This window comes from Dioscorea cayenensis, chromosome 12 (assembly GCF_009730915.1).
Source record: "Dioscorea cayenensis subsp. rotundata cultivar TDr96_F1 chromosome 12, TDr96_F1_v2_PseudoChromosome.rev07_lg8_w22 25.fasta, whole genome shotgun sequence".
NCBI classification, from domain to species: Eukaryota; Viridiplantae; Streptophyta; class Magnoliopsida; order Dioscoreales; family Dioscoreaceae; genus Dioscorea; species Dioscorea cayenensis.
Window position 1 is genome coordinate 4,634,174 of NC_052482.1, and position 69,677 is coordinate 4,703,850.

Genomic DNA, 69,677 nt, shown 5'->3' on the forward strand with positions numbered 1-69,677 from the left:
ATCCAATTTATGAGAGTAGCTTCATACTTCATAGGTGGTAGCTCTTTCCATTCCCAATGCACAACTAAACAATCTATTTTTTTCTTTCTTTTCATTTTTTATTGGCAAAATAGAATAAGAAACAAAACTAATTAGTTCCTTAAACATCGAACTTGAGTTTCCAAAAGAGTTTCATTAGTGAGTGGTGCACAAATATTAATTGGGCAAAAATTCCTAAAAATTCAAGTAAAAACTAGAGCATAAGAACATTCAATGTTAAAATTTTTCCTGAACTCAATAATACAAACATTGCAACTAAGGTGAATCACCGTTGGATACATGAACATGTATGTCAATCAAAACTTATGTAAAAGATATGTGCAAAGTGAACTCCCCCACACTTACGATGTACATTGCAATCAACCAAATATATGGGAGTGGGCAATTGAAACAATACTCCTCTGACTCCTAATGTTGCGTTTAATGAAGCTAAATCCTTGGGAGTAAAGTTCCAATGTGTTGTGAAACACACACGGCCCACATTGGCCGTGTCCATGACTAGTTCTCAATTCCCATACTGACAAAACCATCTACACACATGCACAAGGGGGTTCAGTGAAGCTTAATAAACAAAAATAAGTTGAGTATATAAAGATAAAGCAATGAAATACAACTCGAGACAAGAATAAAAGATAAACTCAGAAGGAAAATCCTTTCTGAGTATACAAGTGCAAAATAGAATACAGAAAGAAAAAAAAAAGAATGACACATCAAGTGTCACTGTCATCGGTGATGGTGATGCTGGCGGGGCAGGAGAGGTCCTCGGTCACATGATGAAGGGTGAGGATGCGTCTCACTCAAATAGATGTTGTAAGGAATCAAGACATACCGTCACCTCTGTGTGAAGCATGGCCTGTGTCATGCGAACCTCAGCAATCTCAGTCCGGGGTACACCTACAGCACTCTCGAGCCTCTCAAAATGATCATATGCTCGAGAAAGAGAAGACATACGCACTAGGGCATGGTCTTGTGTTGTAGGTAGTGCCTAAATATCTGTATGCTCTGGCTACGGCTCAGGACCAGGCTGAGGATCCTTTCCTGTATTACCTCCACTCTCTACTACATCTGGAACTTGTATAGTAATAATCCTGGATGAGCGGGTATCGAATTCACAGGGAGTAGGGATTAAAAACACTTAATCCGCTTCTTAGCTACGTGAAAGATTAGTAGTGATAAGTGTGACAGTGATTCAATTCTCAAGAGTAAAAATAACAAGTTAGAGAGAACGAGTAAAGAATTAGGTAAGGCAGTCGATTAACATGGGGTACTCGGATAATGATCCCCCTAGGACAATCGTTTCAAGTGCAAGAACCCTCTACTATGATTCCTAATCAATGCAATGGTGAGTCGTGGAAATCCTTAAGGACATAGTCCCAAATCTAAGGTCAACTATGTCTAACTCTATACATGTCCCAGAAGAAAGATTAGATAACCTCTCAACCTCGCACTCACATAGAGTTGCAATGAGCTCTAGGGATTCCAAGTGATAAATCTCTTCCTAATTATAGACCTAACCTTTTGGTCCAGGTGGAACGTCGATAACCACGATTAAGCCCTAGATAAATCTCTTCCTAATTATAGACCTAACCGCAACGCTTCACTCTGTTGCACGCGCAACTAAGCCCCAGCGGAGGATCATCCCTTAGACCATTAACTCTATTATGGATGTAAAGAACTCGAGGAACGGAGATAGAATTTATCACGTCAGAGGGGAAAGGGGACGCTCCTGTACCTCTCGACTCACCCTCTCAACCCTCTCCAACCTAGCTTTGTCTAACGCTCGTGGTGTGTCACTCACTCACAAGGTTACCAACAAGAACTCTCAACCCTAGTGTCACTCTAGGGGAAATGTTCATACAATCAAGCATTCAAGGTTGGAATTCACAATAAACATCAATTAATTGAAAGCATAATGAAGAAATTCAATAAAACAAATACATCCTAGGGTTCACAAATACCCAAGTTCCCACTAGGGGTTTAGCTCTCCATGGAGCTAAGTACAATCAAAGAAATAGAATATAAAAGTAATAAATCCATAGAGAAACCCCCTCGATAGTCGTGTCGATGGTCTTGTGGAAAGTCCTCTACTCGTCGTCCAAAGATTCCCTCGTCCGGTATAGGATACGCCACGACGGAAGCTCCCCTACCAACCTTCTTCCTCAGCAATCACGATGTCGAAGCCGTAGAACGTCTCCAAAACCCTAGCCAATACCCTCGAAAACCTAGCCGAAACCCTCTCAAGTCGGGGCTGAAATCAGCTTTAAATAGGGCTGGAATCGGGCATCCACACGGTCCTGTGGATTTTTCACACGCACCTATGGAATTTCCACACGGCCGTGTGGATTCTCTGTTCTGCAGTTTTCTCAGCCGGCTCTGAATAGTGCTTCTACAATACTTTGGTACAGTGTTGCTACAATGCTCTGCTACAGTATCCGGCCTGAAATACTTCCCGAATCCATACTTTCATTGAGGTAATGCAAACGGGCACATGTTCACGTTGTGGATCGCTTTGCTTCTTCAATGACGGATAAGTTGATGGAGATCTTGTTCTATGTGCAAAAGTCAGAATGCTTGAGTGAGACTGCCCTTGTGCCCCTCCAAATGATTGTGCTAACTCAAATACGAGGAGGTTGTTACACACTCTAGCATCTCACACCCGACCTATGTCTTCGCGTATGAACCTTTGCAAGATTTCCTCCAAAATCGGTGCATTATGATCCACATTGGCTTCTTTCCTTCATAATTGGTTTCACAATCCTACCTGCATAAAAGTAACATAAAAACACACATATTAGTGTAAAAACCCGAGAAAATTAATGCTCACCATAAGGAAAGAATGCTTCACATTCATATCGCACAAGCACTTATCAAACTCCCTCACACTTAAGCTTTTGCTTGTCCTCAAGCAAAAATTAACCATTCTGTGCATAGCTGAAGAAAATATTGAAAGTGCTTGGCCTTAGGTTCACCAAAGTATACAAAGAGGGCATTCTACAAGTAAGGAAAATTTCAACATTAAATACAAAAATCAAAGCTCTTGCTAAAAACTTGAATCAAAAAGGAAAACAAACCCGAAATCATGTACGTGTGTGAGCTCACTCAAAACAACCCAAGGTATACTCCTCAAAGTTCTAAGTACAAGGGACTTATTTATCTACAAAAGTGACAACAATTTCAAAGATGGTAGTAGCTTCACACATCCTCTAATGTAGCCCTTTCCAAAGCGGCCGCTAAGGTGGCTTTCACACTTCCGAGGTGGTAGCTCTTTCTACCGGAGTGGTAGCTTTCACTCATCCTATGAGATAGCTCTTTCTCTTATTAGGGCATAGCTAGTATCCGACTTATGAGAGTAGCTTCATACTTCATAGGTGGTAGCTCTTTCCACCCAACAAGCACAAATAAACAATAAAACTATTTTCTTCCTTCTTTTTATTTTCCATTTTTTGCACAAGAAACAACTATAACTAGTCCCTTTAACATCGAACATGAGTTTCCAATAGAGTTTAAAGAGTGAGTAGTGCACTGAGTGTAATTCGGGCAAAAACTTCCTAGAAATTCAAGCAAGAACTAGGGCATAAAAACATTCAATGTTAAAAATTCGCCTAAATTCAAGAATGCATTTATTGTAACTAAGGTGAACCGCCATTGGCTATGTGAGCATGTATAACAATCAAGAACGATAAAAAGGATGTGTGCACTATGAAACTCCCCCGCCCCCCCATACTTAAGTTGTACATTGTCCCCAATGTACACATGCAAGCTCACTCATAATGTATATCAATGAAGAATATATGTGGGAGAAGCAATCAAAACAATACTCCCCTAACTCCTAGTGTTGCGTTTGATGGAGCTAAGTCCTTGGGAGTAATGTTCCGATGGGTTGTGAAGCTCACACGGGAAAGTGCCGAAGCACCTTGGCCGTGCCCATGATAGAGTCTGAATTCCCATGATGACAAGACCATCTGCACGCATACACGAGGGGGTTCAGTGAAGCTCAATAAAACAAAAATAACTCGAGTATATATAAAATATAGACAATGAATACAACTCGAGATGCAAAATGAAAATAAACTCAGAAGGAAAATCCTTTCTGAGTAAACAAGTCTAAAATAAAATGCAAAATAAAGAAATTGCAGAAAAAGAAAGTCAGATGTCGGTGTCATGCTCTGTCGGCTCCTCTGCTACTGCTGGTGGTGGGGAAATATAAGGTGGATCCACTGGTGCTGGTATAGAGGATGGGGGTGCAGGAGATCCAGAAGGTCTGGATCTCAATAGATCTGGTACGAAGTCAAAACGGGCCATAAGATCTGTATACTGAGTGGAGTGTATAGCGCGGAGCTCCGCTATCTCGGTTTGAATCTCTCTCACAACGCTCTCAAGCCTCTCAATATGATCATAAGCTCGAGGCCCCTGTGGTGCACAGAGTCTAGAAACCTGTCCGAAATCCTCCACTGTATCCCCTTCTCTCCCAGCGATCTCTGGGATAGCTGAAACAATAATATAGACCCCTGGCCCACATCTCCATACCAATCCCATCATCTTGATCGTCTCAAATGCAAGAGGTGTAGGCACAACTGTCCTCTCAACACCACGTAAAGCATCTACCAACCCCATCCCCAAGATGAGTCTAGTAATGTAAGGGCCAGCAAATAATAATCCCACTATTGTAGACTAACCCTGGTACCTCTGAACATCCGCCACTATGCACCCCAAGTGAATCTGCACATTGCGGGCCATGGAGTATAAAAAGAATAAGTCCTGCTTGGTCAAATCAGCTGTGTTATCAGCTCGACCTGACACAGACCTGCTGAGGACCGCGTGCAAATGCCTATAGCTCAACCGGGATAGGCTGGTGGCCTTCGACATTCGCGGTTCATACTGCCCATGTCCACATAGGACCCTATACGCATAGTCTGGAGTCACTGATACTGGGAAATCCACAGGTAAACGTCCATACTCCTCTGTACTGATATATGCAACATCGTACAAGCCCATCTGAATCGAAAACTCAGTGACACTCATGGAAAATGGATGTCCTAATGCTCGAAACTATATAGCATCCACAGTGTCAATTCTCCCATACCTCAACTCAAAAGACGCTAGAACCTCGAGCGTTAATGCACGGTAAGCCGGCTCACGAATCATCAATAATCTCCTCCAGCTTCCTACTACTAACAAATCATCGATCTCATCAGCTAGCTTGTCACCCCGCTAAACATCTCTGAGCGCTTGCAAATCCACAAAACAAGTCTGACCAAAACCAAGTGCTTAAAGTCTCTCAAATCATGTTTGATGCTCGGGATTTGAGAATTCCATATGTATTGGCTCGGGTGAGATGACTATGAGACGCTTTACTTCGTTCTTCCTCACGCGAGGTGCCATATCTGTAGTACAAAAAGAGGAAAATGATCAAAGAAGCATAAAAGCAGTATACTGCAGAATTCCACACAGGCTTGTGGAAATTACCCACGCCCGTGTGGATCTGTAGGACGTGAAAAACCCGCACGGGTGCATAGTAATTCTCAAGAATTTAACATAAAACCACGTATAAACCTTTTCTAATTATACACCATGCATTTAAAGAATGGAGATTCACACTAATAGATATTTAATCTGTGAAAAACAAGAGTTGGCGAAGAAAAGAGGATAAAAAGGTTACCGATGAAATAAATTCGAGAGCTCTGAAAATCGGCACGATATGTGAAGAAAAATCCTCCAAAACGATGATGAGAGGTCGGTAATATGATCTGAAGCAATTCTCAGGCGGTTGAAGATAAAGAGGAAGAGAGCATGCAAGGATTTTTATAGGAATACTCGCGCCTCTTGGAATTCTGCGCAATTGCACGGGCGTGCGAAAATTATGCACGCCCGTGTGCCTCATCAAGAGAGCTCCACATGGGCAGATGCATGCCCTTGTGCGCTATCGAGAGAAACTCGCACAGTCTCTGAACGCACCTCCACGGGCGTACGGAAATTATGCACGCCCGTGCGCCCGACTAACAGGGGCAGATGCATGCCCCTGTGACTGCACTGGACATCCGAGAAAATTTCCTAAGTGTTCCGCACGTCCATGCAAAAATTATGCACGGGCGTGGACATTCACAGGTTCAACTCACAGGGGCAAGCACACGCCCCTGTGTCTTCTCGGGATAAAGAAGACCCTTTTGCAAAGAATCACACGGGCGTTGATAAGTGCTTGTGCAATATGAATGCGAAGCGTTCATTCCTTATGTTGAGCATTACTTTTCTCGGGTTTTTACACTAATATGTGTCTTTTTATGTTACTTTCGTGTAGGTAGGGTTGTGAGGCCGAGTATGAAGGAAAAGAAGCCAATGTGGATCACAGTGCACCGATTTTGGAGGATATCTTACTAAAGTTCAAACGCGAATACATAGGTCGAGTGTGAGATGCTAGAGTATGTGCCAACCTCCCCGTATTTGAGTTTGCATAACCATTTGGAGCGGCACAAGGGCAGTTACACTCAAGCATTACGACTTATGCACATAGAACAAGATCTCCATCAACTTATCCGTCATTGAAGAAGCAAAGAGATCCACGACACAAACTTGTGCCCGTTTATGTTACCTAGATGAAAAAGTGGATTCGGGAGTATTTTTTGGCAGAGTACTGTAGCAAGATACTGTAGTAGTTACTGTTTACATCCGGACAAAAATGACACTTCCAGAGAATCCCCACGCCCGTGTGGAAATTCCACATGGGCGTGTGAAAAATCCACAGGCCCGTGTAGTCGCCCAATTCCAGCCCTATTTAAAGCCGATTCAGCCCGAATTTTTCTATTCTTTTCTCCATCTTTTCCCCAACTTGCGAGAGGGCTTCGGCTAGGGTTTCGAGGGGTATTGGCCAAGGTTTTGGAGAGGTTCTATGGCTCCGACATCGTCATTCCTGAGGAAGAAGGTTGGTAGGAGAGCTTCCGTTGAGGCGTATCCTATACCAGACGAGGGAATCCTTGGATGACGAGTAGAGGACTTTCCACAAGACCATCGACACGACTATCAAGGGGGTTTCTTTATGGATTCATTGCTTTTACATTCTATTTCTTTGATTGTACTTAGCTCCATGGAGAGCTAAACCCCTAGTGGGTACTTGGATGATTGTGAACCCTAGGATGTATTCGTTTCATTGAACTTCTTTATTATGCTGTCAATAAATCGATGTTTATTGTGAGTTCCAACCTTGAATGCTTGATTGAATGAACATTTCCCCTAGAGTGACACTAGGGTTGAGAGTTCTTGTTGGTAACCTTGGGAGTGAGTGACACACCACGAGCGTTAAACAAAGCTAGGTTGGAGAGGGTTGAGAGGATGAGTCGAGAGGTACAGGAGCGTCCCCTTTCCCCTCCGGCGTGATAGATTCTACCTCCGTTCCTCGAGTTCTTTACGGCCATAATAGAGTGAATGGTCTAAGGGATGAACCTCCGCTGGGGCTTAGTTGTGCGTGCAATGGAGTGAAGCGTTGAGATGATCTTAGTATCTAGGGCTTAATTGTGGCTAGGGACCTTTCGCCTGGACCAAAGGGTTAGGTCTATATTTAGGAAGAGATTTATCACTTCAAAACCCTAGAGCTCATTGCAACTCTATGCGAGTGCGAGGTGTTGAGATTGTTCGATTTCTCCTCCGGGACATGTATATAGTTAGGCATAGTTGACCTTAGATTTGGGATTATGTATGTAAGGATTTCCATGACTCACCATTGCATTGATTAGGAAGCATAATAGAGGGTTCTTGCACTTGAAGCGATTATCCTAGGTGAAGCATTATCTGAGTACCCCATCTTTATCAATTGCCTTACCCTCTTCTTTATTTTTGCTCTCTTACTTGTTGCTTTTATTGTTGAGAATTGAATCATTTTCACACTTATCACTGTTGATATTCCATATAGCTAAGAATCAAATTAAGCTTTTTCACTTCCTACTCCCTGTGGATTCGACCCCGCTCACCCGGGATTATTACTTCGACAAACCCGTGCACTTGCGTGATATATGCAAGGGGATCTTGTCAGGCGTACAAAAATTACCCACGCCTGTGCGGTTGTCAGAAGGTCGCCCACAAGAGCGAGTTCACGCCCCTGTACGCTCTCGGGATAATTTGACAAACTCTGCAGGAAATCACACGCCCGTGCGGAAATTACCCACGGGCGTGCGATATTCGCATGGTCATTCAAAGGCGCAGCTGCACACCCCTGTGCCTTCTCTGGATGAGCTCACAATACAAGTCCATGGGTGTGCGGAAATTCCACACGCCCGTGCGTTTTCACTTGTTGCCTTAGAAAAACTTGCAGGCTCTGCATAAAGTTCCTGAACATGTTTACACTCTCAGAGCCTGCCTTATTATGCAAGTTTTACCAGTGAAAAACATAAAATAAAGATCAACCAACATAACTACGCCAATTCTACATTAAAGTATACGATGAAAACTCAGAACCCACAAGAAAATCTCAGCATAAGCATCTAAAAATCAAGACACCAACACTTAACAAATTATTCATGCAAATAAACTAAACTAGAAGATAAGAAAATAGAAAACACTTGGGTCGCCTCCCATGAAATGCTTGTTTAATGTCACTAAGCTTGGCGTACCTTGCCTTACCTCAGACTGGTTTATAGATGAAGGTTGCCCTCTTACCCATGACTTGAAAGCATGATGTCCAGATTCTCTTGAGGATAGAGGGTGAATTATCGGGCTTCGAATCTCCTAGTGATGGTTTATCCAACTCCTTCGATTTATGAACATCTCCAATAGGTTTGGAGTGTTTCTGGTGGCGTCTCCTAGCCCTCTTCATTTTTCGTAGCACCTTCTTCAAGATCCCCGAGGTAGATGGTACTTTATCCGTCGAACCAAGCATCATTACTTCTTCATAATCCGCCTCTTGGTCGAACAAACCCTCGTATGGGTCCGGATTGAACATTTCCTGCCTGTATTCATCAACAATCTCATCAGTATTGTCTAGAAAGTATAAAGTATCATCAAAATCAAGAGAATACTGCATGGCTTCAGCAAGGCGGTATGTGAGCTTGTCATCTCCAACTGATAAGTGTCTAAATGTAGATGTTTTTATGTATATATCGTATTCACTTTGCATGTATTTTATGAGTTTTAATGCCCGTTTTGTGCTTAATCATCTACTATTTGCTTTGTAGGGCATAAGGAAGCCATGGAGAGCAAGAAGATATCATTTGGGCAAAAATAGAAGAAAACAGGAATTTCATACTACCCCCATACTACCCAGTATGGGTGCCGTATGCACTATAGCACCTGAATGATTTGAAGTGTCTGCCCAGATTTCTATACTACCTAGTATACGGGGCTGTATGGAGGCCGTATGCACCCTGTATGGATCACGAATCTAGGGTTTTTGAGTTCTATACGATCCCCATACGACCTGTATGCCTCGGGGGGTATAAATACCAACTTTTAGGGCAGAACAAGGGACTTTTTGGCTAGACATTTTTCTTGGCCGATTTTGGGGAGATCACTTGGAGAGATTTTGGGCGACCTCGGGAAGGAAAAAAAGGGCAAGGAAGCTAAAAGATCATTCAAGCCCAAGGTCCAAAACTCTCAAGGCAAGAAGGAAATATCATTCAATGGGAGATCTACAACGATTTGAAGGAAGGAGACCCGCGGCTAGAGGAAGCATCATTCGGCACTCCTTTGGCGGGGAAAGCGTCATTCGGCACATTCTTGGGAGGCAAAACAAGTGTTCGGTGGTGTTTGCTTGCATTTTTTGTATTTTAGGTCTTAGTTCATTTCAATTCTCGTATTTCGTAGACTTGTTTTACTTTCGAATAAGTTCTTGCTCACATACTTGGCGTAGTGCTCTCATCGTTTTAATTGTGGTATGTTTGTGCAACTTCTTGAGAAACTCATATTTAGGTGTTAATTCATGCACTAGATCGTTGTTTTATTAAATTCACTCATTTTTGGAGGAGTCTTCGAGCTTGCTATATCATTTTTTTCATCATTTGGAGCATGTTTTTGAAGTTTTTATTGGTCTTTAATGTCATACGGCCTTACTGGGCCATATGGAGGCCATCTAAGGAGAACACAGAGCCAAAATTGGGCTTTGTGCCGTCTCAGACGGCCCCCTTAGATGGCCCCGTATGGGGGCCGTCTGAGACGGCCGTGCGCCTCGGCCGAGAGGGCCAAGAGGGCCCATATGGCCCCCATATGGGCCATATGGGGGCCGTATGGGTCGCCCGCCCCCCCCACACATATAATCTCTCTCATCTCTCTCTCTCTCCCGCTCTCTCTTTTCTCTCATTTTGCCTCCAAGTTTCTCTCTTCATTCTCACTCAATTCTTGACCAAATCCCGCTACTTTTTCTCCTAAATCTTCGCCTCATCCATTTGAGACATTGATCTAGTCGTTTCCCCAAGTTTAAAGCTTGTTTTCTCAAGATTTCGTCGGTATGCTTTTTCTATGCCCTAGTTTTATCTTTCTCATTTCTTGGGCATTCTTGGAGATTTTGTATGGGATTTCTTTAGCATTTTGCTTGGTTTGAATGATGTGAATGTTATGGATGAGTTTTCCTTCAAATTAATGTAAAAACTTTTCGATGCTTTGAATATAGGGGAGACTCTTGCCGCATGAATAGTGACCATACGGCCGTATGACCTTAAAAATTTGATTTTTCATGTGTTTCCTCTATCTCTAACATTCTCTTGTGCTTTATCTTGTATCCTTATGAGCTTGAACAAAGTTTATCTTCATTGTAGGGATGCCTAACACCAAACGGCTCGCCCCCAAGCGCCCAAGGACCACCGGACACTCCTCTACACTCGATGAGCCCGTCTTCAAGTTATCCCATCATCGAGAGAGATATGATTGACTGTAAACAAAACCATTTGGAACATTGTGCTACCTTGAGTGGGGACTTGTGGAGAGCCTTGGGGTTGCAAGTTAAGTAAGGGAATGGCTATCAAAGAATTGTTGGGATAAGCTTTTTGCCATAAACGAGCCAACCTTTCGTCAATTAACCTTGGAGGTTTTGAGTACATTTGAGGCACAACAAGATGGAGATTCCGTGTGGAATAGGGAAATTATCACCATCCATTTTCAAGCTTTTGGAAGGAAGCGTACTATGCACAACTTGGATTTTGCCAAGTACTTGGGGATCTATGATGATGAGTTTATCAACTCCATGCCCGGAAAACGTCTTAAGCTTGATTTCCCAAGTGGTGTGGGTAGAAGAAGCTATTGGGCGACTTTGGCAGGTGATGATCAAACACGAAAGGTCTCGCAGATGATTGACTCGGCACACAGATTCATTCATGCTTTGATTGCTCGATCTATTTAGGGCCGGACCGATAGCAAGGGGGTTGTCACTCAAGCCGATATTTATATGATGTATGGCATCTTCGAGCGACGCCCCACTAACCTTGGCCACCTTTGTCGCCGATGCATTTCTTCACTAGGGCTCGTATACACGATTTGGAGCTATATTTATTGGGCCCTATGTGACTAGATTGATCCGTGGCATGGGTTTACTTGAGGAGACGCGAGGCATGACCGTTGTAGGAGGTACAGTACCCCTCGGACCAACCCATATACGGGCGATAGGCTTGGTGATCGCACGTGGCCGACCCACACGCCACCAGGCCACTGGTGAGTCTAGTCAGCGACAGACTGAGCACACTGAGTTAGACCCTGAGGACGTACCTGCTCCTACCCCCGGCGCTACATCTTTAGCTGACTTCGACATGAGACTGAGGGGGATTGAGGGTGAGGTTTAGGCTGTGCATCAGGAGCAGCGTGAGATTCGTAGCCAGCTTCACCAGATCAATTAGGGATAGCACCGGCTCGAGGCAGATCTTCACATTTTCATCACATCCTACTGTGGTTCGTCCTCGCACACTGTAGCCATTTCTTCTACCGCCATGCCACCACCACCAGCACCAGATTGTCATGAGTAGTAGCTTGTTGGAGCATGGACACCTATCATTTACTTTAGTTTGCTTTGTTTTCTATTTTTGTGTTTTGTTGAGTTGGCTTGGTTCTTACCCTATCGACTTGTGTTGTCGAACTTTAGTTTATTTTCATCTTTATGTTTTTGTTGACTACTCTCTAGTTTCTCCCTTGTGCTTGTATTTTTAAATTTTTGTGAAATGATGATGTCCCCTTTTTTGCCTCGTAGGGCATTAAGGGAATTTGGTGAGTTTTCCTGGTTTTAATGAAGGTTGGACGGGACATGTATTGCTCACCACACATTTTCTCACGTCCTACCTCACGACGAGCACAAGTTGAACCGGGGAGTTCATTTTCACCCTCCTTTATTATTTGCATTGCTTCATCTTGCATATATTTCATGATTGGTGCACATTGAGGGCAATGTACAACACTAAGTGTGGGGATGGGTGTGTTTCATTTATTAGGACAATTGTTTACATGCTAGTATTACCTATGATGGCTTTATTCATTCTTGTAAGACTCTTTTAGCTTGGATTAATGATTGATGTGAGTGTGAGTGGTTTGTTTCTATGCTTTATTGAATCCTGTTTTACCCCTAGTATTGTCTTGTGCACTGAATTTTTTGTCGATGCCCTAGGAATAGCCAATGTGACTACTCTAACTCTCTTTTATGCGTAACACACTACTTTGAGTACTTGGCCTTAGAACACTAAGTTCTATCCTTCAATAGACTCTTAAGAACTTCTAAGTCTTTTTGAGGTAATCTTAGTTTTGTGTCATGTAGAGTACTCTGAAGATGTGATCTAGGGTAAATGTGAAAAAAAAATGGAGTGAAAAAAAATGAGTCTTTGTCAGTATTCCTCTGCTATTGAAGCATGAATGCGTATATGTACACTGTAATCGACTAGTTGGGTGGCTCTTGTGCCTAACCAGCATGTGCACCCTCCAGAAAGATTTCAAAATGATGTTGATGCAGTCTACGTTAGTCAGACTCGAAAAAAATGAAATGAATGAGGAAATGAAAATAAAACCTACTGATCTTTTTGAGTACCTACCAAAGGTTTTGAGTAGAAAGTGGGCTTAGTTTCAAGGCAGAGAATTAGAAGGATCTTATTTGGCCATTGAAGTAGCACTTAGTAGTTTAAGACTTAGTATTCTTTGTGAGTGCAGTGATTAGCATCTAGAGCTGTATTGATTGAAGTCCTTAGGCTGGACCAAATCAGGGCATATGAGATGTAAGATTCACTTACACGACACAGACATATAAGGGGTAAGACGGGATATTTTTATTATGCTTATTGACTATGACTCAACATCTATGTTTCATTGTCCAGTGCTTTTGGAGTCTTATATTTACTTGATGCCAGAGCTATTGCATTTAGCCACTTCTCAGTCTCTTTGTTTTTCATGAGTTGTATGCTTGGGGACAAGCAACGCTTAAGTGTGCGGATATTTGATAAGTGTCTAAATGTAGATGTTTTCATGTATATATCGTATTCACTTTGTATGTATTTTATGAGGTTTAATGCCCGTTTTGTGCTTAATCGTCTACTATTTGCTTTGTAGGGCATAAGGAAGCCATGGAGAGCAAGAAGATATCATTTGGGCAAAAAGAGAAGAAAACAGGAATTTCATACTACCCCCATACTACCTAGTATGGGGGCCGTATGCACTATAGCAGCGGAATGATTTGGAGTGTCTGCCCAGATTTCCATACTACCCAGTACACGGGGCCATGTGGAGGCCGTATGCACCCCGTATGGATCGCGAATCTAGGGTTTTTGAGTGCTATACGACCCCCGTATGCCTCGTGGGGTTTATGAATACCAACTTTTAGGGCAGAACAAGGGACTTTTTTGGCTAGAGCTTTTTCTTGGCCGATTTTGGGGAGATCACTTGGGGAGATTTTGGGCGACCTTGAGAAGGAGAAAAAGGGCTAGGAAGCTAGAAGATCATTCAAGCCCAAGGTCCAAAACTCTCAAGGAAAGAAGGCAACATCATTCAAGGGGAGATCTACCATGATTTGAAGGAAGGAGACCCGCGGCTAGAGGAAGCATCATTCGGCACTCCTTTAGCTGGGAAAGCGTCATTCGGCACATTCTTCACCTGCTGATAAGTGTCTAAATGTAGATGTTTTCATGCATATATCGTATTCACTTAGCATGTATTTTTGTGAGGTTTGATGCCCGTTTTGCGCTTAATCGTCTATTATTTGCTTTGTAGGGCATAAGGAAGCCATAGAGAACAAGAAGATATCATTTGGGCGAAAAGAGAAGAAAACAAGAATTTTCATACTACCCCCATACTACCCAGTATGGGGGTCGTATGCACTGTAGCAGCAGATTGATTTTAAGTGTCTGCCCAGATTTCCATACTACCCAGTATGGGGGCCGTATGCACCCCGTATGGATCGTGAATCTAGGGTTTTTGGGTGCTATACGACCCCCATACGACCCGTATGCCTCGGGGGGTATAAATACCAACTTTTAGGGCAGAAAAGGGGACTTTTTGGCTGGCCCTTTTCTTGGCCGACTTTGGGAGAGCACTTGGGAGTTTTTGGGCGACCTTGGGGAGGAGAAGAAGGGCAAGGAAGCTAGAAGATCATCCAAGCCCAAGGTCCAAGATTCTCAAGGCAAGAAGGCAACATCATTCAAGGGGAGATCTACCACGATTTGAAGGAAGGAGACCCACGGCTAGAGGAAGCGTCATTTGGCACTCCTTTGGCGGGGAAAGCGTCATTCGCCACATTCTTCATCTCCTCCTTCACCATTTCATCTAGGGAGTGTCATTTATGCTTTTGTTTCATGTTTTGCTTATTTGTATTGCTTGTTGTAGGATGATGACACACTAGATCCCCAAGGCCACCGGGTGTTGGTGAACCTTGGGGCGGTTTTATCATGTATGTTGGATGATAACTTGTTAATTCCATGCTTGGGTAATTTTGAGATCTAGAACATTGTTTTCATGCTAAGTGCTACTACACTAAGGAGAAATCCGTAGCTCTTTTATGAGTGATGCATATAGATGTGACTTGCTCGCATGTATTGGATCATGAATGGATTAGAAGGGGATACAGTTATCATCACACCGAGAAATTGGGTGTTTGGTAGCCCTCCATGTAGGTTTAATCCGAAGAAGAGTAGGTTTATTCCTAAGTGAGATTTCCTCGTACTTAATGCAATCGTAGGAATGTAGATTTGGAAGAAATTCCTATCTATGTTTGTATGGGATTAGGGTTCAATCGCCGAGAAATTGGGGTTGTTCTAATCTTGGAATCTCATGGTCCATTTTTACCCTTGCAAATTTAGATCATCATTCATGTTGCATGATAACCCCTCAAGGGGATCCACATCCATAGGCCTTTGCATTATATTGAATTTGTTGCTTGCTCATTGCTTGTGCTCTCTAAGTTGTTCATAACCTTGTTTTAGCTTTAATTACATTTAGTAGAGTAAAATCCATCATTTGAGATCTTAGGCTAGATAATAGCTCGAGAAGGAGTAATAGGAGATCCTTAGCCCCGTGGAATACGATCCTCGTGTCTTCACGCGAGGTATTACTTGGTGATCCTGTACACTTGCGAGGAAGCAATCAAGTTTTTGGCGCCGTTGCCGGGGACTTTTAAGGAATTCTAGGAAACTTTTAGATTATTACTCTAGCCATTTCATTCTTTACTCATTTCTTGTTGTTATTTTTCTTTTCCTTTGGTCTTAACTTTCAATCATCTTTCTTGGTTTTGCAAGGTACTGTGCATGACGCGCTCAAATCCATCAACATTGATTACACCGGATAGTGAAATTGAAAGAACTTTGCATCGGAGATTGAGAGAAGTTGGTGAAGGTTCGGGTACACAAAACATTGAAATTGAGGATAGAGAGTCTTCAATCATGGCCGAAGAGTGACGCACTCTATCCGAGTATGAAAGACCCCAATTCACAGGTGATGAGTTTAGTGTTCAAGCACCATCCGTGGCATCCAACAATTTTGAAATTAAAGCTAGTACAATCGGCATGGTCGAGAACACGGTTCAATTCAATGGTCTCATGAATGAAGATGCACATGACCATCTTTCCTGGTTCCTCCAAATTTGCTCCACATTCAAGATTAATGGGGTATCGGACGATGTGATCTGTTTGAGACTATTTCCGTTGAGCTTAAGAGACGGAGGTTATCATTGGCTTACATCTTTGTCTCCGGGATCTATTAAAACATGGAAGGATATGGTTGAGAAGTTCCTTGGGAGATACTTTTCGCCAAGCAAAGCGGCGAAGTGGAGGCAAGAAATTTCAGCCTTTAAACAGGGGGAGTCCGAAACATTGTTTGAAACCTATGAGAGATTCAAGGATCTCCTTAGAAGATGCCCCCACCATGGTTTTGCCTTGTGGATGAGAGTATAAAAAATTTATAATGGGCTGAATTATGCTACTCGCCAACTCATTGATGCCGCAGCGGGTGGTTCCCTTAGCAACAAGTATTCCGATGAGGCCGAGCAATTACTTGAGTCTATGGCAAGCAATGAATCACATTGGGCCTCAAGAGGATCTTCACAGAAGACTACTGGGCTGTACGAAGTTAGTAGCAATGATGCCTTGGCCGCAAAGGTTGATGTGTTGACTCGGAAGCTTGATTTTCTCATTTGCAGTAGTTCGAGGTCAGAATCAGTGATGAATTATAGCACTTGTGGTGGTGGGCATGATGCAGCCCAATATCCAATTGCTAGCTCCTCAGTTGCTTCCATCGAGAATGTTGACTACATTGGGGGGCAACGAATTCAAGGGAACCCGTATAGCTCAACTTACAATCCGGGGTGGAAGAACCACCCAAATTTTTCATGGAACCAAGGCCAACAACAACAAAGGGGTGCACCATCTCAAGGATCTCAACTTCATAAACCGGCCTTTGAGAGGAAGTTTTCTACTGAAGAGGTCCTTGCCAAGTTCATGCTTAGTACTAATGACATGTTTAATAGCCTAACCATTAGCATGGATGCACAATTTGGCAAGGTGAATGCTCAGCTCACTCAGCACGCTGAACAGTTCACTGAGATTGGTTCTATTTTGAGAAACCTCCAAGCTTCGGTGAAGTCACTTGAGCATCGAGTGGGGAAACTCGCGAAGGCAAATTCTGAACGTCCCCTAGGGTGTCTTCCAAGTAACACGGAAGAAAATCTAAGGGAGCACTTAAAGGCCATTGCTCTTAGAAGCGGGAGGCAAGTGGAGACAAGGGTCGAAGTTGACCCAAGTGTCAAGAAAAGTGGGGTAGCCTCCAGGGAAGACCCCAAGCTAATTAAAGAAAATAGTGAAGACAAAAATCAGGGAAGAAATGCCAAGTTCCAACAACAAGGACCAACGAAATCATCCGAGTATAATCCTCCAATCCCTTATCAAACAAGATTGAAGCATGAGAAGGAGGATGTTCACTTCAAAAAATTCATGAACATCTTCAAACAACTCCATTTGAACATCCCGATAGTTGAAGCATTGACTCAAATGCCAAAATATGCCAAGTTTTTAAAAGAGCTCCTCACGAACAAGAGGAAGTTGGAGGAAGAGGGCACGGTTGCACTTACGGGGAATTGCTCCGCTATTCTATAAAAGAAACTCCCACAAAAGTTGAAAGATCCGGAAGTTTCATTATCCCGTGCATTCTTGAGGGTGGAGTCCGAGAAAATGCTCTAGCGGATTTGGGGGCTAGCATAAATGTCATGCCCTACACCATGTACTTGAAACTTGGCTTGGATGAGTTGAGGCCCACGAGGATGACCTTACAATTGGCGGATCGATCAACAAGAAAACCTCGTGGGATTGTCGAAGATGTAATTGTCCGAGTGGACAAATTTGTTTTTCCTGTGGATTTTGTCATCATGGACATAGATGAAGATGTGGAGATACCACTGATTCTTGGCCGACCATTCCTCAGCACCTCGGGTGCCTTGATTGACTTGAAAGGAGGAAAGTTAACGTTAAGAGTCGGAGAAGGGGAAGTGGTGTACACTTTGCTAGCTGCCATGAAACATTCTTTAGATTATGATGACTAATAAGTGCTTGAGTAGACATATTTTTATATATGTTTTACATGCATTGAGCATCATTTTTACTGTGGTTTATGTCTCATATTGTGTATTTGGTGTTCTTTTATGCATATAGGTTGTGAATGCCTTGAAGAGTAAAAAGGAAACAAAGATAGGCTATAAAGACACAATGTTAGGAGTTCTTGTTCAATTCAAGGACCAAAATATGAGAGGAGTTCATAAACGTAGAGATGTGTGCCAACTTCCAAGAAGATTGAAGTCAAATCACTAGTTGGAAACGCACAAAGGCAGTCACATCTTCATGTTCCTTCTCTTTGTGAAGATTGCAAGACCTCTCAAAGATACATCGATGAAGAATAGTTTTATAGCCTACCACATGGACGTCTGCCCGGACATGTGGCCTCAAGAGAAGAGTATTTGGATTGCAATTTTACTGTAGCAATTTTGTGCCCGGACATGTAGCAATAATGTAACAAAGTTACTGTTCATGCGCCCGTGTGGAAATTTCTGCAGCCCACGCGGCCGCGTGGAAAATCCACACGGGCGCGTGAGGGCATGTGACAGGCGTGATTTTGGGCTTTAAATAGGCCGTTTGCCCTATTTTGGGGGAGACTTTTGGCGAAGGTTTTGGCGAGCACTTTGAAGGCAAGGCGGCTAGGGTTTTGCAGGAGGTCTTTGGCGATATTGGTGGGCGTCCATCACCAACTTTGATCGATCTTCTCTCCGTCATAGCAAAGAGGGAGCCTTCGGCGACCTAGCTTCGGAGAAGGATTCTTCAAGACATTGGGCGACCCATCAAGGCCATCATCACGAATTTAAGGGGGTTTTACTTCATGGCTTTCATTGCTTTTTATTGTAATAATCATTGTTTTGTAACTTGCTCCATGGAGGGCTAAACCTTAGTAGGTATTTGGGCATGTGAACCCTAGGATTTATGTTTTTGTAATGATTTGCTTTATGTTTCTATTAATTCGAGTTGATTTGAGTTTTAACCTTGTATTCCCATTGCTTGCTTGTTTAATTAATCCTTGAGGTTGATTGGATTTGTATGATTTGTTACTTTGATGTGAGAGAGGTCTCCATTAGAGTTAGAACGTCAAGGTTAAAGAGGGTTGAGAGGGTGAGTCATGAGATAGTGGAGTGTCCCCTCTCCCTTCCGATTGAGTGTTTCCTATCTCCGTATTCCCTAAACTCTATGCCACCATATTTGGTGTGAGGTGTGAGATTGAGAGATTTCTCCGCCGGGACCTTGTAGGGGGTTAGAGATCCTTCACCGGGAATTAGGGTTGGATCTATCCTTAGGAATCGGTTTCACTCTTAGGTGTCCCTAGAGCGTATTGCAGTCATATGGGGTGTGAGGTGTTGAGATTGAGTGATTTTTCCACCGGGACCTTGTAGGGGACTAGAACAGGTGGCTTTGAGGCAAGAACCTGTTGTTCTTGGATTACCTCGACTCATTAGACTTGGTTTAGAAGCATTTAGTGAATTGTGAGCTTCATGTTAGATCCTAGGGGGAGCATTGCCCGGATACCTCATCTTTATTGATTGAGATCTCCTTTACTCGTTTTCTTGCTCGCTTGCTTGCTTATTAATTCTCTTACAATTAGTTCATTTCATTATATCCATTGATTTCGACTAGATAACTAAGAATTGGTTAATACTAATACTTCCGTTCCCTGTGGATTCGACTACGCACTCACCGGGGTAATTATTACTTCGACACCCGTGCACTTGCGGTACATACACGCATATTCGGACGTGTCAATGACACACTTTACTTTGTTGATGAAACTGATAGATTGATTTCTGATTGTGTGCAGGAGGTGCTCTCTATAAATCCCTTGGATGAATACTTGGGAGAGTTGGAGAATGAAGAATAAGGAGAGCCTCACCAACATCCTCAAATTCATAATTTGAAGCAACCAAAAGAGAGGGTGTCCTGCACTAATGCTAAGGAAAAAAAAAAAAAGAGTCATTTGTCAAGAAGATGTGGAGGGAGATTCATGGGAGAAAGAAGAAAGGTAACAAGTTTCATCACCCCACTTCTCATGGAGGAAAGGTAAATTTTTCACGCCTCTCTACTCATGAACAATTTGAGGTCTTTTCAATGTTGTCACTGAATTTACCGGGACAAAACAATGCTACAAAGGAAACCTAGGGTGGAATCAAACTCTTTGAACCCCCATGAGGTAAGGAATGAGGTACGTCAGGCTCGTGACGTTAAACAAGCGCTTCTTGGGAGGCAACCCAAGTATTCGGTGGTGTTTGCTTGCATTTTTGCATATTCTAGGTCTTAGTTCATGTCAATTCTTGTATTTCTTAGACTTGTTTTACTTTTGAATAAGTTCATGCTCGCACACTTGGCGTAGTGCTCTCATCGTTTTAATTGTGGTATGTTTGTGCAACTTCTTGAGAAACTCATATTTAGGTGTTAATTCATGCACTAGATCGTCGTTTTATTCAATTCACTCATTTTTGGAGGAGTCTTCGAGCTTGCTATATCATTTTTTCATCATTTGGGGGCAGGTTTTCGAAGTTTTAATTGATTCTAATGGGTATACGACCTTACTGGGCCGTATGGTGGCCGTCTGAGACGAGCACAGAGGCTCTGTGCCGTCGTAGACGGCCCCCCATACGGCCCCTATACAGGGCCGTCTGCGACGGGGGAGCCCCTCAGCCGAGAGGGCCTTTTGGCCCATACGGCCATACGGGGCCGTATGGGGGCCGTATGGCTCGGGCCCCCCCATATATTCTTTCTCTCTTTCTCTTTCTTCCATTCTCCTATTTTCTCTCTTTCTCCACCGATTTTCTCTCTTCTTTATCACTCATTTCTTAGCCAAATCTCCTCATTTTTTCCTCCTAAATCTTCTCCTCATCCATTTGATACGTCGATCTAGTTGTTTTCCCCAAGTTTAAAGCTTGTTTTCTCAAGATTTCATTGGTATGCTTTTTCTATGCCCTAGATTTATCTTTCTCATTTTTTGGGCATTCTTGGAGATTTTGTGTGGGATTTCTTTAGCATTTTGCTTGGTTTGAATGATGTGAATGTCATGGATGAATTTTCCTTCAATTTTATGTAAAAAAGTTTCGATGCTTTGAATATAGGGGAGACTCTTGCTGGATGAATAGTGACTATACGGCCCCATACGGCCGTATGACCTTAAAAATTTGGTTTTTCATGTGTTTCCTCTACCTCTAGCATTTTCTTTTGCTTTATCTTGTATCCCTATGAGCTTGAACAAAGTTTATCTTCATTGTAGGGATGCCTAACACAAAATGGCTCGCCACCAAGCGCCCAAGGACCACCGGGCCCTCCTCTACACCCGATGAGCCCGTCTTCAAGTTATCCCATCATCGAGAGAGATATGATCTACTGAAAACAAAACCATTTGGAACATTGTGCTACCTTGAGTGGGAACTTGTGGAGAGCCTTGGGATTGCAAGTTGATAAGTGTCTAAATGTAGGTGTTTTCATATATGTATCGTATGCACTTTGCATGTATTTTGTGAGATTTGATGCCCGTTTCGCGCTTAATCGTCTATTATTTGCTTGTAGGGCATATGGAAGCCATGGAGAACAAGAAGATATCATTTTGGCAAAAAGAGAAGAAAACAGGAATTTCATACTACCCCCATACTACCCAGTATGGGGGCCGTATGCACTGTAGCAGCGGATTGATTTGGTGTTCTGTCCAGATTTCCATACTACCCAGTATACGGGGCCATATGGAGGCCGTATGCACCCCGTATGGAACACGAATCTAGGGTTTCTGAATGCTATACGACCCCCATACGACCCCTATACGGCCCGTATGCCTCGGGGGGTATATATACTCACTTTTAGGGCTGATTAGAGGACTTTTTGGTTGGCCGACTTTTGGGAGATCATTTGGGAGATTTTGGTCGACCTTGGGGAGGAGAAGAAGGGCAAGAAAGCTAGAAGATCATTCAAGCCCAAGGTCCAAGGCTCTCAAGGCAAGAAGGCAACATCATTCAAAGGGGAGATCGATCACGACTTGAAGAAAGGAGAACCGCGGCTGGAGGAAGCGTCATTCGGCATTCCTTTGGCGGGGGAAGTGTCATTCGGCATATTCTCGCCTCATCCTTCACCATTTCATCTAGGGAGTGTCATACTATGTCTTTGTTTCATGTTTTGCTTGATTGTATGCTTTGTTATGAGATGATAACACACTAGACCCCCAAGGCCACCGGGTGTTGGTGAACCTTGGGGGGTTTTATCATGTATTTTGGATGATTACTTGTTAATTCTATGCTTGGGTATTTTTGAGATCTAATCCATTGTTTTCATGCTAAGTGTTACACCAAGGAGAAATCCGTAGCTCTTTTATGAATGATGCATGTAGATGTGACTTGCTCGCATGTATTAGGTCATGAATGGATTAGAAGGGGGATACTTGTATCATCACGCCGAGAAATTGGGTGTTTGGTAGCCCTCCATGTAGGTTTAATCCGAAGAAGAGTAGGTTTATTCCTAAGCGAGATTTCCTTGTACTTAATGCAATCGTAGGAATGTAGATATGGAAGAAATTCCTATCTATGTTCGTATGGGATTAGGGTTCAATCGCCGAGAAATTGGGGTTGTTCTAATCTTGGAATCTCATGGTCCAATTTACCCTTGCATCTTTAAATCATCATCCATGTTGCATGATAACCCCTCAACGGGATCCACATCCATAGGCCTTTGCACTTCATTGATTCTCTTGCTTGCTTATTGGTTGTTCTCTCTAATTTGCTAGCAAATCTTGTGTTTAGTTTTATTTGTATTTAGTAGAGTAAATCCATCACTTAAGATCTTAGGCTAGATAATAGCTCGAGAAGGAGTAATAGGAGATCCTTAGCCCCGTGGAATACGATCCTCGTGTCTTTGCACGAGGTATTACTTGGCGATCCCGTACACTTGCGGGGAAGCGATCAAGTTTTTGGCGCTGTTGCCGGGGACTTTAAGGAATTCTTGGAAACTTTTAGATTATTACTCTAGCCATTTCATTCTTTACTCATTTTTTTTATCGTTATTTTTCTTTTCCTTCGATCTTCACTTTCTATCATCTTTCTTGGTTTTGCAAGGTACTGTGCATGACAGGCTCAAATCCATCAACATTGATTACACCGGATAGTGAAATTGAAAGAACTTTGCATCGGAGATTGAGAGAAGTTGGTGAAGGTTCGGGTACACAAAACATTGAAATTGAGGATAGAGAGTCTTCAATCATGGCCGAAGAGCGTCGCACTCTATCCGAATATGAAAGACCCCAATTCACGGGTGATGAGTTTAGTGTTCAAGCACCGTCAGTGGCATCCAACAACTTTGAAATTAAAGCAAGTACAATCGGCATGATCCAAAATTCAGTCCAATTCAATGGTCTTGCCCATGAGGATATTCATTACCACCTTTCCCGGTTCCTCCAAATTTGGTCTATATTCAAGATCAATGGGGTGTCAGACGATGCTATCCGTTTGAGACTATTTCCATTCAGTTTGAGAGATGGAGCTTATCGTTGGCTTACCTCATTGTCTCCGGGATCTATTAAAACATGGAAGGACATGGTGGAGAAGTTCCTTGGAAGATATTTTCCGCCAAGCAAAGCGGCGAAGTTGAGGCAAGAAATTTCAGCCTTTAAACAAGGGGAGTCCGAAACATTGTTTGAAGCTTATGAGAGATTCAAGGATCTCCTTAGAAGGTGCCCCCACCATGGTTTTGCTTCATGGATGCGAGTACAAATCATTTACAATGGGCTAAATTATGCTACTCGCCAACTCATTGATGCCACGGCGGGCGGTTCCCTTAGCAACAAGTATCCCGACGAGGCCGAGCAATTACTTGAGTTTATGGCAAGCAATGAATCACATTGGGCCTCAAGAGGATCTACACAAAAGACTGCTGGGCTTTATGAAGTTAGTAGAAATGATGCCTTGGCCGCGAAGATTGATGTGTTGACTCGAAAGCTTGATCTTCTTATGGGCAGTAGTTCGAGGTCAGAATCAGTGATGAATTGTAATACTTGTGGTGGTAGGCATGATGCAGCCCAATGTCCAATTGCCAGCTTCTCTGTTGCTTGCATTGAGAATGTTGACTACATTGGGGGGCAACGAAATCAAGGGAACCTGTATAGCTCAACATACAATCCGGGGTGGAAGAACCACCCAAATTTTTCATGGAACCAAGGCCAACTACAACAAAGTGGTGCACTATCTCAAGGATCTCAACTTCAACAACCGGCTTTTGAGAGGAAGTTTTCTACTGAAGAGGTCCTTGCCAAGTTCATGCTCAGTACAAATGACAGGTTCAATAATCTAACTAGTAGCATGGATGCACAATTCGGCAAGGTGAATGCTCAACTCACTCAGCACGCCGAACAGTTTAGTGAGATAGGTTCTATTTTGAGAAACCTCCAAGCTTCGGTGAAGTTACTTGAGCATCGAGTAGGGGAACTCACGAAGGCAAATTCTGAACGTCCCCTAGGGTGTCTTCTGAGTAGCACGGAAGAAAATCCAAGGGAGCACTTAAAGGCCATTGCTCTTAGAAGTGGGAAGCAAGTGGAGACAAGGGTCGAAGTTGACCCAAGTGTCAAGAAAAGTGGGGTAGCCTCCGGGGAAGACCCCAAACTAGTTGAAGAAAATAGTGAAGACAAAAATCAGGGAAGAAATGACAATTTCCAACAACAAGGACCAACAAAATCATCCGAGTATAAGCCTCCAATCCCTTATCCAACCAGATTGAAGCATGAGAAGGAGGTTCACTTCAGAAAATTCATGAGCATCTTCAAACAACTGCATTTGAACATCCCGATAGTTGAAGCGTTGACTCAAATGCCAAAATATGCCAAGTTTTTAAAAGAGCTCCTCACGAACAAGAGAAAGTTGGACGAAGAAGGCACGATTGCACTTACGGGGAATTGCTCGGCTATTCTAGAAAAGAAGCTCCCACAAAAGTTGAAAGATCCGGGTAGTTTCATTATTCCATGCATGCTTGAAGGTGGAGTCCAAGAGAATGCTCTAGCGGACTCGGGGGCTAGCATAAACGTCATGCCCTACACCATGTATTTGAAACTTGGCTTGGATGAATTAAGGCCCACGAGGATGACCTTACAGTTGGCAGATCGATCAACAAGAAAACCTCGTGGGATTGTCGAAGATGTGATTGTGCGAGTGGATAAATTTGTTTTTCCGGTGGACTTTGTCATCATGGACATAGATGAAGATGTGGAGATACCACTAATTCTTGGCCGACCATTCCTCGAGCATCTCGGGTGCCTTAATTGACTTGAAAGGAGGGAAGTTGGCGTTAAGAGTCGGGAGAAGAGGAAGTGGTGTACACTTTGCCAGCTGCCATGAAACATTCTTTAGATCATGATGACATACTTTATTTCGTTGATGAAAGCCCGATAGGTTGATTTCGATTGTGTGCGAGGAGGTGCTCTTTTTAAATCCTTTGGATGAATATTTGGGGGAGTTGGAGAACGAAGAAGAAGAAGAACCTCATCGTCATCCTCCAATTCACAATTTGAAGCCACCAAAAGAGAGGGTATCCTGTACTAATGCTAAAGAAAAAGAAAAAAAAGAATCATTTATGAAGAGAATGTGGAGGGAGATCCATGGGAGAAAAAAGAAAGGTAACAAGCTTCATCCTCCCACATCTCATGGAGGAAACGTAAATTTTGCACCCCTCTCCACTCATGAACAATTTGAGGTATTTTCAATGTTGTCTTTCAATCTACAGGGAAGAAGCAACACTACAAGGGAAACCGGGGGTGGCTTCAAATTGTTTGAACCCCCATGAGGTAAGGAACAAGGTACGTCAGGCTCGTGACGTTAAACAAGCGCTTCTTGGGAGGCAACCCAAACATTCGGGGGCATTTGTTTGCATTTTCCGTATTTTTAGTTCTTAGTTCATTTCAATTTTCGTATTTCTTAGACTTGTTTGATTGTGAATAAGTTCATGCTCATACACTTGGCACATTGCTCTCATCATTTTTATTGTGGTATATTTGTGCAACCTCTTGAGACACACATGTGTAGGTGTTAATTTATGTGTTAGATCGTCGTTTTATTCATTTTAGTCGTTTTTGGAGAAGTCGTCAAGCTTTCTTTTTCATTTTTACATCATTTGAGGCAGGTTTTCATGGTTTTGATTGGCCTTTAAAGGTTTATGGCCATACTGGGCCGTATGGAGGCCGTCTAAGCTGACCACAGAGCCGATCCGGATGGCTCTGTGCTCACTTAGACGACCCCCAAACGGCCCCGTATGGGGGCCGTCCAAGTCGGCTGGGTGTCTCGGCCGAGGGAAGTTACCCACTTATACGGCCTCCATACGGGGTCGCATGGGGGCCGTATGGTGGCGGGGCTTCCCCCTTTAAGGCCTCTCATTCTCTCTCTCTCTCTTCCACCTCTCATTTCTCTTCAACTCCACCGAAACTTTCTCTCTTTTCTCTCTCGATTCTTGGCCGAATGTCTTCATTTTTCTTCCAAAAACTTCTCCCAATCCATTGGAGACTTCGATCTAGTGATCTTACCCGAGTTTAAAGCTTGTTTTCTCAAGGTTTCGTCGGTATGCTTTTTCAATGCCTAGTTTTATTCTTTCCATTTTTTGGGCATTCTTGAGACTTTTGCATGGAATTTCTTTAGCAATTTGCTTGATTTGGATGATGTGAATGTTGTGAATGAATTTTCATTCTAATTTATGTACAAATTTTTCGATTCCATGAGTATAGGGGAGACTCTTGCCGTGTGAATAGTGACCATACGGCCCCCATACGGCCGTATGGTCCCAAAAACCCAATTTTGCATTAGTCTCCTCTATCTCTACCATGTTATTTTGAGTTATCTTGTATCCCTTTGAGCTTGATCAAAGTTTGTCTTCATTGTAGGGATGCCTAACACTAAAAGGCTCGCCTCCAAGCGCCCAAGAACTACCGAACCATCCTCTACACCCGATGAACCCGTCTTCAAATTGTCCCACCATCGAGAGAGATATGATAGATTGAAGACAAAACCATTCGGGACTTTGTGCTATCTTGATTGGGAACTTGTGGACAACCTTGGGTTTGCAAGTCAAGTACGGGATTGGCTCTCACACAATTGTTGGGATAAACTCTTTGCCATTATCGAGCCAACCTTCCGTCAATTAACCTTGGAGGTCTTGAGTACATTTGAGGCGCGACAAGATGGAGAATCCGTGCGGAATAAGAAAGTTGTCACCATCCATTTTCAAGCTTTTGGAAGGAAGCGCACTATGCATCATTTGGACTTTGCCAAGTACTTGAGGATATATGATGCTGATTTTATCAAATCCATGCCCGGCAAACGTCTTAAGCTTGATTTCCCGAGTGAGGTGGGTAGGAGCAACTATTGGGCGACTTTGGCGGGTGAAGATACCACCCGAAAGGCCTCACGCATGATCGACCCGGCACATAGATTCATTCATGCCTTGATTGCCTGTTCTCTTTGGGGCCGGACCGATAGCAAGGGGGTGGTCATCCAATCCGATATCTTTACGATGTATGGCATCTTTGAGAGGCGCCCTACTCACCTTGGCTACCTTGTCGCTGATGCATTCCTTCACCAGGGCTCGTATACTCAATTGGGAGCTATCTTTATTGGGCCCTATGTGACCAGATTGATCCGTGGCATGGGTTTGTTTGAGCAGACGCGAGGCATGACTATTGTAGGGAGGTGCGACACCCCTCGGGAAGGCACACATATGGGCGATTGGCTTGGTGGTTGTTGAGCGCATGAGGGCGGGGCCCCCCACGGCACTCAAGCCACTGGTGAGTCCAGTCGGTGACCCGACGAGCACACGAGTCGAGCCCCGAGGGCGCACCTTTTCCCTACCCCATGTACTACTTCATTACCCGACTCGACATGAGGCCGGGGGGATTGAGGGAGAGTCGGGGGTGTACGTCGGGAGCAGTGCGAGATCCGTGACCCAGACTTCACTAGGTCCTTGAGGGACAGCATCGACTCGAGGCAGATTTTCACCGTTTCATTACCTCATACTATGGTTCCGCCTCGCATACTCCTATCGCCACCATGCCACCACCACCAGGCACGGATTGTGATGAGTAGCGGCTCGTTTGAGCATGGACACTTTTTATCTACTTTACTTTATTTTGTTATGTATTATGTTTGTGTTTTGTTGAGTTGGCATGGACCTCTTCCTCCCAACTCTTTGTGTTGAACTTTATTTTGTTTTCATCTATGTATTTTGTTGACTTTTCCCTAGTCTCTCCCTTGTTTTTGTATTTGTGAATTTTTGTGGAATGATGATGTTCCCTTTTTGCCTCGCAGGGAATTGAGGGAATTTGGTGAGCTTTCCTAGTTTTAAATGGAGGTCGGACAAGACGTGTATTGCTCACCACACCTTTTGTCGAGTCGCACCTCACGACGAACACAAGATAAACCGGGGAAGTTTTGTTTTTCACCCTCCTCTATTATTATTTGCATTGGCCCTTCTTGCATGTTTATCATGATTAGTGTACATTGAGGGCAATGTACAACACTAAGTGTGGGGATGGGAGCATTTCATGTTTTAGGAACATTGTTTACATGCTAGTGTTACCAATGATGGCTTTATTCATTCTTGTAAGATTCTTTTTAGCTTGGACTAATGATGGATGTGAGTTACTTGTTTTTTTATGCTTTATTGAATCTGTTTCACCCCATAGTATTGTCTTGTGCACTTTGAATTGTTTTGTCGATGCCACGGGAATAGCCAATGTGACTACTCTAACTCTCTTGTATGCTTAACACACTACTTTGAGTACTTGGCCTTAGAACACTAAGTTCTATCCTTCAATGTTTTCTTAAGAACTTCTAAGTCTTGTTGAGCTAATCTGAGTTTTTGTGGCATGTAGTGTACTCGAAGATGTGATCTAGGGGTGAGAGTGAAAGTGAAAAAAATGAGTCTATGTCGAGTATTCCTCCGCTAATGAAGCATGAATGCGTCTATGTAGACTATGAATCGAGTAGTTGGGTGGCTCTTGTGCCTAACCAGCATGTGCATCCTCTACAAAGATTTTAAAATGATTTTGATGTAGTCTACGTTAGTCGGACTCGGAAAAAAAAAATGTTGAATATTGAGTTGAAAATAAAAACCCTAGTGATCTTTTTGAGTACCTACCAAAGGTTTTGAAAAGAAAAAGGATTTAGTTTCAAGCTATAGAATTAGAAGGATCTTACTTGGCCATTGAAGTAGCACTTAGTAGTTTAAGACTTAGTATTCTTTGTTGTGGAGTGATTAGCATCTAGAGCTGTACTGATTGAAGTCCTTGAGCTAGACCAGATCAGGGCAAATGAGATAAAGGATTCACTTACACGCACATACATATTAGGGGTGAGACAGGATATTTTTATTATGCTTAATGACTATAACTCAACATCTATGTTTCATTATCCTTTGCTTTTGGAATCTTATATTTTCTTGAGCAAGAGGTATTGCATTTAGCCACTTCTCAGTCTCTTTGATTTTCATGAGTTGTTTGCTTGGGGACAAGCAATGCTTAAGTGTGGGGATGTTTGATAAGTGTCTAAATGTAGGTGTTTTCATATATGTATCGTATGCACTTTGCATGTATTTTGTGAGGTTTGATGCCCGTTTCACGCTTAATCGTCTATTATTTGCTTGTAGGGCATATGGAAGCCATGGAGAACAAGAAGATATCATTTTGGCAAAAAGAGAAGAAAACAGGAATTTCATACTACCCCCATACTACCCAGTATGGGGGCCGTATGCACTGTAGCAGCGGATTGATTTGGTGTTCTGTCCAGATTTCCATACTACCCAGTATACGGGGCCATATGGAGGCCGTATGTACCCCGTATGGAACGCGAATCTAGGGTTTCTGAGTGCTATACGACCCCCATATGACCCCTATACGGCCCGTATGCCTCGGGGGGTATATATACTCACTTTTAGGGCTGATTAGAGGACTTTTTGGTTGGCCGACTTTTGGGAGATGATTTGGGAGATTTTGGGCTACCTTGGGGAGGAGAAGAAGGGCAAGAAAGCTAGAAGATCATTCAAGCCCAAGGTCCAAGGCTCTCAAGGCAAGAAGGCAACATCATTCAAAGGGGAGATCGATCACGACTTGAAGGAAGGAGAAGCTGCGGGTGGAGGAAGCGTCATTCGGCATTCCTTTGGCGGGGAAGCGTCATTTGGCATATTCTCGCCTCATCCTTCACCATTTCATCTAGGGAGTGTCATACTATGTCTTTGTTTCATGTTTTGCTTGATTGTATGCTTTGTTATGAGATGATGACACACTAGACCCCGAAGGCCACCGGGTGTTCGTGAACCTTGGGGGGTTTTATCATGTATTTTGGATGATTACTAGTTAATTCTATGCTTGGGTATTTTTGAGATCTAATCCATTGTTTTCATGCTAAGTGTTACACCAAGGAGAAATCCGTAGCTCTTTTATGAATGATGCATGTAGATGTGACTTGCTCGCATGTATTAGGTCATGAATGGATTAGAAGGGGGATACTTGTATCATCACACCAAGAAATTGGGTGTTTGGTAGCCCTCCATGTAGGTTTAATCTGAAGAAGAGTAGGTTTATTCCTAAGCGAGATTTCCTTGTACTTAATGCAATCGTAGGAATGTAGATTTGGAAGAAATTCCTATCTATGTTCGTATGGGATTAGGGTTCAATCGCCGAGAAATTGGGGTTGTTCTAATCTTGGAATCTCATGGTCCAATTTACCCTTGCATCTTTAAATCATCATCCATGTTGCATGATAACCCCTCAAGGGGATCCACATCCATAGGCCTTTACACTTCATTGATTCTCTTGCTTGCTTATTCCTTGTTCTCTCTAATTTGCTAGCAAATCTTGTGTTTAGTTTTATTTGTATTTAGTAGAGTAAATCCATCACTTAAGATCTTAGGCGAGATAATAGCTCGAGAAGGAGTAATAGGAGATCCTTAGCCCCGTGGAATACGATCCTCGTGTCTTTGCACGAGGTATTACTTGGCGATCCCGTACACTTGCGGGGAAGCGATCACAAGTCAAGTAAGGGAATGGCTATCAAAGAATTGTTGGGACAAGCTTTTTGCCATAAACGAGCTAACCTTTCGTTAATTAACCTTGGAGGTTTTGAGTACATTTGAGGCACAACAAGATGGAGATTCCGTATGGAATAGGAAAATTCGCACTATGCACCACTTGGATTTTGCCAAGTACTTGGGGATTTATGATGAAGAGTTTATCAACTCCATGCCCGGTAAACGTCTTAAGCTTGATCTCCCAAGTGGGGTGAGTCGAAGCAACTATTGGGCGACTTTGGCGGGCGATGATCAAACACAAAAGGCTTCGCGCATGATTGACCCCGCACACAGATTCATTCATGATTTGATTGCTCGATCCATTTGGGGCCGGACCGATAGCAAGGGAGTTGTCACTCAAGCCAATATTTATGCGATGTATGGCATCTTCGAACGACGCCCTACTCACCTTGGCCACCTTGTCGCCGAAGCATTTCTTCACCAGGGCTCGTATACACGATTGTGAGCTATATTTATGGGGCCGTATGTGACTAGATTGATCCGTGGCATGGGTTTACTTGAGCAGACGTGAGGTATGACCGTTGTAGGAGGTACAGTACCCCTCGGACCAACCCACATACGGGCGATTGGCTTGGTGATCTCACATGGCAGACCCACACGCCACCAGGCCACTGGTGAGTCTAGTCAACAACAGACTGAGCACACAGAGTTAGACCCTGATGGCGTACCTGCTCCTACCCCCGGCGCTACATCTTTACCTGACTTCAACATGAGACTGAGGGGGATTAAGGGCGAGGTTCAGGCTGTGCGTCAGGAGCAACATGAGATTCATGGCCAGCTTTACCAGATCACTGAGGGACAGCGCTGGCTCGAGGCAGATCTTCACCGTTTCATCACCTCCTACTGTGGTTCATCCCCGCACACTGTAGCCACCTCTTCTACCGCCATGCCACCACCACCAGCACCAGATTGTGATGAGTAGCAACTTGTTGGAGTTTGGACAAATATTGTTTACTATTGCTTACTTTGTTTTGTATTTTGTTAAGTTGGCATGGTTCTACCCTACCGACTTGTGTTGTCGAACTTTAGTTTATTTTCAGCTTTGTGTTTTTGTTGACTACTCTCTAGTTTTCCCCTTGTGCTTGTATTTTTAAATCTTTGTGGAATGATGCTGTCCCCTTTTGGCCTCGTAGGGCATTAAGGGAATTTGGTGAGCTTTCCTGGTTTTAATGGAGGTCGGACAGGACATGTATTGCTCATAACACATTTTCTCACGTCCTACCTCATGACAAGCACAAGTTGAACCGGGGAGTTCGTTTTCACCCTCCTTTATATTTGCATTGCTTCATCTTATATGTTTTTCATGATTAGTGTACATTGAGGGCAATGTACAACACTAAGTGTGGGGATGGGTGTATTTCATGTTTTAGGATCATTTGCTACATGCTAATGTTACCTATGATTGCTTTGTTCATTCTTGTAAGATTCTTGTAGCTTGGACTAATAATTGATGTGAGTTACTTGTTTCTATGCTTTATTGAATCCTGTTTTACCCCTAGTATTGTCATGTGCACTGAATTTTTTGTCGATGCCCTGGGAATAGCCAATGTGACTACTCTCTAACTCTCTTGTATGCGTAACACACTACTTTGAGTACTTGGCCTTAGAACACTAAGTTCTTTCCTTCAATGGACTCTTAAGAACTTCTAACTCTTGTTGAGCTAATCCTAGTTTTGTGTCATGTAGACTACTCTGAAGATGTGATCTAGGGTGAATGTGAAAAAAAAATTGAAAAAAATGAAATGAATGAGAAAGAAAAGAAAAAAAAGAGAAAAAAAAATGAGTCTATGTCAGTATTCCTTTGCTTCTGAAGCATGAATGCGTCTATGTAGACTGTAATCGAGTAGTTCGGTGGCTCTTGTGCCTAACCAGCATGTGCACCCTCCGGAAAAGATTTCAAAAATGATGTTGGTGCAGTCTACGTTAGTCGGACTTGAAGAAATGAATGATGAAATGAAAAATAAAAACCTAGTGATCTTTTTTTGAGTACCTACCAAAGGTTTTGAGTAGAAAGTGGACTTAGTTTCAAGGTATAGAATTAGAAGGATCTTATTTGGCCATTGAAGTAGCAGTTAGTAGTTTAAGACTTAGTATTCTTTGTAAGTGAAGTGATTAGTATCTAGAGCTGTACAGATTGAAGTCCTTAGGCTAGACCGGATCGGGGCATATGAGATATAAGATTCACTTACACCGCACGGACATATAAGGGGTGAGGCAGGGATATTTTTTTATTATGCTTATTGACTATGACTCAACATCTATGTATCATTGTCCATTGCTTTTTGGAGTCTTATATTTACTTGACGCCAGAGGTAGTGCATTTAGCCACTTCTCAGTCTCTTTGTTTTTCATGAGTTGTTTGCTTGGGGACAAGCAACGCTTAAGTGTGGGGATATTTGATAAGTGTCTAAATGTAGATGTTTTCATGCATATATCGTATTCACTTTGCATGTATTTTGTGAGGTTTGATGCCCGTTTTGCGCTTAATAGTCTATTATTTGCTTTGTAGGGCATAAGGAAGCCATAGAGAACAAGAAGATATCATTTGGGCGAAAAGAGAAGCAAACAGGAATTTCATAGTACCCCCATACTACCCAGTATGGGGGCTGTATGCACTGTAGCAGCAGATTGATTTTAAGTGTCTGCCCAGATTTCTATACTACCCAGTATGGGTTCCATATGCACCCCATATGGATCCCGAATCTAGGGTTTTTGGGTGCTACACGACCCCCATACGACCCCCATACGACCCGTATGCCTCGGGGGGTATAAATACCATCTTTTAGGGCAGAAAAGAGGACTTTTTGGCTGGCCCTTTTCTTGGCCGACTTTGGGAGAGCACTTGGGAGTTTTTGGGCGACCTTGGGAAGAAAAAGAAGGGCAAGGAAGCTAGAAGATCATTCAAGCCCAAGGTCCAAGATTCTCAAGGCAAGAAGGCAACATCATTCAAGGGGAGATCTACCACGATTTGAAGGAAGGAGACCCGCGGTAAGAGGAAGCGTAATTTGGCACTCCTTTGGCGGGGAAAGCGTCATTCGGCACATTCCTCACCTCCTCCTTCACCATTTCATCTAGGGAGTGTCATTTATGCTTTTGTTTCATGTTTTGTTTGTTTGTATTGCTTGTTGTGGGATGATGACACTCTAGACCCCCAAGGCCACCGGGTGTTGGTGAACCTTGGGAGGTTTTATCATGTATGTTGGATGATAACTTGTTAATTCCATGCTTGGGTAATTTTGAGATCTAGTCCATTGTTTTCATGCTAAGTGCTACACTAAGGAGAAATTCGTAGCTCTTTCATGAGGGATGCATGTAGATGTGACTTGCTCGCATGTATTAGATCATGAATGGATTAGAAGGGGATACTTGTATCATCACGCCGAGAAATTGGGTGTTTGGTAGCCCTCCATGTAGGTTTAATCCGAAGAAGAGTAGGTTTATTCCTAAGTGAGATGTCCTCGTACTTAATGCAATCGTAGGAATGTAGATTTGGAAGAAATTCCTATCAATGTTTGTATGGGATTAGGGTTCAATCGCTGAGAAATTGGGGTTGTTCTAATCTTGGAACCTCATGGTCCATTTTTACCCTTGCATCTTTAGATCATCATTCATGTTGCATGATAACCCCTCAAGGGGATCCACATCCATAGGCCTTTGCATTATATTGAAATTCTTGCTTGCTCATTGCTTGTGCTCTCTAATTTGTTCATAACCTTGTTTTAGCTTTAATTACATTTAGTAGAGTAAAATCCATCATTTGAGATCTTAGGCTAGATAATAGCTCGAGAAGGAGTAATAGGAGATCCTTAGCCCCGTGGAATACGATCCTCGCTTCTTCACGCGAGGTATTACTTGGCAATCCCGTACACTTGCGGGGAAGCAATCACCTCCTCCACCACCATTTCATATAGGGAGTGTCATTTATGTTTTTGTTACATGTTTTGCTTGTTGGTATTGGTTGTTATGGGATGATGACACACTAGACCCCCAAGGCCACCGGGTGTCGGTGAACCTTGGGGGGTTTTATCATGTACGTTGGATGATAACTTGTTAATTCCATGCTTTTGTAATTTTGAGACTTAATCCATTGTTTTCATGCTAAGTCCTACACTAAGGAGAAATCCATAGCTCTTTTATGAATGATGCATGTAGATGCAACTTGCTCGCATGTATTAGGTCATGAATGGATTAAAAGGGAATGCTTGTATCATCACGTCGAGAAATTGTGTGTTTGGTAGCCCTCCATGTAGGTTTAATCCGAAGAAGAGTAGGTTTATTCCCAAGTTAGATTTCCTCGTACTAAATGAAATCATAGGGATATAGATTTGGGAGAAATTCCTATCTATGTTTGTATGGGATTAGGGTTCAATCGCTGAGAAATTGGGGTTGTTCTAATCTTGGAATCTCATGGTCCATTTTACCCTTGCATCTTTAGATCATCATCCATGTTGCATGATAACCCCTCAAGGGGATCCACATCCATAGGCCTTTGCATCTCATTGATTTTTCTTACTTGCTTATTGCTTGTTCTCTCTAATTTGTTCACAATCTCGTTTTAGCTTTAATTACATCTAGTAGAGTAAAAATTCATCACTTGAGATCTTAGGGTAGATAATAGCTCGAGAAGGAGTAATAGGAGATCCTTAGCCCCGTGGAATACGATCCTCGTGTCTTCACACGAGGTATTACTTGACGATCCCGTACACTTTCGGGGAAGCAATCACTAACCCTCAGAGTTAGCTCTCCGTCGTCCATGTCAATCAATGCCTTGGAAGTCCACTAGAACGGTCTCCCAAGTATCAAAGGTATATCCACATCCTCATCAACATCTAGCACTACAAAGTCAACCGGAAAAAATGTACTTGTCCACCTTAACAAGCACATCTTCAATGATGCCTCTCGGATGTCGCACTATTCGGTCCACTAGTTGCAAAGTTATCCGAGTAGGCCTATGCTCGCCCAAGCCTAGTTTTTGAAAGAAGGTGTATGGCATAACGTTGATACTGGCCTCTGAATCCGCCAATGCCATTTCTTCACCTAGATTGCCAATATTACACAGAATGATGAAGCTTCCTGGGTTTTTCTTCTTGTTCGGCATGTTCTTCTGCAATACCGTCGAGCATGAAGCATCTAAAATCACTGAAACACTTTCCTCCAACATCCTCTTGTTAGTCAACAAGTCTTTCAAGAACTTCGCATACTTGGGCATTTGGGCTAATGCCTCAACAAAAGGAATATTGATGTGGAGTTACTTGAACAAACTCAGGAATTTCTTGTACTGTTCATCCCCTTGGTCATTCTTCAATCTAGAGGGATAAGGGATTCTTGGCTTGAAAGGTGGGGGTCCCACCTCTTTCTCTTTGCTTATTCCCTCTTCTACCTCTATAACCTCTTGTGCGTTTTCTTTTGGCTTCTCACTTGGAAGCCTACCTTCAACCTCACGACCACTTCTCAAAGTGATCGCATTCAAGTGCTCTCTAGGGTTGGTTTCTGTATTGCTTGGCAAGCTTCCATGTGGCCTTTTAGATAGAGACTTCGCAATTTGTCCCACCTGATTTTCAAGGTTATGCAAAGAGGCGATATGGTTGCAAAGTGTAGCCTCGACTAATTCAAACCTTGTATTTGCAGATTGCACAAATCTAGTCAAGTGCTTTTCTAAGTCACTCATTCGGGTTTAAAAACCTGAGACTCTATTTTCCACCTGAGGGGCTTGTTGTTGTTGAAAACCCGGTGGCCCCATGGTCTTTTATGGACCCTGATTACTCAATGAGAAATTGGGATGATTCTTCCAACCCGGATTGTAGGTATTGCTATATGGGTTTCCTTGAGGTCTCATGCCATTACCTGCAAAATCAACATTCTCCACCGAAGAAACATCACCAATAGAGATCGGGCAATCGGAGGGAGCATGTCCTCCACCACACCCGGTGCAATTAGTCACAGCTGCCACTCTATTTAAAGTTAGAAGATCTAACTTCTTACTCAAGTTTTCCACTTGAGCCGCCAATGAAGTTACCGCATCTATTTCATGGAGGCCGGCCATTTTCTTCTTCTTCCTAGCATTGCATTGGTAGCTATTTAACCCCATTTCTTCAATTAACTGACGGGGCCATTGGGGGTCTTGCTACCTAAGGTACCTCCTGCTGCCGCATCCAAGAGTTGCCTTGTACTCAGGTTCATACCATTGTAAAAGGTCTGAATAATCATCCACTCCGGGAATCCGTGTTGCGGGCACTTTCTCAGGAGCTCCTTGAACCTTTCCCATGTCTCGAATAGAGACTCTAATTCCAACTGAACAAAGGATGAGATCTCATTCCTAAGCTTTGCTGATTTTCTGGGAGGGAAATAACGGGCCAGAAAAGCTTCTACCATCTCCTTCCATGTAGTAATTGATGCTCTAGGTAATGAGTGTAGTTACTGCTTCGCTCTCCCCTTTAGAGAAAATGGGAAGGCTCGCAACTTGATTGCATCATCTATCACACGTTTATCTTCAGCATATCACACACCTCAAGAAAACTCTCTATATGACTGTTTGGATCTTCATCGGCCAAACCATTGAATTGTGCAGATTGCTGTAGCATGTGGATGAATGCAGGCTTCAGTTCGAAGTTCTGAGCTGTAATCGGGGGACGCACAATACTCGACTGTGTCCCCAACACTGAAGGTCTGGCATAATCAGATAATGTTCATTGTTGCTCATTTTGTTCTGCCATTTTTTCATATTCTTCCACTTCCAAATTAGCTAAATTAAGTTGTTCTTGGACAGGCTCTTTCCCTTTTCTTCTAAGTGTACGTTCAAGCTAAGGATCCCCTTCAACCAATACTGAGGGATTCCCTCCGGTCATAACCTAGAGCTGCACCAAAAAAAAAAGAAAAAGAAGTCAGAATGATGATAGAATAGGAAGATATGAAATAGAATGTATGGTGAAATAGCTAAGAGAACAAAGTGCAAAGTATCTCTAAACGCCTACTCCCCGGCAATGGCGCCAAAAACTTGACAAGATACCCTTGCGTGTATCCCGCAAGTGCACGGGTTTATCAAAGTAATAATCCCGGATGAGTGGGTATCGAATCCACAGGGAGTAGGGATTAAAAACACTTAATCCGCTTCTTAGCTATGTGAAAGATTAGTAGTGATAAGTGTGACAGTGATTCAATTCTCAAGATTAAAAATAACAAGTAAGAAAGAACGAGTAAAGAAAGAGGTAAGGCAGTCGATAAAGATGGCGTACTTGGATAATGCAACACCTAGGACAATCGTTTCAAGTGCAAGAACCCTCTATTATGCTTCCTAATCAATGCAATGGTGAGTCGTGGAAATCTATAAGTACATAGTCACAAATCTAAGGTCAACTATGCCTAACTCTATACATATCCCAGAAGAAAGATTAGATAACCTCTCAACCTCGTACTCGCATACAGTTGCAATGAGCTCTAGGGATTCCAAGTGATAAATCTCTTCCTAATTATAGACCTAACCCTTTGGTCCAGGTGGAAGGTCCCTAACCACGATTAAGCCCTAGATACTAAGATCACCTCAACGCTTCACTCCGTTGCACGCGCAACTAAGCCCCAGAGGAGGGTCACCCCTTAGACCATTCACTCTATTATGGCCGCAAAGAACTCGAGGAACGGAGGTAGAATTTATCATGTCGGAAGGGAAAGGGGACGCTCCTGTACCTCTTGTCTCACCCTCTCAACCGTCTCCAACCTAGCTTTGCCTAACGCTCGTGGTGTGTCACTCACTCACAAGGTTACCAACAAGAACTCTCAACCCTAGTGTCACTCTAAGGGAAATGTTCATACAATCAAGCATTCAAGGTTGGAACTCATAATAAACATCAATTAATTGAAAGCATAATAAAGAAATTCAATGAAACAAATACATCCTAGGGTTCACAAATACCAAAGTACCCACTAGGGGTTTAGCTCTCCATGGAGCTAAGTACAATCAAAGAAATAGAATGTAAAAGCAATGAATCCATAGAGAAACCCCCTCAATAGTCGTGTCGATGGTCTTGTGGAAAGTCCTCTACTCGTCGTCCAAAGATTCCCTTGTCCGGTATAGGATACGCCTCGATGGAAGCTCCCCTACTAACCTTCTTCCTCCGGAATCACGATGTTGGAAGCGTAGAACCTCTCCAAAACCCTAGCCAATATCGCTCAAAACCCTAGCCGAAACCCTCTCTTAAGTTGGGGAAAAGATGGAGAAGGGAATCCTTAAATCAGGGCTGAAATCGGCTTTAAATAGGGCTGGAATCGGGCATCCACACGGTCCTGTGGATTCTTCACATGCACCTGTGGAATTTCCACACGCCCGTGTGGCTTCTCTGTTCTGCAGTTTTCTCAGCCGGCTATGAACAGTGCTGCTGCAATGCTTTGCTACAGTATCCGGCCTGAAATACTTCCCGAATCCATACTTTCATTGAGTTAACGCAAACGGGCACACGTTCATGTTGTGGATCACTTTGCTTCTTCAATAACGGATAAGTTGATGGAGATCTTGTTCTATGTGCAAAAGTCATAATGCTTGAGTGTGACTGCCCTTGTGCCCCTCCTAATGGTTGTTCTAACTCAAATACGTGGAGGTGGGCACACACTCTAGCATCTCACACCCGACCGATGTCTTCGCGTTTGAACCTTAGCAAGATATCCTACAAAATCAATACATTATGATCCACATTTGCTTCTTTCCTTCATAATTGGTTTCACAACCCTACCTGCATAAAAGCAACATAAAAAACAGACATATTAGTGTAAAACCCCAAGAAAAGTAATGCTCATCATAAGGAAAGAATGCTTCGCATTCATATCACATATACACCAAAGCTATGTCTAGGCACCAATCCCATCAATCTCAATGTACGCAGGCCTAACAGTGAAGGCATAGTCATCTTCTCAGCCCCACGTATGGCGTCTAGCAAACCCATGGCCATAAGGAGTCTGGTGATGTACGGGCCTGAAAAGATGATACCAACTCTGAAATACTGGCCCTGGTAGTGCAAATACTCGGCCAGTATATGCCCTAAATGGATCGGCTTATGTTGTACCATAAATATAGATACAGTAGCTCTTGTCGGCTCAGGACTCCAGTATTGTCACCACGCCCATTCAACGACTTGCTCAGATTGGCATGAAGATAGTGGTACATAGGTCGGGAAAGGCTCGTGGCGTTGGACACCCCTGGCTCATACTGTCCCTGGTCGCATAGAATGTTATACGCTCTTTGAGTAGTCAAAATACCAGGGTAGTCGGTAGGAAGTCACTCATACTCCTCAGTGGTTGTAAAGGTCTCATCATATAGGCCCAACAGGATCGAGAACTATGTGACGCTCATAACATGGTAATGCCCAATTACTCTAAACTGTATAGCGTTGACATTGTCGAATCTAGCATAAGGCCTTTCAAACTCGAACGAGGATAAAACCTCTAGTGTGAGTGCACGGATGGCTGGCTCTGTAATCAATAGTAACTGCCTCCAACCACCCATTAAGTAAAGATCCTCTACCTCATCCGCCAACCTATCTCCCTATTGTATATCTTATAACACGCTTGCGTCTAGAAAGCGAGATTTTCTAAATCTCAATTTTGACAACCGCTCAAAACGAACTTGGTGCTCGGGAGTAGCAAATCAAATATTCTCAGCTCAGGAGATGACTCATGACACGTCCGAATATGCCTGTGTGTACCGCAAGTGCACGGGTGTCGAAGTAATAAATACCCGGTGAGTCGGGTAGTCGAATCCACAGGGAACAGGACTACTAGTACTAACTTCTTCTCTGCTATCTAGCCTAATGATAATGGGATAGTGTGGTGATCTAATGTGCGAAGAGATGAACACCGGAGATGAATATGCATGGGTAAAATGGAAGGAGAATCTCAATCAGTAAAAGTGGGGTATTCGGGCAATGCTCCCCCTAGGATTCAGGTATTAGGTACCGGATAAGCAAAGTGTTTCTATGATGAGTAAGTTAAGTCATGGAAATCCAACATAATCGGGTCTATCTCTAGATCACCGATACTAGTCCCCTACGTGGTCCCGGTGGAGAAATCGCTCAATCTCAACACTTCACACCACATATGACCGCAAAGCACTCTAGGGATTCCAAACTGTATATCCAATTCCTAAAGATTGATACAACCCTAATTCCCGGCGAAGGATCCTAACCCCCTACAAGGTCCCGGCGGAGAAATCGAGCAATCTCACGCCTCCCACCAAATATGGTTGCATAGAGCTTAGGGAATGGAGATAGAATACACCAATCGGAGGGGAAAGGGACACTTCACTATCTCATGACTCACCCTCTCAACCATCTTCAATCTTGAGGTTCTAACCCTAATGGAGATCTCTCTCCCACCAAGGCAACAAATCATGCAAACCAAATAACCATAAGATCAATAAGGCAAGCAAGCATTAAACAATCAAGAATGAAACTTAATCAAACTCGGATTAAATAGAAACACAAAGCAAATCCACAAAAAGATGAGAATCCTAGGGTTCACAAGCCCAAATACCCTCTAGGGTTTTAGACCTCCATGGAGCAACATACAAAACACACCATCAATGAATGAAATTACATTAAAACCATAGAAATAAACCCCCTTATATATGAACCGATGGCCTTGATGGAGAGCTTCGACGTCTTGAAGGACCCACTCCGAGCTAGGTTCACCGGTGGCTTCCTTGATGCTATGACGGAGGAGGAATCGATCAAAGTTGGTGACGAGCGCCTCCAAAGCCGCAAAGACCTCCTCTCCAAAACCCTAGCCGTCTCACCCCTCAAGAGCCGCACAAAAGATGAGAAAAGAATAGGGCAAAACGGCTATTTATAGGCCTTAGATCGCGCCTGTCACGTGCCCTCACGCGCCCATGTGGATTTTCCACGCGCCCGCGTGGGTTGCAAGAATTTCACGCGGGCGCTGGAATTTCCACGCCGCGTTAGCAGTAATTTTGCTACAGATGCACATTACGGTGAAATTACTACGATGCTTTTCACAAAACACGATCTGAACACTCTTCTCTTAAGGCCACATGTCCGGGCACACGTCCATGTGGTAGGCTATAAAACATTTCTTCATCGACGTATCTTTGAGAGGTCTTGCAATCTTCACAAAGAGAAGGAACATGAAGATGTGGCTGCCTTTGTGCCCTTCCACTAGTGAATTGACTTGAATCTTCTTGGAAGTCGGCACACATCTCCACGTTTATGAACTCCTCTCGTGTCTTGGTCCTTGAATTCAACAAGAACTCCCAACATTGTGTCTTTATAGCCTATCTTTGCTTCCTTTTTACTCTTCAAGGCATTCACAACCTATATGCATAAAAGAACACCAAATACACAATATGAGACATAAACCACAGTAAAAATGATGCTCAATGCATGTAAAACATATATAAAAATATGTCTACTCAAGCACTTATCAACTCACGCAGACATTTCTCAGATTGCTTCTTTGACCGTGGTACCATATCTGCAAAAATTAAAACATAAAATCAATCAAAATATTCAAAAATTATTTCTGCAAAATTCCACACTGTCGTGTGGAATTTCCATACGCCAGTGTGGATTCACAAGGCGTGAAAAGCGCACGGCCGAATGCTAGAAATCTATAGATACACCATCAAATCATTTCAAAACTCTTCCTAAGCATGCATAAACCATCTAATTAATGAAACGAAACAGCATTCACCATTCTTATTGATTAAAATCAACTATGATGAAGAAAAGACAGAAATAAGGGTTACCGTCAAGATGAAGTTTGAAACTTTAAGTTTGGTAAGAAAATTCAAGCAAAATCCTCCAAATCAACGGTGTAAGGTTGGGAGATTGATTACGAGTGTTCTCTGAGTGATGGGGAGTATGTTTCTATACATTCACACTGGCGTGTGGAAATTACCCACGCTCGTGTGACTCCGTAGGAGAGACCCACAGTGGTAGCCACACGGCCTTGTGTGCTCTCTGGATAATACTCAATGCTTCTAAATGCAAGCACATGGGCGTGCGGAAATTACCCACGCCCATGTACCCGACCCACAGGGACAGATGCACGCCCCTGTGGCTTCTCTGTCCATCCAAACATAATCTCTAAGTGTTTCACACGCCCGTGTGAAAATTCCACACGGGCGTGGACCTTCACAGGACCAGCTCATAGGGGCACTTGCACGCCCCTGTGTCTTCTCGGGAAAATCTCTAAGTCTCTGCAGGATGACACATGCCCTTGTGGAAATTACACACAGGCGTGGACCGTCACAAGGTCGTTCACAGGGGAGAGTCCATACCCCTGTGTCCTCTAGGGATGAGCTCACAGTAGAGACCCATCTAAAAATCAAGACACCAACACTTAAAGCCTTATTCATGCAAACACTAACTAAAAACTAGGAAAACACTAAAAATGTGGGTTGCCTCCCAAGAAGCGCTTGGTTAATGGCACTTAGCTTGACGTATCTTGTCTTACCTTATGCGGGTTCATAGATGAAGGTTCCCCTCTTACCCATGACTTGGAAGCATGATGAACATAACCTTTTGGAGGTAGAGGGAGAGTTGTTGAGCTTGTTACCACTTAAGGTTTAGTCATACCCTTGTTTCATTCTTGCGCATCCCCAATAGCCTTGGGGCGTTTCTTGTGGCGTCTCCTCGCTCGCTTCATCTTCTGGAGCATCTTCTTCATGATCCATGGAGTAGATGGTACCTTCTCCTTAGACCAAGCATCATTACCTCTTCGTTCTCCATTTCTTGGTCCAACAACCCTGAGTACAGGTCCAGATTCAACATTTTCTACACATATTCATCGATTAGTTCATCGGTAGTGTTAAGAAAATAAAGAGTATCATCAAAGTTGAGAGAATGTTGCATTGAAGTGTCAACTTCAGGCGATATGTGAGCTTGTCATCTCCAACCCTCAGTGTCAACTTCTCACCATCCATGTTGATAAGTGCCTTGGAAGTGCGCAAGAATGGCCTCCCAAGTATCAAAGGAACATCTGCATCCTCATCGACATACAACACTACAAAGTCTACAGGAAATATGTACTTGTCCACCTTGATAAGTATGTCTTCAATGATGCCCCTCGAATGTATCACTGTTCGGTTCGCCAATTGCAATGTCATCTGAGTGGGCCTAGGCTCTCCCATGCCTAGCTTCTAAAAGAACGAGTATGGCATGACGTTGATACTAGCCCCCGAATCCGCCAATGCTATCTCTTCAAACATATTGCCAATGTTCCATGGAATCACTGACACATCCGAATATGCGTGTGTGTACCGCAAGTGTAAGGGTGTCAAAGTATTAAAATACCCGGTGAGTGGGGTAGTCGAATCCACATGGAACAGGGCTACTAGTACTAACTTCTTCTGTGCTTTCTAGCCTAATGATAAATGGAAAGGTATGGTGATCTAATGTGTGAAGAAATGAATCCCGGAGATGAATATGCAAGGGTGAAATGGAGGGAGATCTCAATCAGTAAAAGTGGGGTATTCGGGAAATGCACCCCCTAGGATTCAGGTATTAGGTACCAAATGAGCAAAGTGTTTCTATGAAGAGTAAATTAAGTCGTGAAAATACAAATATAATCGGATCTGGCCTCCCGATCACCGATACTAGTCCCTTACGAGGTCCTGGTGGAGAATTCGCTCAATCTCAACACCTCACACCACATATAACCGCAAAGCACTCTAGGGATTCCAAGAGATGTATCCGATTCCTAAAGATTGATCTAACCCTAATTATCGCCGAAGGATCCTAACCACCTAGAAGGTCCCGGCGGAGAAATCTCTCAATCTCACACCTCACACCAAATATGGTTGCATAGAGCTTAGGGAACAGAGATAGAATACACCAATTAGTTTTATAAGTGCTTGTGCGATATGAATGCGAAGCGTTGATTCCTTATGTTAAGCATTACTTTTCTCAGGTTTTTATATTAATATGTGTGTTTTTATGTTACTTTTTTGCAGGTAGGGTTGTGAGGCCGAGAATGAAGGAAATAGGCCAATGTGGATCATAATGCACTTATTTTGGAGGAGATCTTGCTAAAGTTCAAACGCGAAGACATAGGACAGGTGTGAGATGCTAGAGTGTGTGCCAACCTCCTCGCATTCGAGTGAGCACATCCATTTGGAGGGGCACAAAGGCAGTCACACTTGAGCATTCCGACTTATGCATATAAGAACAAGATCTCCACCAACATGTATATCATTGAAGAAGCAAGTGATTCACGATGTGAACGTGTGCCCGTTTGCGTTACCCCGATGAAAGTATGGAATTGGGAAGTTATTCAGGCCGAAAACTGTAGCAGAACACTGTAGCAGCACTGTTCACAGCCGGCCGAGAAATCAAAGAAACAGAGAATCCACACGAGCGTGTGGAAATTATCCACGCCCGTGTGGAAATTCCGCACGGGCGCGTGTAGCGTCCACGCCCGTGGAGTTGCCCGATTCCAGCCTTATTTAAAGCCGATTCAGCCCCGATTTTGGTATTCTTTTCTTCATCTTTCCCCCAACTTGAGAGAGGGCTTCAGCTAGGATTTTGAGGGGTATTGGCTAGGGTTTTGGAGAGGTTCTATGGCTCCGACATCGCGCGTCATTTTGAAGAAGGTTATTGGGAGAGCTTTCGTCGGCATCGATCCGGCGAGGTGTATCCTAGGCCGGACAAAGGATCCCTTGCGATGAGTAGAGGACTCTCCACAAGACCATCGACATGACTATTGAGGAGGTTTCTCTATGGATTCATTGCTTTTACATTCGATTTCTTTGATTGTACTTAGCTCCATGGAGAGCTAAACCCCCTAGTGGGTACTTGGGTGATTGTGAACCCTAGGATGTATTCGTTTCATTGAACTTCTTTATTATGCTTTCAATAAATTAATGTTTATTGTGAGTTCTAACTTTGAATGCTTGATTGTATGAACATTTCCCCTAGAGTAACAGTAGGGTTGAGAGTTCTTGTTGGTAACCTTGTGAGTGAGTGACACACCACGAGCGTTAGACAAAGCTAGGTTGGAGAGGGTTGAGAGGATGAGTCGAGAGGTACAGGAGCGTCCCTTTTCCCCTCCGACGTGATAGATTCTACCTCCGTTCCTTGAGTTCTTTGCGGCCATAATAAAGTGAATGGTCTAAGGGATGAACCTCTGCTAGGGCCTAGTTGCGCGTGCAATAGAGTGAAGCGTTGAGGGGTTCTTAGTATCTAGGGCTTAATTGTGGTTAGGGACCTTCCACCTGGACCAAAGGGTTTGGTCTATAATTAGGAAGCGATTTATCACTTGGAATCCCTAGAGCTCATTGCAACTTTATTCGAGTGTGAGGTTGAGAGGTTATTTAATCTCTTCTCCGGGACATGAATAGAGTTAGGCATAGTTGACCTTAGATTTGGGCCTATGTATGTAAGGATTTCCATGACTCACCATTGCATTGATTAGGAAGCATAATAGAGAGTTCTTGTACTTGAAGCGATTATCCTAGGTGAAGCATCATCCGAGTACCCCATCTTTTTCGATTGCCTTACCTCCTCCTTACTTTTGCTCTCTTACTTGTTGATTTTAATTGTTGAGAATCGAATCATTATCACACTTATCATTGTTGATACTCCACATAGCTAAGAATCGAATTAAGTGTCGTTACTCCCTACTCCCTGTGGATTCGACCCGGCTCACCCGGGATTATTACTTCGACAAACCCGTGCACTTGCGGGATATACGCAAGGGGAACTTGTCATGGTAGCATAGAGCTTAGGGAACAGAGATAGAATACACCAATTGAAGGGAAAAGGGGATGCTCACTATCTCATGACTCGCCCTCTTAACCCTCTTCAATCTTGAGATTCTAACCCTAATGGAGACCTCTCCCTTACCAAGGTAACAAATCATGCAAACCAAATAACCAAAAGATCAATAAGGGAAGCAAGCATTAGACAATCAAGATTAAAACTTAATCAAACTCAGATTAAATAGAAACACTAAGCAAATCCACAAAAGATGAGAATCCTAGAGTTCACAAGCCCAAATACCCTCTAGGGTTTTAGCTCTACATGGAGCAACATACAAAACACACCATCAATGAATGAAAGTACATTAAAACCATAGAAATAAACCCCCTTATATATGAACTGATGGCCTTGATGGAGAGCTTCGACGTCTTGAAGGACCCACTTCAAAGCTAGGTTCACCAATGGCTTCCTTGATACTATGACGGAGGAGGAATCGATCAAAGTTAGTGATGAAGCGCCTCCAAAGCCACAAAGACTCCTCTCCAAACCCTAGTCGTCTTACCCCTCAAGAGCCGCACAAAAGATCAGAAAGAATATTGCAAAACGGCTATTTATTGGCCTTAGACCACCTCTGTCATGTGCCCCCATGCGCCCATGTGGATTTTCCATGCGCCGGCGTGGGCTGTAGGAATTTCCATGCGGGCACGTGAACAGTAATTTTGCTGCAGTACTGCTATAGTAAAATTGCTACATTGTTTGCTACAGTATTTTTCACAAAACACGGTCCAAACACTCTTCTCTTGAGGCCACATACCTGGGCACACATCCATGTGGTAGGCTATAAAACTTTTCTTCACAAAGAGAAGGAACATGAAGATGTGGCTGCCTTTATGCCCTTCCAACTAGTGAATTGACTTGAATCTTCTTGGAAGTTGGCACACATCTACATGTTTATGAATTCCTCTCGTGTCTTGGTCCTTGAATTGAACAAGAACTCCCAACATTGTGTCTTTATAGCCTATCTTTGCTTCCTTTTTACTCTTCAAGGCATTAACAACCTATATGCATAAAAGAACACCAAATATACAATATGAGACATAAACCATGGTAAAAATGATGCTCAATGCATGTAAAACATATATAAAAATATGTCTAATCAAGCACTTATCAATCACAAAGCTTCTGGGTCGTTCTTCTTGTTCAGTATATTCTTTTGTAACACCGCCAAACAAGAGGCATCTAAAATCACCGATGCACTCTCCTCCAACTTCCTCTTGTTTGTCAAAAGATCTTTCAAGGACTTGGCATACAGAGGCATTTGAGATAACGCCTCCACAAAAGGAATGTTGACGTGAAATTGCTTGAATAGACCCAAGAACTTCTTGTATTACTCATTATGTTGGTAGTTCTTCAATCTTGAAGGATACGGGATTCTTGGCTTGTAAGGTGGGGGTGCCACCTTCTTCTCTTTGTTAGCTCTCTCCCTAACCTCCACGACCTCGAGTGCTTCAACATTGGACTTCTCACTTGGAAGCCTACCCTCAACCTCACGACCACTCCTCAAAGTGATCGTGTTCACATGTTCTCTCAGATTAGTCTCGGTATTACTTAGCAAGCTTACATGTGGTCTCTCCGATAGAGACTTCGCAATTTGCCCCACTTGATTATCTAAATTGTCAATGAAGCGGTGTGGTTGCGAAGTGTAGCCTCGACCGATTGGAACAGTATATCTGATGATTGCACAAATCTAGTCAAGGCTTTGTCTAAGTCGGTCATCCGGGTTTCCAAGCCTGAAACTCTATTCTCCATGTTCCGGGCATATTGTTGTTGAAAACTCGGTGGTGCTAATTGATAAGTGCTTGTGTGATATGAATGCGAAGTGTTCATTCCTTATGTTGAGCATTACTTTTCTCAGGTTTTTACATTAATATGTGTGTTTTTATGTTACTTTTATGCAGGTAGGGCTGTGAGGCCGATTATGAAGGAAATAGGCCAATGTGGATCATAATGCACATATTTTGGAGGAGATCTTGCTAAGGTTCAAACGCGAAGACATAGGACAGGTGTGAGATGCTAGAGTGTGTGCCAACTTCCTCGCATTCTAGTGAGTACATCCATTTGGAGGGGCACAAAGGCAGTCACACTCGAGCATTCCGTCTTATGCATACAAGAACAGGAGCTCCACCAACATATATATCATTGAAGAAGCAAGTGATTCACGACGTGAACGTGTGCCCATTTGCGTTACCCCGATGAAAGTATGGAATTGGGAAGTTATTCAGGTCGACTTTAGAAGAGCACTGTAATAACATTGTAGCAATTACTGTAGCGGCACTGTTCACAGCCGGCCGAGAAAGCAAAGAAACAGAGAATCCACACGGGCGTGTGGAAACTATCCACGCCCGTGTGGAAATTCCGCACGGGTGCGTGTATCGTCCACGCCCGTGGAGTTGCCCGATTCCAGCCCTATTTAAAGCCGATTCAGCCCCGATTTTGGTATTCTTTTTTTCATCTTTTCCCCAACTTGCCAGATGGCTTCGGCTAGGGTTTCGAGGGGTATTGGCCAAGGTTTTGGGGAGGTTCTACGCCTCTGACATCGTGATTCTATTAGGAAGAGGGTTGGTAGGGGAGCTTCGATCGAGGCGTATCCTATACCGGACGAAGGAATCCTTGGACGACGAGTAGAGGACTTTCCACAAGACCATCGACACGACCATCGAGGGGGTTTCTTTATGGATTCATTGCTTTTACATTCGATTTCTTTGATTGTACTTAGCTCCATAGAGAGCTAAACCCCTAGTGGGTACTTGGGTGATTGTGAACCCTAGGATGTATTCGTTTCATTGAACTTCTTTAATATGCTTTCAATAAATTGATGTTTATTGTGAGTTCCAACCTTGAATGCTTGATTGTATGAACATTTCCCCTAGAGTGACACTAGGGTTAAGAGTTCTTGTTGGTAACCTTGTGAGTGAGTGACACACCACGAGCGTTAGACAAAGCTAGGTTAGAGAGGGTTGAGAGGGTGAGTCGATAGGTACAGGAGCGTCCCCTTTCCCCTCCGATGTGATAGATTATACCTCCGTTCCTTGAGTTCTTTGTGGCCATAATAGAGTGAATGGTCTAAGGGATGAACCTCCGCTGGGGCCTAGTTGCGCGTGCAATGGAGTGAAGCGTCGAGGTGATCTTAGTATCTAGGGCTTAATTGTGGCTAGGGACCTTCCGCCTGGACCAAAGGGTTAGGTCTAAATCTAGGAAGAGATTTATCACTTGGAATCCCTAAAGCTCATTGCAACTCTATGCGAGTGCGAGGTGTTGTGATTGTTTGATTTCTCCTCCGGTACATGTATAGAGTTAGGCATAGTTGAACTTAGATTTGGGACTATGTATGTAAGGATTTCCACGACTCACCATTGTATTGATTAGGAAGCATAATAGAGAGTTCTTACACTTGAAGCGATTATCCTAGGTGAAGCATCATCCGAGTACCCAATCTTTATCGATTGCCTTGCCTCATCCTTACTTTGTTCTCTTACTTGTTGCTTTTAATTTCTAAGAATTGAATCATTACCACACTTATCATTGTTGATACTTCACATAGCTAAGAGTCGAATTAAATGTCTTTACTCCCTACTCCCTGTGGATTCGACCATGCTCATCCGCGATTATTACTTCGACAAACCCGTGCACTTGCGGGATATAAGCAAGGGGACCTTGTCACTAATGCATCTACTTGGGTTGCTAAGGATGTAACCATATTAATTTCATTGAGTTCAGCCACTTTCTTTTTTTCCCTTGTATTCCATTGGTAGCTATTCATGGCCATTTCCTCTACCAACTGTCTGGCTTCTTCAGGGGTCTTGTTCCCTATTGTACCTCCTGCGGCGGCATCTAGAAGTTGTCTCGTATTTGGATTCAACCCGTTGTAAAAAGTCCGAATGATCACCCGTTCGGGGAAACAATGCTGTGGACATTTCCGTAAGAGGTCCTTGAATCACTCCCATGTCTTAAACAAGGATTCAAGCTGCATCCAAACAAATAATGAGATTTGATTAAGAATTTTCACCGATCTCCACGGAGGGAAGTACCTTGCAAGAAAAGGTTCGATCATTTCATTCCATGTCGTGATGGATGCTCATGGTAAAGAATGTAGCCACTGTTTTGCTCTTCCTTTTAGAGAGAATGGGAAAGCCCTCAATGTTATAGCATCATCTGTAATACTGTTAATCTTTAGCATGTCATAAACTTCCAAGAAGTTTTCAATATGGTTGTTTGCATCCTCATCAGCCAAACCATTGGACTGCGCCGACTGCTGTATCATTTGGATGAATGCTGGCTTTAGCTCAAAGTTCAGAGCTATAATCAGGGGCGCACAATGCTAGATTGTGTCCCCAATACTGGCAATCTGGCGTAATTAGAAAGTGTTCTCTATTGTTCATTCTGTTCTACCATGTTGTCAGACCCTTCAACTTCCACTTCAGCTAGATTCAACAGTTCTTGCACAGGTTCATTACCCTTTCTTCTGAGTGTACATTCAAGTTCAGGATCACCTTCAATTAATATCGAAGGATTTCCTCGGGTCATAACCTAGAGCTGCACAAAAAGAAAACAAAACAAATCATAACGATATAGAATATGAACATGTGAAGTTGAATGAATGATGAATGGCTAAGATAACAAAGTGCAAAGTATCTCTAAACGCCTACTCCCAGGTAATGGCGCCAAAAACTTAACAATGCTCCTTGCGTGTGACCCACAAGTACGCGGGTTTATAGAAGTAATAAATCCCAAGTAAGTGGGGTATCGTATCCACAGGGAGTAGGGAATAAAAATACTAAAATTGCTACTTAACCAAGCATAGAAGAATAATCATTGTTTAGATAAAGTGTAATGTAAGCAAAAACAAAAGAAACAAGAATGAGAGGCCCAAGTAAGTGAGAGAAAAGGCAATCGATAGAAGTGGGGTACTCGAATAATGCTCCCTGACATGTTTGTATATGCATGTACACCGCAAGTATACGGGTGTCGAAGTAATAATCCCAGATAAATGGGCATCGTATCCATAGAGAGTAGTGAATAAATACACTTAAATTGTTTCTTAACTAATGTGGAAGATGAATAGTGATATGTGTGACAAGATTCAATTCTCAAGAGTAAAAACAACAAGAAAGAGAGCACAAGTAAAGAAGAAGGTAAGGCAATCGATAAAGATGGGGTACCCGGATATTGTTCTGCCTAGGATAATCATTTCAAATAGAAGAAACCTCTATTATGCTTCCTAATTAATGGAATAGTGAGTCGTGGAAATCCTTAATTGTATAGTCCCAAAGCTAAGGTCAACCATGCTTCCCGGAGAAGAAATCGAACAATCTCAACACCTCGCACTCGTATAGAATTGCAATGAGCTCTAGGATTCCAAATGATAACCCTATTCCTATGTATAGACCTAACCCTTTGGTCTAGGTGAAAGATCCCAAGCCACAATTAAGCCCTAGATACTAAAATTAGTTCAACGCTTCACTCCTTTGCACTCGAAACTAAGCCCCAGTGGAAGGTCATTCCGTAGCCCATTTACTCTACTATGGCAGCAAAGAACTCTTGGAACGTGGAGGTACGATAAATCACACCGGAGGGGAAAGGGGACGCTCCGCTACCTCTCGACTCACCCTCTCAACCCTCTCCAATCTAGCTTTGTCTAACTCTCATGGTGTGTCACTCACTCACAAGAGTTACCAAGAAGAACTCTCAACCCTAGTGTCATGCTAGGGGAGTATTCATACAATCAAGCATACGAGGTTGGAACTCAATTAAAGACATCAATTAAGGAAAGCATAATAAAAGGTCAATGAAACAATAACATCCTAGGGTTTATAAGTCCAAGTACCCACTAGCGGGTTTAGCTCTCCATGAAGCAAGATACAATCAATAATAAAATCGAAAGTAAAAACACGTAATCCATAAGAAAACCCACTCGGTATTCATGTCGATATTCTTGTGGAGTAACTTCATCCTCTCCAAAGGTCCCCTTGTCAAGCCTAAGGCACACCTCGCCAGATCGGTGTCGACGAAAGCTTCCCCAATAACTATCTTCCAAGAGAAACACAGTGTCAAAGCCGTAGAACCACTCCAAAAGCCTTGCCAAAGCCCCTCTAAACCTTAGCCGCAAGCCTCTCAAAAGATGGAGAAAAGATGGATAGAAGGATGCTGAAATCGGGTTGAATCGCGACTTAAATAGGGCTGGAATCAGGCATCCACACGGGCATGGGTAATTTCCCCATGCCCATGTGGACTTCTAGAAATCTTATTTCCTGCGGGCTATGAACAGTAATTGCTACATTTATTTGCTATAGTAACCTACTGCAGTACTCCGCCAAAATATTCCCGAATCCACACTTTACATCGAGACAACATAAACGGGCACATGACTATGTCGTAGATCTCATAGCTTCTTCAATCAAATGGCATATTGGTGAAGATCATGCTAATATTGCACAGGTCAGAATATGAAAATATGACTACGTTTTTGCCCCTCCAAATCATGTAATTACTTGAGAGCATGGAGGTTGGCACACATTCATGTATCTTTGATCACAACTTGTGTTCACATTTGTTCACTCCAAGACTTCATCAACAAAGTACAATCGCAATCTACTTTGGCTTGTTTTTCATTATTTGGCTCCACAACCCTTCATGTACGAATGTTCACAAATACACATGTATTAGTGCTAAAATATGATAAAAGTAATGCTCATCGTAAGAAAAGAATACTTCATATTACTAATACACAAGAAATTATCACTCTCTTGTTATTGAAACCTCAATTCTTACTTAACTAAATATTAAAAGAAGGATTAGTACTTTAAGTCCAGTCCCTGTGGTTCGACAACCCTACCCCTCGTAGGGTACCACTGTATTACTTGTGTGCGACCCGTACACTTGCGGAGAGTGCATCAACATTTGATCAACTACTGAGAGAGAAGGCTACCTATAAGGTGTATGAAGCTATTACCCACAGTGTTGGTTAAATTTCAGGTCTAATTTTGTTAGGTTGATTCCTAAGGAGATGGGGCACTCAATTTAGGGTTTGTATACACACAAGGTCTTTGAAGTAAGAGTGTAACCTATTATTTGAGCATTATTAAATTTCTTCTAACCCCTATTGATCCCTCTATACTTAAGAATTTTCTATTCTCTTGAGATCAGAAGTGAATTACTCATCCTTTCTTTTGTTGAGTGATATGAGATTGTTTAAGGACAAGCAATGATTCAAGTGTGGTGGTATTTGATGAGTGCAATTCATATCATGTTTTACTTAGTCCCAATTCATACTTTTGCTCATCTTTTGGCACTTTTTGGATATATACGATGCTAATATGGGTATGTTTGTTCATGATATAGGATTTTATAATTTAGAGCTAATAGGAATGATTTCGGAAGGAAAGTCAACCAAAGAATAAATATTTTTTTTCATTATCCAAGCTATGCTCGGCCAGAGTACAAGCGTGCTCTATGGTTATGATTATTTCTATCAGAAGAAGCCTGAGTAGCTAACCAAACATGGGGGTGCTCTCAAGAAGATCACAGACGAAGCATGAGTGTGCTCCCTCCTTGGGATTATCTCTGAATTGGATCCCCATCTTGTCACAGGGGAAGAAAGGTCTCTGGGCTCCTAGCACAGGTAGAGCATGACCATGCTCTCTTAGTGATTTTCTCTGGATGACACTTAGCCAATTCGATCATAAGTCCGAAGGAGAGCATGGCCTATGGTAGATCACGTTGCGTCTTCAATAAAATCACATTTGTCGAAGATCTTGCTAGTGTTGCACAAGTCGGAACAAATGAGCGTGACTATCTTTGTGCCCTCCAATTTGGTTGTTCACTCGAGCACAATGGAGGTTGGTACACACTCACATGTTTTTGAGCACAACTTGTGTCTTCACGTTTGTTTACTCTAAGATTTCATCAACAAGTTGCATCCCCGATCTACTTTTGGTTTCTTTCTTTTATAATTAACTCCACAACCCTAAATGCATAAAAGAACATAAATGCACATGCATAATTAATAAAATCTGAGAAAAGTAATGCTCGATGTAAGAAAAGAATAGTTCATATTACTATTACACAAGCACTTATCAATAGAGTAATGAAAAGCAATGAAAACCATGAAATAAAACACTTTTAATTTGTAATGGTGGCCTTGATGGGTTATTCAATGCCTTGAAATATCCTTCTCCGAACTAGGTTGGCAAAGGCTCCCTTAATGCTATGATGGAGAAAAGATCCATCAAAGTTAATAAAGAACACCACCCAAATTCACCAAAGACCTTCTCTTCTAACCCTAGCCACTTTGCCCTTCATACGTTAGCAAAAAGTCCACAAAGAATAGGGCAATAGGGCTATTTATAGTTAAAAACCAATGACTGTCACATGCCTCCACATGACTGTATGAGTTTTCATGTGCCCATGTGAGCTGCCGAAATTCCAACCCGACCGCGTGGAATTTTCCCACGGTCGTGTAACAAGTGCTTTTGCTACAACACTACTACGGTGATTTGCTATAGTGTTGCAATTCTTTACTATAGTACTCTTCATGAACACAGCTCACACAATCTTCTTTTCATGCCACATGGTCGGGCACACATCCACGTGATAAGTTATGAGACTTTTTTATCATTGAATCATCATTGGGAAGCTTTTGCATTCTTTACTCAAACGGGGACATGGGAGTGTGACTTGCTTTGTGCCCTTCCAACTCACAAATTAGCTTGAATTCTTTTAGAAGTTGACGCACACCCTTATGTACATGAGCTCCTTTTGTATCTTGATCCTTATGTTGAACAAAAACTGCGAAAATATACCTTCATAGCCTATCTTTGCTCCCTTTTCTTCCTTTAAGGCATTCACAACCTGTTTAAGCAAACGAACACCAAATACACTTTATAAGACATATACTATGTTAAAAATGATGCTTAACAAATGTAAAACATATAAAGAAATGTGTGTACTCAAGTACTTATCAAACTCCCCCACACTTAAGCCTTTTCTTGTTTTTAAGCAAAACTAAACATTAAAATCTTGGAAAGAAAAGAGAAGTGCTAGGCCTTAAGTTCACCAAAAGAGTGCAAGAACAAAATTGTGCGATCGTGGAGTGAGTCAAACACTAGATAAAACAATCAATACACTAGCGAACACTCCAATCAAAAATGAAAGTAATGAAGTCCAAAAGCGTGTGTGTGTTAAAAACTCAACTCATGTCAACACTATGTCCACTACAAAGTTCTTATTAAAATGGTACTTATTTATATACAAAAATAAGAGGTAGTAGCTTCACACAACCTCTAAGGTAGCCCTTTCCCGAGTGGCTTTCACACTTTTGAGGTGGTAGCTTTCACTCATCCCATGAAATAGCTCTTTCTCTCATTACGGCATACCAAGTATCCGATTTATTAGAGTAGCTACATACATCATATGTGGTAGCTCTTTCCACCCATTATGTACAATCAAAACAAAATTTCTGAAATTTTTCTGATTTTCTGATTTTTTAAATTTATTTTTGAATAAAACTAGCACACTAAAGTCCCAAAAATAATGAACTAGAGTTTTCATAGGTCTAATGAGTGAGAAAAGTGCAAAAAGTGACAATCAGACATAAGTATTAAAGAAAATTGGATAAAAACTAGAGCATGATAAAACCTAGTGTTTACAACCTCCAAAAACTAAGAATTAAACTCTTAACCCTAAGGTGAACCTTCATTGGAAACAAGAGCATGCTCATGAAAATACAAGTATAAGACATGTAAGAGTTGAACCCTACCCCATACTTAAGATGTACATTGTCCTCAATGTATGCATGTAAGCACAATCAAAATATTATCAATAAAAGCAAAATATCTACAAGAACACAAATGAAACAATACTCCTCCGAACTCCTTATTCATTGTTTGGTGAAAGTCTAACTCATGGGCATGTGTTGTTCAACGGGTTGTGAAACTCACACGACCATTTGACAATGTCACATGGTTATGTTCATGATAAAAAGATAATCAATATCACTCCCAAGGCCATCTGCACGGATACAAGGGGTTTAGTGAAGCTTAAAAAGATAGAAAAGATGCACGAGTTCATATATATAGAGTAATAAAGCACAAACTCACAAACCAAAATAAAGCATGAAGATAACTCTCAGATGGCAAAGCCTTTTTGAGTATACAAGTCCACAAAATAATATGACATAAATAAAAACATAAGAAAAATAAAAGAATGTCTCATGAGTGGGACGCCTCAAGCATCGGCATCTAGTGCTGGTGCTGGTGCTTGTGCTGCTGGTGAATCAAAGGTAATGTACCCCAGATGAAAGGGCTCTTTCTTGGAAGATCCAACCTGCTGAGTAGGCCGGTACCATTACCACAACCAACCACTGACTTGCTTAGAACAACATGTATATACCTGTGCGTTGGTTATAAAAGTAGAGAGCCCTTTTACTAGCCAGGAACAAACTGATAACCGCCATAAAAATTATGAAATACTTGGCTCGGAGTAATACCAGTAGGATAATCAGTAGGAAGCTGTTCATACTCTACTCTCTACTGTGTCAATATAGTCCTCATCGTACAAGCTGATTAATACTTCAAACTGGGTCAATGACATCCCATGGGGCTGACCAAAACTCATAATCGAAAATTGTTCTCTTTGTCAAAATCGGTATCTACCCTGGAGCGATCGATGAAGAATGAGGAAAGAACCTCTAGAGTAATCTTGCACCCGATGGAATCACGAATGGTAAGAAGTTGGTCCCAATCCCCCATATCAGTAAGCTCTCGGACCTCATCAGTGAGTCTGATTTCATCAAGTGTATCCCAATCAATCTAGTGTGACAGTCCAAACTTGAGCTTCTAAAGGTGCTCGAACCTTAGCTAATATTCAGGTTTAATAAATTTCATCTCTTGTGGTGGGGTTGGTTCCTTATCTTGGCGAAGACGTTTGTGAGCTACTTTCTTGGTCCTAGGTGTCATACTTTTGGGTAAAACATCAAAAGAAGTTAATTCGACATGAATTTGGTGAGTGCAAGAATCCACACCCTCACAACCATACTAGCCACACGCCCGCATGGGTGCATTTGGCTCGGTAGAGGGGCCACGTGACCTCCTGGCCCAACCACGCTGTTGCGTGGCTACTCTGGCAGAGAGCAGCTAGCCCATATGACGGTGTGGGCTAGCCACCACCAGCGTGGGCTATTGGCCAGGCCACGCGGTGATGTGGCTCGGCCATGGGCCCGTGTGGGAGCTAAACCATGGCCAGAAAGCTATGGTCGGGCTCCAATGCGTCATCAAAGTTGTTTACGTGCATTCTAGATTGTTTAAACATGATTTTCCATGAAAAATAGCATCTAAAAACCATGAAATATCCATGAATTTGAAAATAAGGGCATCGAGAAGATGGGGAGAGATGAGGATTTACGGGTGTGAATCATAGAAGAAAATTCTGTATATAGGCCTTTAAAACACTCCTAGATCTCCAAGAAGTAAAAGAAAAATTGGTTTTTAAGTCCAAAGGTTGGAACTCTTGAAGATGGAGAAATGGGGAAATGAAGGGTTCGTGGGTTGAAGAAAGTGAGTAGTGGCCCTTCACATTCTTATAAGCCACATAGTGGTGTGGAAATTCCACACCCCCGTGGGTACTGTACACGGTCGAGTGGAAATTCCACTCAATTGTGTGGACTTCAGAATTTCTACAAACAGTTCATGCGTCCATTCAAATTCCAAAATAGCACTAATTCTTCGACTATAAACGTGAATTACATCCTAAACCATGACACATGCATGAAAATCAATTTAAATCATCAAAAATTTTCATAAAAAGTCCAGCACCAGCAAAAACCAAGCAAGGCACACACTCATGAATTTATTACTACAAAAATAAAAATCTAACCTATAAAAAAATTAGAAACTTGGGTTGCCTAACAAGAAGTGCTTGTTTAACATCACTAAGCTTGATGTACCTATCCTTATCTCAAGATGGTTCATGGAGATGAAGAATTTCCCTCTTTGCAACCTACACACATGAGGGACAGAAATTCTGCATACTCAAAGAGAATTGATTAAACATATTACTGAATGAGAGAGTGTCGCTCTCTTCGTTTATGTGCTTATCTTATAGTGCATTGGAGTGCTTCCTATGGTGACGTCTTGATCTCTTAATGTGATGAAAATTTTCTTTTAGGAATTCTCCTTTTGGTTGCTCTTCGAGGACTTGTTTTACATGTTTTCTTATTTCCTCCTTAATGTTCCACCAATCATCATATCAGTACAAAGGCAAAAATTCCTGGAAATACTCATTATTAATCTCATCATTGACATCTTAAAAATAATATGAGTCATCAAAGTTAAGAGAATGCTTCATTGCCTCAGCGAGATGGTACGTGATCTTCTCTTCTCCTATGCAAAGTGTCATCTTGCCTGCATACATATTGATGAGCACCTTGAAAAATTCATAGAAATGGCCTCCCTAGAATTATTGAAACCTCCACATCTTCATCAATACAAAGCACCACAAAATATGTGATAAGTGCTTGTGTGATATGAATGCGAAGCATTCTTTCCTTATGTTGAGCATTACTTTTCTCGGGTTTTTACATTAATATGTGTGTTTTTATGTTACTTTTATGCAGGTAGGGTTGCGAAACCATTTAAGAAGGAAGGAAGCCAATGTGGATCATAATGTACCGATTTTGAAAGAAATCTTGCTAAGGTTCAAACGCGAAGACATAGGTCGGGTGTGAGATGCAAGAGTGTGTGCCAACCTCCTTGTATTCGAGTTGGCACATCCATTTGGAGGGGCACAAGGGCAGTCACACTCAACCATTTCGACTTATGCACATAGAATAAGAGCTCCACCAACTTGTCTATCATTGAAGAAGCAAGTGATCCACGACGTGAACGTGTGCCCGTTTGTGTTACCCCGATGAAAGTATGGATTCGGGAAGCTATTCAGGCCAGATACTGTAGTAGAGCACTGTAGAAACATTGTAGCAAAGTACTATAGCAGCACTATTCACAACCGACCGAGAAAACAGGAATTCAGAGAATCCACATGGGCATGTGGAAATTATACACGCCCGTGTGGAAATTCCACATGGACGTGTGAAATTATCCACGCTTGTGTGGTAGCCCGATTCCAGCCCTATTTAAAGCCATTTCAGCCCAGATTTGATTATTCTTTACTCCATCTTTTCCCCAATTTGAGAGAGAGTTTCGGCTAGGGTTTCGAGTGGTATTGGCTAGGGTTTTGGAGAGGTTCTACGGCTCCGACATCATGATTCCTGAGGAAGAAGGTTGGTAGGCAAGCTTTCGTCGAGGCGTATCCTATACCGGACGAGGGAATCCTTGGACGACGAGTAGAGGACTTTCCACAAGACCATCGACATGACTATTGAGGGGGTTTCTCTATGGATTCATTGCTTTTACATTCTATTTCTTTGATTGTACTTAGCTCCATGGAGAGCTAAACCCCTAGTGGGTACTTGGGTATTTGTGAACCTTAGGATGTATTTGTTTCATTGAATTTCTTTATTATGCTTTCAATTAATTGATGTATATTGTGAGTTCCAACCTTGAATGCTTGATTGTATGAACATTTCCCCTAGAGTGTGACAAGGTCCCCTTGCGTATATCGTGCAAGGGTTTGTCGAAGTAATAATCCTGGGTGAGCGGGGTCGAATCAACAGGGAGTAGGGAGTAAAGACACTTAATTCGATTCTTAGCTATGTGGAGTATCAACAATGATAAGTGTGATAATGATTCAATTCTCAACAATTAAAAGCAACAAGTAAGAGAGCAAAAGTAAGGAGGAGGTAAGGCAATCGATAAGGATGGGGTACTCGGATGATGCTTCACCTAGGATAATCGCTTCAAGTGCAAGAACTCTCTATTATGCTTCCTAATCAATGCAATGGTGAGTCATGGAAATCCTTACATACATAGTCCCAAATCTAAGGTCAACTTAGCCTAACTCTATTCATGTCCCGGAGGAGAGATTGAATAACCTCTCAACCTCGCACTCGAATAAAGTTGCAATGAGCTCTAGGGATTCCAAGTGATAAATCGCTTCCTAATTATAGACCTAACCCTTTGGTCCAGGCGGAAGGTCCCTAGCCACAATTAAGCCCTAGATACTAAGATCCCCTCAACGCTTCACTCCCTTGTGGCCTTTGTCCCCCAATATAATCAACATTCTCAATAGGGGCGACGGAGGAACTAGCAATAGGACATTGGGCGACTCCATGACCTCCACCACAAGTGCTACAACTCATCACCGATTCTGACTTCGAGCTACTACCCATGAGCATGTCTAGCTTTCGAGACAACACATCAACCTTTGCGGCAAGAGCATCATTAGCATTGACTTCATAGATTCCGGCCCCTTTTTGTGGTACACCTCTTGAGGCCCAATGAGACTCATTGCTTGCCATTGATTCAAGGAGTTGCTAGGCCTCATCGGGGTACTTGTTACTAAGAGATCCACCCGCTGTGGCATCAATTAATTGACGAGTTGCATAATTCAACCTGTTGTAGATGATCTGAACCCTCATCCAAGAAGCAAAGCCATGATGGGGGCATCTTTGAAGAAGGTCCTTGAATCTCTCATAAGCTTCAAATAGTGTCTCCGACTCTCCTTGCTTGAATGCCGAAATTTCTTGCTTTAGCTTCGCCGCTTTGCTAGGAGGAAAATACCTTCCCAAAAATTTCTCCACCATATCTTTCCATGTTTTGATCGACCCCGGCGATAAGGTTGTGAGCCACTGATATGCTCCATCTCTCAAACTGAAAGGAAATAATCGTAGCCGGATCACATCGTCAGTCACCCCGTTTATCTTGAAGGTAGAACAAATTTGAAGGAAACGGGAAAGATGATCATGGGCATCTTCATTTGCAAGGCCATTAAATTGGACTGAATTTTGGACCATGCCGATGGTGCTTGCCTTGATCTCAAAATTATTTGTGGCGATGGATGGCGCTTGCACACTAAATTCTTCACCTGTGAATTGTGGCCTTTCATATTCGGATAAAGTACGTCTTTCTTCGGCCATGATTACAGATTCTGTGTCCACAATTTCAATGTTTCTTTCACTAATGCTTTCGCCCACTTCTCTAAGTCTTCGATGCAAGGTTCTCTCAATTTCACTGCCTTGTGCAACTAAATTTGATCGATTTGCTCGTGTCATGCACAGTACCTTTCAAAGTCAAGAAAGATAAAGAAAGTTAAGCTCAAGAAAAAAAAAAAAGAGACAAATGAAAGGAAGAAATAAAAGAAAAGAAAAAATGGTTAGAGCAATAAGCTAGAAGTTTCCTAGAATTCCTTAATGTCCCCGGCAACGGCGCCAAAAACTTGATTGATTGCCCGCAAGTGTACGGGGTCGCCAAGTAATACCTTGAGAAAAAGCCCAAGGATCGTATTCCACGGGGTTAAGGAGCTCCTATTACTCCTCCATCACTCATTTTCTAACCTTACAATTCAAGCATGGTATACTAATCTAATACAAGCAAGATTGAAAATAAAACACAAGTGTAACAACTCCAAGTCAAGCAAGAAAACCACAAGAGCAATGATGATAAGAATAGGCCTAGGGATGAGGATTCCCAAGAGGGGTCATCAAGATATAAGGATGCATGAAAATACATGGCACGGGTGATTTAGACCGACGGACCTCAACAATAGTTCAACCCCAATTTCTCGGCGGCTAAACCCTAATCCCATACAAATGATGACAAGGATCTCTCCTTAGTCATATTCCTACGATTGCATTAAGTGAATGGAGATCACGCAACGAGGACACACTTAACCTAAGTTTATCCTCATGGTTCGGAGGGGCTACCTACACCCAATTTCTCGGTATGTTGGTCAACAAATACCCCTATTAGCTGATTAACGATCTAGTACACGTGAGTAGGTCACGTCTACATGTACAACTCAAACAAGAACTAAGGATTTCTCCACATAATAGTTCTAGGCATGAAACACAATGAGCCAAATCATAAATCACACCAATGCATATCAAATATAAATGTAGCATCCAAAATACAAGATGAACCCCCCAAGGTTCACCTACATCCGACGGCCTTGGGGGTCTAGTGTGCCATCATACAAATAAGTATCTCAAACACAACAAAAGCAAGAAGTAAATGCATAAATGACACTCCCTAGTCCGAATGATGAAGAGGAGAAAGAATGGTGGCCGAATGATGCTTCTTCTAGCCCTAGAGATGCCGAATGCTTCTCCTCCTTTGATGATGAGGCTTTCCCTTTAAGTTCAAGCCCTTGATCTTCCCAAGCTTCAAGCCAAACTCTCCCAAATAATGGTGTCTTCGTTTCTCTACTTCCTCAAAGTGATGGCTGCCAAAAACCCTTCAAAAGTCTGCCCTAGAGTCTCTGATAAATACTTGTGCGATATGAATGCGAAGCGTTCATTCCTTTTGTTGAGCATTACTTTTCTCAGGTTTTTACATTAATATGTGTGCTTTTATGTTGCTTTTATGCAGGTAGGGTTGTGAGGCCGAGTATGAAGGAAATAGGCCAATGTGGATCATAATGCACCTATTTTGGAGGAGATCTTGCTAAGGTTCAAACGCGAAGACATAGGTCAGGTGTGAGATGCTAGAGTGTGTGCCAACTTTCTCGTATTCGAGTGAGCACATTCATTTGGAGGGGCACAAAGCCAGTCACACTCGAACATTCTGATTTATGCATATAAGAACAAGAGATCCACCAACATGCACATCATTGAAGAGGCAAGTGATTCACGACGTAAACATGTGCCCGTTTGCATTACCCCAATAAAAGTATGGAATTCAGGAGTATTTCCGGCATAGGACTGCAGCAGGTTATTATAGGAAAACACTGTAGTAAGTAATGTAGCAGCCCGGCCGAGAAATCAGAGAAACAGAGAATCCACACGGGCGTGTGGAAATTATCCATACCCATGTTGAAATTCCACAGGGGCGTGTGACATCATACACGCCCGTGCAGTCGCCCGATTCCAGCCCTATTTAAAGCCGATTTCAGCCCCGATTTTGATATTCTTTTCTCCATCTTTTCCCCAATTTGTGAGAGGACTTTGGCTAAGGTTTCGAGGGGTATTAGCCAAGGTTTTGGAGAAGTTCTACGGCTCCGACATCGTGATTCCATTAGGTAGAAGGTTGGTAGGGGAGCTTCGATCGAGGCGTATCCTATACCGGACGAAGGAATCTTTGGACGATGAGTAGAGGACTCTCCACAAGACCATCAACACGACCATCGAGGGGGTTTCTTTATGGATTCATTGCTTTTACATTCGATTTCTTTGATTGTATTAAGCTCCATGGAGAGCTAAACCCCTAGTGGGTACTTGGTTGATTGTGAACCCTAGGATGTATTCGTTTCATTGAACTTCTTTATTATGCTTTCAATAAATTGATGTTTATTGTGAGTTCCAACCTTGACTGCTTGATTGGATGAACATTTCCCCTAGAGTGACACTAGGGTTGAGAGTTCTTGTTGGTAACCTCGTGAGTGAGTGACACACCATGAGCGTTAGACAAAGCTAGGTTGGATAGGGTTGAGAGGATGAGTCGAGAGGTACAGGAGCGTCCCCTTTCCCCTCCGGCGTGATAGATTCTACCTCTGTTCCTTGAGTTCTTTGCGGCCAAAATAGAGTGAGTGGTCTAAGGGATGAACCACCGCTGGGGCCTAGTTGCGCGTGCAATGGAGTGAAGCGTTGAGAGGATCTTAGTATGGAGGGCTTAATTGTGGCTAGGGACTTTCCGCCTGGACCAAAGGGTTAGGTCTATATTTAGAAAGAGATTTATTATTTGGAATCCCTAGAGTTCATTGCAACTCTATGCGAGTGCGAGGTGTTGAGATTGTTCGATTTCTCCTCCGGGACATGTATAGAGTTAGGCATAGTTGACCTTAGATTTGGGACTATGTATGTAAGGATATCCACGACTCACCATTGCATTGATTAGGAAGCATAATAGAGAGTTCTTGCACTTGAAGCGATTATCCTAGGTGAAGCATTATCCGAGTACCCCATCTTTATCAATTGCCTTACCCTCTTCTTACTTTTGCTCTTTCACTTGTTGATTTTATTGTTGAGAATTGAATCAATTTCACACCTATCATAATTGATCTTCCACATAGCTAAGAATCAAATTAAGTATTCTCATTCCCTACTCTCTGTGGATTCGACCCCGCTCACCCAGGATTATTACTTCGACAAGCCCGTGCACTTGCGGGATAAAAGCAAGGGGAACTTGTCAGTTTCCAAGAAGTCCAGCCAAAAAAGTCCCCAATCTTTCTCTAAAAATCCCTCTATATACCACTCATCATACCCCCTTGATGGCCTCCATCCCGAGTGCTATACCACTCCCTATGGCCCCCATCATGAGTGCTATACCACTCCCTATGGCCTCCATCCTGAGTGCTATACCACTCCCTATGGAGCTCAACATTGACACTATTTGGGGTAGGCAAACTCCATCAAGTAAATATCTTCTATTATAGCTATAGTGATCATCCCGGGCTCTATACCGGGCAGTATTGAGGCCGTATGCCATGATCCAAATCCTGACTTGAAACTCTCCAGGTGCTACAGTGACAGCTACAGAAACCTTACTACAGTGTCGATGCTACAGTACTTTCAGCTAAAATATTTTTGCTACAGTGAATACCTCTCTACAGTACCGCGCTCTGGTTTTCTTCTCTTTTTCACCCGAATCATATCCTCGTGTCATCCATGGTGTTCCCGTGCCCTGCAAAGCAAATAACACACGATTAAGCACAAAACGGGCATTAATTCTAATGAAAATACATGCTAGAGGTAACAAATGCATACACTCAAATACGTACATTTAGACACTTATCACTAACCGCTCAAACCGAGCTTGATGCGCAGGGAGTGTGAATTCCATGACTTCCGGCTCAGGGGCAGGCTTTCGAGGCCGCTTAGCAACTACTTTCTTCGATATGGTAGCCATACCTGTATGTATTAGAAAAGGAAAATCAATCAGTTCCATTCAAGCTGCAGAAAAATAAGAACACACGGCCGTGTGGAAATTCTGCACGCCCGTGCGCTTCCACGGGGCGTGGAAACCGCACGGTCCTTGTAGCCAATCTCCATGCCACCTCTCTATCTCACTTCCATATTGTCTTAAAAACAAATCATAACCAGCTTAGCAAGAAAACGATGTGTTTTGACCATTTCAATCGCAGGAAATCAGTTAGATTAAAACGAAATCGAAAAAGAGAGAAAATCAAGGCTTACCGATGAGCTGTACTTAAACACCCTTACAATCTACACAATGCTCAATCAATCAACTCGAAGACGACAGTAGCAGTGGACAAGAATGTCAGAAAAATGCTCTTTGGGAAGCTTAGGTTTATTTGAGGGAAAGGGTGTGACTCTTGTATTGGGAGAGCGGATGGTCCTTTAAATCCTAGAAATCCACAAGGGCGTGCGGGAGACGTCCACGCCCGTGTGCCCTCAAACGAAGGGTTCACAGGGGTGGACGCACGCCCCTGTGGCCTTGCTGGATATCCGAGAAAAATGTATACACGCCCATGCGGAAATTCCGCACGGGCGTAGACTTACACATGCCCAACTCACAGGGGGAGCCGCACGCCCCTGTGTCTTCTCGGGATAAAGAGAACTCCTCTGCAGAGCCTCACACAGGTGTGCAGAAATTACCCACGCCCGTGCATGGTTCACAAGGTTGCCCATAGGGGCGAGTCCACGCCCCTGTGTGCTCTCGGGGAAATCCTCCAAACTCTGAAGGAATTCACACGCCCGTGCGGAAATTACCCACGGGTGTGCGGCATTCGCATGGTTGTTCACAGGGGCAGCCGCATGCCCCTGTGCCTTATCTGGATGAGCTCGCAGTATACACCCACGGGCGTGTGGAAATTCCACACGCCCGTGTGTTTTCTCTGGATGACTTAGAAAAACCTGCAGACTCTGCAGAACTATTCTGAACATGTTTACACACTCAAAGCCTGCTATATTATGCAAAATTTACCAGATAAAAACACGAAATAGAACTCAAACGACCAGACTTCGCCAACTCTCAACAAAACACACAATGAGTACTTTTAAAAATCCAACAACAAAATCGCAGCACAAGCACTTAAAAATCGAGACACCAACGGTTAACAATTTATTCATACAAACAAATTAAACTAAGAAGATAGGAAAACAGTAAACACTTGGGTTGCCTCTCAAGAAGCGCTTGTTTAACGTCACTAAGCTTGACGTACCTTACCTTACCTCATGAGGTTTCATGGAGGAAAAATACTTCTCTATTGTCACTGCAAATTTCTCCGCCATGGTATGGTTTCAGCCTATGTCCATTCATCTTCAATGTGCCCTTCTCTGGATGACTAATCTCAATGGCTCCATGAGGTGAAACTTCGGTTACAGTATACGGACCAGACCACCTTGATTTAAGTTTCCTGGGAATAAACGTAGACGGGAGTTGAATAGTAGCTCCTGGTTGCGGACTTTGAAGTCTTTCATGGTTTTAATATGCTTGTCATGCCACTTCCGAATCCTTTCCTTATATATCCATGCATTCTCATATGCCTTCAGCCTCCATTCATCTAGCTCATTGAGATGTAATATTCGTTGCTCTCCAGATTTGCGTAAGTCAGAATTCATCACTTTAATTGACCAATACGCTTTGTGCTCTAATTCCACCGGTAAATGGCAAGATTTTCCATACACTAGATTATAGGGAGTGTCCCTATTGGTGTTTTGTATGCTGTTCTATGAGCCCAAAGCGTGTCGTCCAACCTTTCAGACCAATCTCGTTTACCTTGTTCCACTATTTTAGTTAAGATTCTCTTGAGCTCTCTGTTTGTAACCTCCACTTGCCCACTCGTTTGTGGATGGTAAGGTGTTGCATGACGATGATGAACCCCATAACGCTTTAACACTTTTGCTAGTTGTGTATTACAAAAATGTGTTCCCCGATCGCTAATGATAATTGTTGGAGTTCCGAAACGAGCAAATAACTTCTTAAGAAATTTCACCACAGTTCTTGCATCATTAGTTGGAAGAGCTTGGGCTTCCACCCACTTGGAAACATAGTCAACTGCTACTAAAATGTATTGATTGCCATTGGACTTTGGAAATGGTCCCATGAAATCAATTCCCCATACAACAAACACCTCGCTAAATTGTATAGGATTTTGAGGCATCTCATCCCTTCGTGATAAGTTTCCAGCCCTTTGACAACTATCACATCGTAAAACGAATTAATGAACATCTTGGAATAAAGTCGGCCAGTAGAAGCCAGCAGCTAGAACCTTCTCTGCTGTTCGACTTGACGCATAGTGCCCCCCACTGGGCCTGAGTGACAACGCGCAATGATGTTCCACCCTTCCTCCCTAGAAACACACCTTTACACCACCTGATCTGCATAAATACGGAACAGGTACAGATCTTCCCAGAAGAAATTCTTTAGATCACTGAAAAATTTCTTCTTCTGTTGAAAGCTTAAGCCCTGCTTCAATACCTTTCCTAACAGATAATTTGCAAAATCCGCAAACCATGGGGTATCTTCTAATTCTGATTCCCGTACCGCGTACAGGTGTTCTTCGGGGAAGAAATCATTAACTTCCTTGCTTGCCGGTTCTTGCCCCTCACAACCTTCTAATCTCGACAAATGATCGGCAACCACATTCTCTGTCCCCTTTTTATCTTTGATTTCCATATCGAATTCTTGCAACAACAATATCCACCGAATCAATCTCGGCTTCGCGTCTGCCTTGTTCATGAGATAGCGGAGTGTAGAATGATCTGTGAACACGGTGACATTAGATAGGATGAGATATGGTCTGAATTTATCAAAAGCATACACTACTGCTAATAGTTTCTTTTCAGTAGTGGTGTAATTCTCTTGTTCACTTGTGAGAGTCTTGCTAGCATAATAGATCGGTTGAAATTGCTTATTTGTTCTCTGACCTAAAACCACTCCCACTACATAATCACTAGGATCACACATTACTTCGAATGGCTCATCCCACTTTGGTGTTGTTAGGATTGGTGCTTGCACTAACTTCTCTTTCAATACATTGAATGCATTTAGACAGTCGTTTCTGAAGTCAAAAGGGGTATCCTTCTCCAGAAGTTTGGTCAACGGTTGGGGGACTTTTGAAAAGTCCTTAATAAATCTTCTGTAAAAACCTGCATGACTCAAGAAACTGCGGATCCCTTTTACATTCGTAGGTGGTGGAAGCTTGTCAATTATCTCAATCTTCGCCTTATCCACCTCCATACCTACCTGAGAAATCTTATGTCCAAGGACAATGCCTTCTTGTACCATAAAATGACACTTCTCCCAGTTAAGGGCGAGATTTGTCTCTTCACATCTCACTAATACTCTTTCCAAATTGTTTAAGCAAGCATCGAAAGAGTCCCCGAACACTGAAAAATCATCCATGAAAACTTCCATAATATCTTCGAGAAAGTCGTCAAAAATTACCGTCATGCAGCGCTGAAATGTTGCAGGGGCATTACACAACCCGAAAGGCATTCTTCTATAAGCAAAGGTTCCATAAGCACAAGTAAATGTGGTTTTCTCCTGATCTTCTGGGGCTATCAGAATTTGAAAGTATCCTGACATGCCATCAAGGAAACAGTAGAAATGATGCCCCGCTAGCCGCTCCAACATTTGGTCAATGAATGGCAAAGGAAAGTGATCTTTCCGAGTGACGTCATTTAGTCTTCTATAATCAATGCAGACTCGCCAACCAGTAACTGTCCTCATGGGGATTAACTCATTCTTTTTATTCCTCACTACTGTTATTCCTCCTTCTTTTGGGACAACTTGGGTCGGACTCACCCACTTGTTGTCGGATATGGGGT

The 69,677-nt window shown here is 42.7% G+C and overlaps 4 non-coding genes across 4 annotated transcripts; 2 read left to right on the top strand and 2 right to left on the bottom strand.

The window, feature by feature from the left end:
• Positions 1-16,232: 16,232 nt before the first annotated feature.
• On the bottom strand, positions 16,233-16,339 carry LOC120274349. The gene has a single exon (XR_005540875.1). It is a non-coding gene; the product is annotated as a small nucleolar RNA R71 (small nucleolar RNA).
• Positions 16,340-23,605: 7,266 nt separating this feature from the next.
• LOC120274287 lies at positions 23,606-23,712 on the bottom strand. Its single transcript, XR_005540817.1, has one exon. It is a non-coding gene; the product is annotated as a small nucleolar RNA R71 (small nucleolar RNA).
• Positions 23,713-37,296: 13,584 nt separating this feature from the next.
• LOC120274181 lies at positions 37,297-37,403 on the top strand. The gene has a single exon (XR_005540717.1). It is a non-coding gene; the product is annotated as a small nucleolar RNA R71 (small nucleolar RNA).
• A 23,974-nt stretch (positions 37,404-61,377) lies between these two features.
• Positions 61,378-61,484, top strand: LOC120274236. Its single transcript, XR_005540768.1, has one exon. It is a non-coding gene; the product is annotated as a small nucleolar RNA R71 (small nucleolar RNA).
• The last annotated feature ends 8,193 nt before the right edge of the window (positions 61,485-69,677 follow it).